This window comes from Pseudophryne corroboree, chromosome 8 (genome assembly GCF_028390025.1).
Source record: "Pseudophryne corroboree isolate aPseCor3 chromosome 8, aPseCor3.hap2, whole genome shotgun sequence".
In the NCBI taxonomy this organism is placed as follows: domain Eukaryota; kingdom Metazoa; phylum Chordata; class Amphibia; order Anura; family Myobatrachidae; genus Pseudophryne; species Pseudophryne corroboree.
In genome coordinates this window covers 106,347,856-106,419,944 of record NC_086451.1, presented here as the reverse complement: position 1 = coordinate 106,419,944, position 72,089 = coordinate 106,347,856, and the positions used below count along the sequence as shown (strand labels likewise).

The following is a 72,089-nucleotide window of genomic DNA, read 5'->3' as shown; positions in this document are numbered from 1 at the left end:
CCCAAGCTCCTTATACTCACACTCATTATGAGCACATCGTTAAAAGGCACCTGATAGAGAGGACGGAGCATTCGGCCTCTGATCTGATCCATGAATCCACTGGGATTCAATTCCTACTCGCGTTAGATATCACTCGTACCGCCAGAGGAGTGATAAACTATAGATATATATCTGCGCTAGCGAATTTGTTAGACAATATCACCGAAATGTATGACGACACATTCAGGTACACTGGGAGAGAGTAGCAAGCCTACAAAATAGAGCTGGTTCAGCATAGGATGATTCTCAATTATCTCACAGCAGTGACAGGCGGGTATTGTGTTACCCTAGCAACTCAATATGGAGTAAAGTGCTGCACGTATATTACAAACAGCACTGAGGACCCGGCCGAGGTCATAGACCAAAAGATGGATGACATTTTGCAATTGAAGTGGGAGTTTCGAAGGAAACACAATCTCACAATCGCTGCTTTGGGTAATGAGCTGACCAGTTGGGTGTCATGTGTCATGACTGAGGTTTTGTGAACCCGGTGTTAGTGAAGTCTGTGCGGGCGACTGGAGGATTATATGAATACTACCACTGACCTGGTTTGGGAGTGTTGTGGACTTGGGGTTTCTTCCGGTGACTGGGAAGAGGAACCGCAGCAGAGATGGCCGAATCTAGGTTCTCCTCATGCAGGATTAGGTCGGCAGACAGGAGGCACGTGTGGACGCTGAAGGTCTCCTGAAAGACAGAACTGGAAAGGCGCTGATGAATCAGTGAAGATACCAGGTACAACTGCGCTAAAGTGCACTGGGTGCTTGGAGACACTGAGATGCTTGGAGACACTAAGGTGCTAGGAGGCGCGGAGGCGCTTGGAGACACTGAGGTACTAGGAGGCACGTAAGTGCTTGGACTCACTGAGGTGCTTGGAGGTACTGGGGTGCGAATAGACACTGGGGTGCATAGAGACACTGGGGTGCGTAGAGACACAGGGGTGCGTAGAGACACTGGGGTGCTGGAAGCACGGAGGTGCTGAGGCACGGAGGTGCTGAGGCACGGAGGTGCTGAAGGCATGAGGTGCTGAGACACAGGGGTGCTGGAGGCACGAGGTGCTGGAGGCACGGAGATGCTGGAGGCACAGAGATGCTGGAGGCACAGAGGTGCTGAGGCACGGGGTGCTGAAAGCACGGAGGTACTGGAGGCACGAGGTGCTGAGTCATGGAGATGCTGGAAGCACGGAGATGCTGGAAGCACGGAGATGCTGGAAGCACGGAGGTGCTGAGGCACGGAGGTACTGGAGGCACGAGGTGCTGAGTCACGGAGATGCTGGAAGCACGAGGTGCTGAGGTACGAGGTGCTGGAGGCACGGAGGTGCAGAGGCACAGAGGTGCAGAGGCACGGGGATGCTGAGGCACGGGGATGCTGGAAGCACGGAGGTACGGAGGTACTGAGGCACGGAGGTGACAGGGATACGGGAGCTCTGGAGATCACAACTTTAGGGAGCTCAGCTTTAAGGCCCACACATAGCTGTGTGTGACACAAGGAACTGGCCCAGTTTCCAACTCAGCCTCCCAACTTATACTTCCTGGTCCTTGGTGATTGGTGAGCAGGATTAGATGATGCAGAGAGTCTCAGGCTGGCAGAGGATTGGACAACTCTGGGTCAGGTGAACAGTCACAGTCATGTGACTACTCTAGACTAGGCTGTGATGTAGAATGAAGCCTAGCAGGCCGAGAGAACACTGAAGCCTGAACTTCTGCAAAACACAGGATGCTGGCTTTTAGACCTAAAGTTCAGATTACTGAATTCAGTCTCACACAGGAGATCACCACAGGTGGAGCTAATTAACTATTACCTTTCAGGCAGAGAACTCAGGAAAACTCATAGTGCTGACAAGCTGTTTAACTCCGTGAGTGAAAAGACACAGGATCCAGGACAGATGGCAGGGGTAAGTCACCAAATATGAAACCTACAGTCAGGATTGTGACAGTATCCCCCTCTTCAAGGGTGGACTCCGGACACCCATCTTGCATCTTAGAGGAACTTGAGAAATTCATACAGAAGAATTTAGGACCTTCGTTGATGCCTCTTCTTCTTACGGGAACATTTGGTTTTAACCAAGGACAGCGGAATCTCCTGTAAAGAAAAACCTTCCTTAGAAAACATGGGACCTCCCAAGAAAGGAGTAGCATAATGAACTGGATCAAATTCAGAGTCTGAGTCCAAGTCTAATGGAAGATATGAATCTCCCTTAGATACACACTGTCAGGTTCGGTTTTACTTGTGTCTCCGGAGGGGGCGCTAGTGGGTCAGTGGAGGTAGGATGGAAGAAGTGAGGAGGCTGGATTGGGTTTCTGCGCATCAGCGCAATGGTGTTTTATTTAACATAAAAGTTCACACAATATGGCAGCAGAATAACGTGCAGGGATAAACAATAAAAAGTATGCAATGGAAATGGTGCAGCTTGGAAGCTGAGAGTCTATGGAGGAAATGGTAATGATAAATAAGTTCACTGATGTGAGAACCAGAATGGTTTAAAACGTGGAGCCAGCAGAGATGGTAAATAAATGTATAGCAACCTGGTAGCAGATGCAGGAGACTCAGGTGAATATTCACAGTGCAGTTCGTTAGGCACAGGCAGCTAGCAAGCTGCTTCACAGGTGAGGTGATGGAATGCACCTGGAGAGAGTCTCTACTGCAGAGGCTGAAGCACACTGCGGTTGTAGTTAGGTGTGGAGCCAAATACAGATGCAGGGGTTGCTAAAGCTTGTAGTTCCACGGAGGTGCAGGAAGGTAACCAGGAATACGGAGGATCCAGAAAGGTAACCAGGAACACGGAGGAATCCAGGCACATGGGTCGCAGGAGTGACACAAAGTTCAGGACAACCACAGGCTCATCCTGCAGCTCCTGATATACCCCCTGGTGTGCAGACATTGGTTGGAGTGGGACAAGGAGGTGCGGCCAAGCTCCGGATTGGCCGCCGTACTCTGACCGATGGAGACTGTCATGGCGGCGCCCAATGCCGCGGCCCGGCGGGAACGCGGCGTGCTCACACGCCCGCTGTTACAGGAGCGTTCCTAGGCCCAGGATGACGTCTGGCGGCAGAGGAGCGGACGACAGCAGAACGTAGGGACCCCGGACGGAGTCCGCACCGACGGACAGACGTGGCTGTGGTGAGTCGATTCCTGACAGTACCCCCTCCTTTATGGGTGGTGTTGCCACATGGGTAATTGTCTGCGCTTAGTATAATATTAGGCCAATAGATGTTGTCTGAATCAAAATATAATTCATTATAAATAGGCGATGTTACCATAGTGGACAGTATACTGGATATATATAGTAAGGAATAGATATGAAATAAGTTTGAATGTATGAGGTAATGTTTAGCTGATTTAAGAGATTAGGTTTGTGTATGTGTTTACACAGATATACTGTATATTTGTGTTTTACTGCAAGATGGTAAAACATAGTGTGTAGGGAACAGGTTTATTCTGCTCTAGCCATAAATAAGGCTAGAGAGGTCACAGTAAGATCAAGAGTCATTGTAGAGAAAAGGTATTAGGCCATAAATGATAATAGGTATGTGACAGAGCTCTGTTGGTCATTGGAATTCACAGGTGTGCTTACAGTAGATCAGAATCAAGATTCGCAATACCTTTAGCAATTATAAAACTGGTTTGTCTATTGTCCAGTAGAGGTTAAAGCTAGGGACCATAAATTAACTACTATGAAAAGAGATCACATCCATTGATAAAACATGGTGTAACCCACCCCAGGAAAACTTGTCAATACAACAGAACTTTGGATGAAAAGACATTCCAGATTTTACAATACTATACTTGCTTAAGGCAGTGTGGACACCACACTTTTATGACACCATGCCTCTGTGAACAGGACACGACAGCCCAGTTCAATGTTTGTTTTATTACACCTTGGAATCTGACAAACCTATAATTATATATTCCATTGGAAACTATGAGAATATGATAGTTTGAATTGGTAAAATATGGGATAAAAGGAGCAGGCTTTTTAGTTAGGAGTTAGGAGAAGGAAGGAGGAGAAGGAGGAGAAGGAAGGTCGGTCAGGAAGAGAAGAAGTCATGAAGAGGGGAAGGAGAGATGCAGAAGGAAAGGATTTGTAACTTGCAAGTATACATTTTATGTTAGCAATTGAAACTTTGTGAAACTTATGTCATGTTGTTTTATGTTATATAACGAAGGAAGCATAGCATAGCTTAATATAATAATTAGTATATATATCACTACTGTGTATATCTTATTCTGTACGATTTGATCTGCCTGTAAATAAATAATCATATAAAAAGAGCGGTAATATTCAAGCTTGAACTCTCTTTAAGGAATCTTAATTTCATAATTTCATAAGTCATATGTATAAGGACTGCATATATGTATCAGCCAATGAGTTTGTAGGCCTGACATAATATATTTGCAGATATATATGATAAACGCATATTAATTAAAATATATCCATATATTAAATACCATATATGATATATTAAATATTAATATTCATTAATATGATTCCATAAATCAATATTGGTGACCATGAAGGGACTTATTACTGAATCTGATTATCTGATTTATAATATTTATGAGGAGTAGCAAATGCTATAAGCTGGCTACCAAATCTGCAGAATCACGGTGGGGATGTATCTATGAAAATTTATTACCATTGTGTAATGTCAATTTTGTATTCTGTATAACCTAGGATAAATGTGTTAGTGCAATATACGTTATTTTAACTAACATAATATCTATTAGGAAGCAGCACCAATGGCTGTAAGCCTGCTGGCAAAGTACAAGATCACAGTGGAATAGGTTACAAATGAGAATAAAGAATTTAAAGGTCTAGAATAGAAAATGTGCACAGTGGAAATGAGTATTTCCAAATAAATGAATAAATGTACCAGGTATTAGAGTTTAACCTTAAGGCACCGGTCAATCTTAAGGAGAGGATACCTTCAGTACTAAAAACAAAGAATCTATAAATTTAGCATTGTAATGTTAAATATGCAAAAAGTTGCAGCAGCATTAGGAAAAATGCGCAGAACTGCGGCTTTAGAAGCCAAACAGAAATGTAAAGAAGAATCAGATTCACGTCTTCGTAAGGCGTGCCTGACCATTAATGCAAAAATGCATTCATTATTTAAGTCCCTTAAACAGGAAAATAAACAGAAAAAGATTAAGTCAAAAGCAAAAAGTCTGCCAGTTTGTAATCAAATTGTCAAGATCTCTCATGAAGAGATAACATCCAGCAAGCAAGCTGAGGTTATGGAAACACCTAACAGAAATAGTGTAGTATGTGAGACACTGTCTACAGGATTCAGAAATGACTTAATCAGTCAAGATCCTAAAATGAATAAAAGTTACATGTTGCAGGACTGCATCAATGTGCAGCGCATGGAGTCTGTTATGGTCACACAGACCACAAGCAGAACAGCCTCTTTGGTAAATGAAGAAAGTAGCAATGTGCCGGATGTGTCTATCATCAGACAGCACATTAATGTAAAGGAGGTAGCAGCAATAGGAGATGTCCCCTATACTGTTTCTACTAAAGGGGAAGATTATTGTAACTCAGATTATGAGTATTCTGCTGAATACACTCTCAGAGTTCCCAATGTAAATGAAGAATTTGTTATGCCCTTAGGCAAAGGTGAATTGTCAGCAGATTTAAACACTGATAGCTTCAGTACAATGCATACAGGGGTGGGGAAGTTCCCCATGGTGAAAACTCCCATGGCAACCAGAGTTGCAAACCTTGAAATGTATTCACCTGGAAACATGTTTAAAGGGAAAATCCATGAAATTAATTCAGGAATGCATGTTTACAAACAAAGTTCCCAAACTTATGTAACCCCCACCGAGCACTCAGAGACTTCTAGTGATGGTGCAAATGTTTGCATGCTCTCAGAGAGACCACATGCAGAGTGTCATTCTGCAAACCACACACCAATTAACAATGACACAAAGTATCACCAGGATGAGAATCTTTTTATGCCCTGGTGCCATAACCATTTTATTACAGGTGTGGAAAGACAGAAAGCCCTGGGACCTGCAATACATATTTGGCAAAGTCTAACAAGTTTCTCTCCCCACAAGAATATTTTTCAGGAAATACAAGATGCTTCAAGACCAAGAAGCCATGCCAAGCAGCAAACGCTATGGTTGGAGACAGTCTGGGACCAGGCTGTGTCACAAGGGAGTATGGTCACAAGTGAATACGGTAGTATCATTCCTTTACTTGTTAGATCCAATGTAGCCATTGTTTGCTTTGATGTTCAAACAGCCACAGTTTCCAAATTAAACCTGCATCATATCTGCAGCGACAATTGTGCTGTCATTGACACACAATGTGACAGGAAAGATTGGCACAGGCCAGAAACAATTGTTTGTTTGTTATTCAATCTTTAAAGACACATTTGTAAATTCTGTACCTGATAACATGCAGCAGATAGGACAGAATACATAGCAAATACGGTATGTTAAATAACTGTAAAAATATCTGTGATATTCATTGTATGTCTTTTTGTTTGATTCATAGTAATCCTGGCAACCTGTATACAGAATGGTGCAAGACTCCAAAAGACTCCAATTTACAAGGGAAAAGGTCTTCATTAACCCTTTCATCGCTGCTATCCAGCAAAATCTACATAGCATCCCTAAAGACTGATATATGGACAAATCCTCAAGGAGTTTTCCAGTTTCACAAGAAAGGGGAAGGTTTTCATTAACCCTTTCATCACAAGTAATCATTACTTGTCTTTCAAACTACATGTACACCCCCACAACAGTGTACAGTACATCTCATCACTGTGATAATACAGAACTGTCTCATCCCTTCATATACCTTAATCAAATATATGTAAACATTTGTCTGATATATATATATATATATATATATATATTATATCATTGTATTATATACCTTGTAAATATTTTATGTTTTTTTTTTATATTACACAGTAGATACTACCTATGCTTCCTTCGTAAAAGCTTCAAAAGTAATTAAATATCTAATACAGGATGGTATACCGCATTTAACAAATTGGGCCGAGATTATTAAGTGGGATGAATAATTCTCTTAATAAAGACTGTAACAAGTCTAAGATAATTAATTGTAGCATAACAGGGTCACTGTATATGCACAAGGCTTTATATAACATAATACTGGATGGAATTAGATTTAGTCAAATCCATTCCTAAATTATATTTAATATCTGTTTGAAGCAAAATTGTATTCATTTATTGCATTGATAGGATGTTACTATATACACATCAAAAGCATTTTAAATAATTATTAGTCAAAATATAGGTAGGATAGAAAACGCCTTTATATGGGTTAAACTGGTATAGGGTTATTTAAGATTGAGATGTATAAATAGGTTCAAGGTAGAATAAGGAGACTTAAGACTGCATGGTAATTTATTCAGTGAGGAAATACAGTAAACAGAGTAGGTGTACTACTCACAGCCATTTGTGGTACTATTGCCCGAAGACAATTAAGACCTACTACTAACAAGCAAGGAAAGAAAGAAAGAAAGAAAAAAAAAAAAAGACTGTTTCATATATGCCTGTTCTATTCAAAATCACAACCTGTTTGTGCAAAAGCAATATGGACACTTGTCACAACTGCGGCATTGGAAAAACATTTAAAGGACGCACAAGGCTAAAGACCATTACTGAGGGTCGTCACAAGTACTGAATGTTCAAGACACAGCACTCGACGTACACAGCCCTCTGCCTCAAACAGCGAAATGGCAAGCAAAGGAGCAGCTGCTATGAAGAATTCTACTTCAACTGCCTCCATGATGCAAACGTAATACGTCTCCAATGGCAAGCAAACCACGCAGATGACAGTACTCTCCCAGTAAATTGCTACAGCCAAGAACAGCAAAAATGTCCAAACGTACTGATCCAGATACAGAAAAAAGGTCTACAATTGGGCTATGGTATTCCAAATGTCTGTAGAAATTAGTTTTCCTCATGAATACTGAATAAAAACCTCAGTCTGGTCTGCTTTAGCTAAAAAGTAAAATAAGGTTAGGTAAGCTAAGAATTTTTAGAGATTTTTAAAATCACAATGGTTATTATTATTACACTTATGGTATATATTATGGTTACAACGAAAGTTATGTTTGAAGGAATATTTTGAAATGTATTTGGAAGCAATTACGCTAGTTTAATGTGTGGCCAATCAAAATAATTTCTCATGGCCACAAGGGGGCGACTGTTGCCATATGGGTAATTGTCTGCGCTTAGTATAATATTAGGCCAATAGATGTTGTCTGAATCAAAATATAATTCATTATAAATAGGCGATGTTACCATAGTGGACAGTATACTGGATATATATAGTAAGGAATAGATATGAAATAAGTTTGAATGTATGAGGTAATGTTTAGCTGATTTAAGAGATTAGGTTTGTGTATGTGTTTACATAGATATACTGTATATTTGTGTTTTACTGCAAGATGGTAAAACATAGTGTGTAGGGAACAGGTTTATTCTGCTCTAGCCATAAATAAGGCTAGAGAGGTCACAGTAAGATCAAGAGTCATTGTAGAGAAAAGGTATTAGGCCATAAATGATAATAGGTATGTGACAGAGCTCTGTTGGTCATTGGAATTCACAGGTGTGCTTACAGTAGATCAGAATCAAGATTCGCAATACCTTTAGCAATTATAAAACTGGTTTGTCTATTGTCCAGTAGAGGTTAAAGCTAGGGACCATAAATTAACTACTATGAAAAGAGATCACATCCATTGATAAAACATGGTGTAACCCACCCCAGGAAAACTTGTCAATACAACAGAACTTTGGATGAAAAGACATTCCAGATTTTACAATACTATACTTGCTTAAGGCAGTGTGGACACCACACTTTTATGACACCATGCCTCTGTGAACAGGACACGACAGCCCAGTTCAATGTTTGTTTTATTACACCTTGGAATCTGACAAACCTATAATTATATATTCCATTGGAAACTATGAGAATATGATAGTTTGAATTGGTAAAATATGGGATAAAAGGAGCAGGCTTTTTAGTTAGGAGTTAGGAGAAGGAAGGAGGAGAAGGAGGAGAAGGAAGGTCGGTCAGGAAGAGAAGAAGTCATGAAGAGGGGAAGGAGAGATGCAGAAGGAAAGGATTTGTAACTTGCAAGTATACATTTTATGTTAACAATTGAAACTGTTTGTGAAACTTATGTCATGTTGTTTTATGTTATATAACGAAGGAAGCATAGCATAGCTTAATATAATAATTAGTATATATATCACTACTGTGTATATCTTATTCTGTACGATTTGATCTGCCTGTAAATAAATAATCATATAAAAAGAGCGGTAATATTCAAGCTTGAACTCTCTTTAAGGAATCTTAATTTCATAATTTCATAAGTCATATGTATAAGGACTGCATATATGTATCAGCCAATGAGTTTGTAGGCCTGACATAATATATTTGCAGATATATATGATAAACGCATATTAATTAAAATATATCCATATATTAAATACCATATATGATATATTAAATATTAATATTCATAAATATGATTCCATAAATCAATAGTGAGCACTGAACACCCACGTGGCTTGGAAGGATGAGTTCTCTGGAAGACACGGACCAACCTTGGAGCATGGACATCTGATGAATTTACCCAACTTCTCTCCTCAGGACCATAACCGGACCAGTCGATAAGGTATTGTAGACTACCATACCGGCAACGGGAATCCAGAATCTTCTCTATCTCGAACTCCACGCCCCGCTGAGTTCGTACTTTGGGGCCGACTGGAAGAGCTCTTTGGAAGCGATTCAGGACTAACGGTCTGAGGAGAGAGACATGAAAGGCATTAGTTATTCGTGGAGAAGGTGGTAACTTGAGCTTGTAGGCCACAGGATTGATGACTCTTTTGATGGGAAAGGGACCGATGAAACGTGGTGCAAATTTCATCGAGGGGACTCTAAGACAAAGGTTTCGGGTGGAAAGCCAAACCTTGTCACCAGGTTTCAGGCTAGGAACTGCACGTCTTTTGCGGTCAGCAAAGAACTTATACCGGCTAGAAGCCTTCTTGAGAGAAGCATGAATCTTCCTCCAGGTTGAAGAGAACTGACTCAAGACAGCAGTGGCAGCAGGAACATCAATGTGAGGAAGTTCTTGAAAATCTGGAACACGGGGATGTTGTCCATATACAGCAAAGAACGGAGTTGTTTCTGTAGCAGTATGGTAGCGGAAATTGTGGGCAAATTCAGCCCATGGGAGCAGGTCCAACCAGTCATCTTGAGAAGACGAAACATATAGTCTTAAAAAGTTTTCTAACTCTTGGTTTACCCTCTCCGTCTGCCCATTCGTCTAAGGGTGGTAGGCTGACGAAAACATGAGATCGACTTGCATGGCAGAACAAAGGGCTCTCCAAAATCTTGCCACAAACTGAACTCCACGGTCAGATATAATTTCAGTGGGTAGTCCATGTAAGCGGAAAATCTCCCGTAGGAAGATTTGGGCAAGCTTCGGTGCGGAAGGAAGACCCTGGAGTGGTACAAAATGGGCCATTTTGGTAAACCTGTCAACCACAACCCAGATGGTATTGAATCCTTGAGAAGAGGGAAGGTCAGAGATGAAATCCATGGACAAGTGTGACCAGGGACGGCTGGGAACAGATAATGATTGTAACTGACCTGCTGGAGATTGTCGAGGAGTCTTGTGCTGCGTACACTTCGGGCAGGATGCCACGAAATCTTTGATGTCAACTTTCATCTTCGGCCACCAGTATGTCTCAGAGAGGAACTTGAAAGTTTTCAGGACACCAGGATGCCCAGTGAATTTGGACTGATGAGCCCAAGACAGCAACTTGGAACGGAGTTCTGGGGAAACAAAAGTCTTACCAGGAGGTGGAGCAGGAGAAACTTGAGACGAAGCAAATACCACTGGACTCAGGATGGAATGCGGAACCGAGTCGGACGTCTCCTCTTCGGACTCCATAGATCGGGATAAAGCGTCTGCCTTGATATTCTGAGAACCTGGGCGGAAATGAAGCTTAAAGTTAAAACGAGAGAAGAACATAGCCCACCGGGACTGGCGAGGATTGAGGCACTGGGCTGCCTTCAAATAAAGCAGATTTTTATGATCCGTATAGATGTTGAACGGAAATGTGGCCCCTTCCAGGAGATACCTCCATTCCTCAAGGGCCAGCTTGATCGCTAGTAGTTCTTGATCTCCAATGGCATAGTTAGCTTCTGCAGGGAGGAATTTACGAGAATAAAATCCACAAGGGTGAATCTTCCCATCAGTTCCCTTCTGGGAGAGAACAGCTCCAACTCCTATTGTGGAGGCATCCACCTCCAACTCGAATGGCTTGTTTACATCCGGTTGAGACAGAACTGGAGCAGACATAAAGGCCAGCTTGATCTTTTGAAATGCCGCTAAAGCTTCTTCTGACCAGTTGGAATGATCTGCCCCTTTCCGAGTTAAGTTGGTAATAGGAGCGATGAGAGTTGAAAATCCTCGGATAAACTTCCTATAATAATTGGCGAATCCCAGGAATCGCTGAATAGACTTGAGACTACTTGGAATGGACCAATTGGCAATGGTTTCCAACTTTGTCGGGTCCATCTGGAGATCCGATCCGGAAATTATATACCCCAGGAAGGGTATGGAGGGGACTTCGAAGGTACACTTGGATAATTTGCCGTAGAGACGGTTCTCACGAAGACGTCGGAGGACCTCACGGACTTGCAGACGATGAGAAGAGAGATCTTGGGAGAAGATGAGGATATCATCCAGGTAAACTACGAGGTATTTGTACAGAACGTCACGGAAGATTTCGTTAACAAAGTGCTGGAACACTGCTGGGGCATTGCTCAACCCGAATGGCATTACCAGGTACTCGTAATGACCATCTCGAGTATTAAAAGCTGTCTTCCATTCGTCACCACTACGGATTCTGATGAGGTTGTAGGCACCGCGGAGATCTAACTTGGTGAAGATGCGGGCTCCCTTAACTCTATCAAACAATTCAGTGATGAGTGGTAATGGATAACTGTTTTTGATGGTAATGTCATTGAGACCCCGGTAGTCAATGCATGGACGTAATCCTCCATCCTTTTTTTTAACAAAGAAGAAGCCCGCACCAGCGGTTGAAGATGAGGGACGAATAAATCCTTTCTGTAAGTTCTCCCTGATGTAGTCGCTCATCGCCTCAGTTTAAGGAACGGATAACGGATAGGTACGCCCCCTTGGTGGTTTCTTGCCGGGAATGAGGTCAATCCCACTCTCTATGGGGCGGCAGAACATCAGCGGCCTTTTCACTGAAGACGTCAGAGAAATCTTGGTAAGCCGCAGGAAGATCTGACTGGGTTTTGACTTCAGAAGACTTGATAGGACAAACTTGGGCTAAGCAGGACTGACGACAATGTGAACCCCAGGAAGTGAGTTGTAACGTAGACCAATCAATCTGCGGATTATGTAGTTGGAGCCAGGGCATTCCCAACACGATCTCCTGGGTTGCCTGAGGAATAACTAAAAACTTTATTAATTCAGAATGCAGGAACCCGACTCCCAGAACCACTGGTCTGGTTTGGTGAGATATATTCCCCTTGGAGATTCGGCTCCCATCTACTGCAGTGATGTAGACTGGATATGAGAGTTCGCAGATAGGCAAACGAAACTTATCCACCGCAGCTTGAGTGATGAAGTTTCCTGCGGCTCCACAGTCCACTAACGCAGATGCAGACTGAAGACCATCTGTAGTCTCTAAAGTCACAGGAAGAATGAGGTCTTGGTTTGAAGGAGCTTGTCTAGAAGATCCCAACTTGACTCCTCCTTTACAAGTCAGGATCTGGCGTTTCCCGAACGCACTGTACAAGAATTGATCTGGTGACCTGCAGCCGCACAATAAAGACACAGTCTCTCACGGAGTCTTCTTGACCGCTCCTCAGGAGTTAAGCGGGACCTATTAATTTGCATAGGCTCATCAGAAGGTGGAGGCTGAAATTGTACTGAAGGTACCATTCTTGATTTGCGCGGCTCACTACGAGCACGCTCACTGTTGCGTTCGCGGATGCGAGAGTCCAACTTGATACATAGAGAAATCAGTTCAGGCAATTGCTCAGGGACATCGCGGGTTGCCAGTTCATCCTTGATCCGATCTAAAAGTCCATGCCAGAAGGCTGCTACCAGGGCTTGATTATTCCACTGAATCTCTGCGACTAACGTCTGGAACTGGATGACATATTGTCCCATACTCCGGGTACCTTGACGAAGCTGAATAAGGTCTGCAGAGGCTGATGTTGCACGACCTGGCTCGTCAAAGATATGTCTGAAGGTTGACACGAATTCAGCGTAGTTGTTCATCAGAGGGTCAGCACGTTCCCACAGAGGAGACACCCAACTCAAGGCAGAACCAGAGAGCAGTGAGATAATGTAGGCAACCTTGGATCTTGACGTGGGGAAATTGTGTGATAATAATTCAAACTGGATTTCACATTGGTTAAGGAACCCGCGACATAGCTTCAGACTGCCATCATATTTGCTAGGCACAGGCAGGTGCAAGCGTGACACTGGAGCTGATGCAGCCGGCGTAGAAGAACTCACAGCACTTGCAGGTGCTGGGGTAACTGGAACTGGAGTAGCAAGTACACTAGGCAGGGTTTGCTGTAGTGTATCAATCCGGGAGGACATCCCTTGCAGAAACTGGAACATCTGCTGCTGCACAGCCTCTTGACCACCCAAGCGGGAGACCAGATTTTGTAAGGCCCCTGACCCCACACTCTGACCACCGTCCGAGTCCATCGGTCCTGAACTTACTGTCAGGTTCGGTTTTACTTGTGTCCCCGGAGGGGGCGCTAGTGGGTCAGTGGAGGTAGGATGGAAGAAGTGAGGAGGCTGGATTGAGTTTCTGCGCATCAGCGCAATGGTGTTTTATTTAACATAAAAGTTCACACAATATGGCAGCAGAATAACGTGCAGGGATAAACAATAAAAAGTATGCAATGGAAATGGTGCAGCTTGGAAGCTGAGAGTCTATGGAGGAAATGGTAATGATAAATAAGTTCACTGATGTGAGAACCAGAATGGTTTAAAACGTGGAGCCAGCAGAGATGGTAAATAAATGTATAGCAACCTGGTAGCAGATGCAGGAGACTCAGGTGAATGTTCACAGTGCAGTTCGTTAGGCACAGGCAGCTAGCAAGCTGCTTCACAGGTGAGGTGATGGAATGCACCTGGAGAGAGTCTCTACTGCAGAGGCTGAAGCACACTGCGGTTGTAGTTAGGTGTGGAGCCAAATACAGATGCAGGGGTTGCTGATGCTTGTAGTTCCACGGACGTGCAGGAAGGTAACCAGGAATATGGAGGAACAGGTAGGTAACCAGGAACACGGAGGATCCAGGAAGGTAACCAGGAACACGGAGGAATCCAGGCACATGGGTCGCAGGAGTGACACAAAGTTCAGGACAACCACAGGCTCATCCTGCAGCTCCTGATATACCCCCTGGTGTGCAGACATTGGTTGGAGTGGGACAAGGAGGTGCGGCCAAGCTCCGGATTGGCCGCCGTACTCTGACCGATGGAGACTGTCATGGCGGCGCCCATGCCGCGGCCCGGCGGGAACGCGGCGTGCTCACACGCCCGCTGTTACAGCAGCGTTCCTAGGCCCAGGATGACGTCTGGCGGCAGAGGAGCGGACGACAGCAGAACGTAGGGACCCCGGACGGAGTCCGCACCGACGGACAGACGTGGCTGTGGTGAGTCGATTCCTGACACACAGTTTGCAGATGAAAAGGAGGTGCACTGGAGTTTTAAATTCTCTGGGCTAGGAGAGACTCCAACATGAGCAATTTTAATGGTCGGATTCTTACCGAAGGAGATTCTTAGATTATCCCTGGGAGGACAGCACAAACTTCCTTCTGCATTCCCTTTAGAGCATGATTTTTTACAGAGTCAGATTCCAAAGGTTTAGGACCAAATTCTTTAACCACAGCATTACTAAAAGTCTGTAAGTCATGGAACACAGGATCATTACTCTCAAAAAGCATGTTGGCCCACTCCAAAGCTCTTCCTCTGAATGCCAGGAACAGATATCGAGTAACGTTGGAAGGAGTTACTGCACCTGAAGGATCAGACTCCATCCGAGAGAGAAATTGTTCAACCAGAGCGGCATATTGCAATAAATCTCCATCAAAGTAAATAGGTGAAAAACCATCAGACGAAAGCTTAGAGGCTGAAACTGAAGAAAGCTTTGGCTGGACGAGTAGGACTGGATTGGATCCGAGGATACTTGAATTGGCTGGAGCCAATGAAGACTGACCAGGCTGGTCCTGGAGTATCGCTGGACCGGATGGAACTGGAACGGACTGACCAGGCAGGGCCTGGAGTATTGCTGGACCGGCTGGAACCGGGACGCACTGACCAGGCAGGGCATGGAGTATTGCTGGACCGGCTGGAACCGGGACGGAATGACCAGTCTGGGCCTGGAGTATTGCTGGACCAGCTGGATCCGGGACGGACTGACCAGGCTGGGCCTGGAGTATTGCTGGACTGGCTGGAACCGGGACGGACTGACCAGGTGGAGCCTGGAATATTGCTGCACCGGCTGGAACCGGGACGGGCTGAGCCCCCTCTTCACGGGGCTGAACTAAGGCAGGAGCCCCCTCTTCACGGGGCTGGGCTGAGGCAAGAGCCCCCTCTTCACGGGGCTGGGCTGAGGCAAGAGCCCCCTCTTCACGGGGCTGGGCTGAGGCAAGAGCCCCCTCTTTATGGGGCTGGGCTGAGGCAAGAGCCCCCTCTTCACGGGGCTGGGCTGCACTCTGTAGACTCTCTGGCTGGGCAGCACTCTGTAGACTATCTGGCTGGGCAGCACTCTGTAGACTCTCTGGCTGGGCTGGACCCTCTGAACCCCTCCCTGGGGCTGGACGCTCTGAACCCCTCCCTGGGGCTGGACCCTCTGAAGACGCCCCTCCTGGGGCTGGACCCTCTGAAGACGCCCCTTCTGGGGCTGGACCCTCTGAAGACGCCCCTTCTGGGGCTGGACCCTCTGAAGATGCCCCTTCTGGGGCTGGACCCTCTGAAGACACCCCTTCTGGGACTGGACCCTCTGAAGACGCCCCTCCTGGGGCTGGACCCTCTGAAGACGCCCCTCCTGGGGCTGGACCCTCTGAAGACGCCCCTCCTGGGGCTGGACACTCTGAAGACGCCCCTCCTGGGGCTGGACACTCTGAAGACGCCCCTCCTGGGGCTAGACACTCTGAAGACGCCCCTCCTGGGGCTAGACACTCTGAAGACGCCCCTCCTGGGGCTAGACACTCTGACTCCTCTGTGACTCTAAATGGCTTGAATATTCTTCTCTGGACACCCAACTTGGAATAAGGGCTTTTAATCACCGGACCCCAGTCATAAATTTGAGTCTCTTTCAGAGTAGCCTTCTTGATACCCCCGTTAGCAGTAGCAAGATCGGCTACTGTGGATGACTTGTAGACATGAGCACTATGATACTGAGATTTGTCACCATTCCCTGGCTTGCGAAGAATGCAGTCTTTAACAAAATGACCGGAATTTCCACAGTAAAGACAGAGGTGTAGCTCCCTACGCCGCTGACGTTCAGCTTCAGAGAGCTTGGGCCATGGATAGCTCTGATGAACAACTTTTCCTTGCACAGAGGAAGAGACTCTATTAACTGGTTGGGACAAAACAAGATCAACAACGTTGGTAGTATTCCTGAAGAGATCAGGCATCACAGAAAGAATACTAGACAAAAGTTCTTGTAACTGTAATAACATCTGGTAGAAAATCTGCAGTTGGTCAGGAGTCCTAGTGCAGAAGGTCAGAGAATCTCTGGAGAAAGAATTCCGCTGCAGACACTGTGCCAATTGATGCTGAGTCGACTCCAGACCTTCCAAGCGTCCTGCGATATTGCTTAGGAGGTCCTGCGTCAGACAAACACTTTCGGCCGGGTCCATGTGGCCAGTTCCTACTGTCATGACTGAGGTTTTGTGAACCCGGTGTTAGTGAAGTCTGTGCGGGCGACTGGAGGATTATATGAATACTACCACTGACCTGGTTTGGGAGTGTTGTGGACTTGGGGTTTCTTCCGGTGACTGGGAAGAGGAACCGCAGCAGAGATGGCCGAATCTAGGTTCTCCTCATGCAGGATTAGGTCGGCAGACAGGAGGCACGTGTGCACGCTGAAGGTCTCCTGAAAGACAGAACTGGAAAGGCGCTGATGAATCAGTGAAGATACCAGGTACAACTGCGCTAAAGTGCACTGGGTGCTTGGAGACACTGAGATGCTTGGAGACACTAAGGTGCTAGGAGGCGCGGAGGCGCTTGGAGACACTGAGGTACTAGGAGGCACGGAAGTGCTTGGACGCACTGAGGTGCTTGGAGGTACTGGGGTGCGAATAGACACTGGGGTGCGTAGAGACACTGGGGTGCTGGAAGCACGGAGGTGCTGAGGCACGAGGTGCTGAAGGCACGAGGTGCTGAGACACAGGGGTGCTGGAGGCACGAGGTGTTGGAGGCACGAGGTGCTGGAGGAACGGAGATGCTGGAGGCACAGAGATGCTGGAGGCACAGAGGTGCTGAGGCACGGGGTGCTGAAAGCACGGAGGTACTGGAGGCACAAGGTGCTGAGTCACGGAGATGCTGGAAGCACGGAGATGCTGGAAGCACGGAGGTGCTGAGGCATGGAGGTACTGGAGGCACGAGGTGCTGAGTCACGGAGATGCTGGAAGCACGAGGTGCTGGAGGCATGGAGGTGCAGAGGCATGGGGATGCTGAGGCACGGGGATGCTGGAAGCACGGAGGTACTGAGGCACGGAGGTGCAGAGGCACGGAGGTGACAGGGATACGGGAGCTCTGGAGATCACAACTTTAGGGAGCTCAGCTTTAAGGCCCACACATAGCTGTGTGTGACACAAGGAACTGGCCCAGTTTCCAACTCAGCCTCCCAACTTATACTTCCTGGTCCTTGGTGATTGGTGAGCAGGATTAGATGATGCAGAGAGTCTCAGGCTGGCAGAGGATTGGACAACTCTGGGTCAGGTGAACAGTCACAGTCATGTGACTACTCTAGACTAGGCTGTGATGTAGAATGAAGCCTAGCAGGCCGAGAGAACACTGAAGCCTGAACTTCTGCAAAACACAGGATGCTGGCTTTTAGACCTAAAGTTCAGATTACTGAATTCAGTCTCACACAGGAGATCACCACAGGTGGAGCTAATTAACTATTACCTTTCAGGCAGAGAACTCAGGAAAACTCATAGTGCTGACAAGCTGTTTAACTCCGTGAGTGAAAAGACACAGGATCCAGGACAGATGGCAGGGGTAAGTCACCAAATATGAAACCTACAGTCAGGATTGTGACATCATGGTTGAACCCACGAAATTGGTTCTCTGGTTTAGGAGAATGGGCCCAAGGTATTATAATGGATGTAGGGAAATTTCTCTTGTGTATTCTGGGAGTCGTCATATTGGTTGGTCTGATATTTAGATGCGTTCGGGCTTTAACGAAGTGTAAAGGTAGTACCAGAGTGATGAGTCTGAGGAGCGAAGACACTAATGACAACAACTAATTTGATTTATGACCCAACGATAGAGACAATGTTGTGATGAAAATGTGATTCCACGGTCCGTTTCTTTCACCCGTTTCTCCTTTGTTTTCCTCCAAGGTACAAAGACATCCACTTGGAAGAAGAATTTGACAACCTCTTTTATACAGACCATTGATGAACTATGCCACAGACCCCCAATATCCCTAGTGACTTTAACTTTTTACGAAAGCCCAATACTTTAGAGACTGTAATTTTATGGACACTGGAACAGCTTTTGCTCGCCATTTACAACAAAAGCACCGAGAGACATCAGACAACATGTACATCAGACAAGACATCAGACAAGACCTCAGTCGGCGACTGTTTATTTAAACTCACATAGTTTACGACTGCATTTATAACGATTGTTTCTTATCTTCATCTCTACAACCTCCAGGTAGTATCTCACATAGTCGACAGGTGATTCTCACATATCAGCATTCACATGTCCCCCCCCCTTCATGTATCATCAACTAAATGTGCTCCCCCATTTGTTGCAACCAAAAGCCGAAAAGAGCTCGGTAGAGTTTGACAGCCCATCCACAGACCCTTAATACGGGATAAGAAGGATTCAAATGTATACTTCGCAATACCTCGAAGCTTGATTTAAAACACATACGGCACGATGATACATGACCCCTCAAACATGGATTTCATACACACATGCTTTTACTGTCTCACTAGGTCATACTTTTCCCACCTTCTCCTCTCCTCCCTTTACCCAATCATAAAAAGGTATTTACATGATGACATATATTTTTCTGTTTGAATTGTTTAGGAAGTGGCAGTTATTGGTGACTGCCAAAGGGTGGACTGTCAAAGTCGAAAAATATAGCGACCTATGATGCCTTGTATTAACCCCATGCGCTTGCCCGCTGCACGTGCACATCTTCTCCCGTGTGTGCGCATATTCGCAGTTGCGTGACGGCGCCTCCATGGTCGTGCGCTCAGGCGCGTGGTATGTGCATTTGCGGTAGAGTTTGTGTGCGTCTGGTGGGCGACTCGATCGTTACATATTTAATCCAAATAATGTATTTTATAGGTAATATTCCCTTTAATAATATATGTAAGTATGATTAGTGTAACTGGTACAGGGACAGAGAGATTCCTCTTTGCATGCTGGGAGGGCTCAGACAAAGGTTGGAGGGTAGTGTATGGTGTCCAGCTGTGGGGTATTGAAGGGGTGTTGTGCCTATGATAATTGGGAGGGATTCGCATAGTTCCTGCTCATGGTTATGCACAGAAGTAGAAAATAAGATTAATTGCATTCCGAATAAATTACACAAGTGCAGGGTAGGTGAATAGAATTCAGTCATTTATTTCCCACAGACTGAATACAATAGCCTTATTTACACTAAGCTTTGAGATTCTATGAAGATGGCTTACACCTTTGTTTATGAATAGAACCAGGTTTCTCTCCAGAATAATGAGTGCTGAGTTGTCAATTGTCTCAACTGAAGGTGGGGTAAACAAAGCCCAGAGACAGAGTTTGTTTGGAAGATCCAAAACAATAGCTTTCCTCAATATAATCAGACAAAGAAGAATTTAGAATACTAACAAGTCCTAGCCATCGCCCACTTCTTGAACTAACCAATGATCCCAGGTGCAGTACATGTCCCACCCCCTAACCAATGGAAAGAGAGCACACAGTATCTATTGTAGTATGTCTTGAGTTAGTAAATAAATATAGCTTGCAATAGGCTTGGTGACACAAGACTCTGCAAGGTTTTCACACTGAAGGCTAGAGCCCTGGTCCAGGTTGCGCCGGCGAAGTCATTCCCACGCGTGTAAGTTTCTCTGTAACCAACTTATTCTCTGTTTGTATTTGCCATACTCTCTCTCTCTCTCTGTTATTTGTTTAGGATTAAGAAACTGTTGTATATTGTATAATTTCAGTTATACTGTTTAGGTGTTTATGTTAGTGCTGTAGTGTATAAGCTGTAACTGTTTTCCCCTTTTACATACTAAAATCATCTAGATAAAGGTTTTGGAACCTTACAAGGTATTGTGTGTTTATAATTACATTGCTAAGGGTATTCGGAGCGTCTCAATCGCTCAAGCAATTTTTATATTAACAAGGTTAAGAAGCGTTATATCATTACAGTATAAGTATATCCCTTCATTGTGTTGCATACAAGGGCCCTCATTCCGAGTTGTTCGCTAAGAGTCATCGCATCGCAAATGTACGAAATGTAAGTATCTGCGCATGCGCAAATGCGTGATTACGCATGCGCGAGTACATACGTACGACAACTGTGCAAAATTACTTAGAAAAAAAAAAGCCGTAACTGGCAACCGAAAACGAGGAGTGGCGTGGGCGTTGCGGAGGCGCGACTTCGCAATGCTCCGACATGGGCGTGAAAGTGGGCGTACAGTGTGGGAGTATGCAACTCGCAATGGGCGTGTTTTTAGCAAATAAACATTGTCGCTGTTAAAACTAACATAGGAAACCGTAGCAACATTCACGCAGCAGCAGAGTAGGTCTGCAGTTACTCTACATTTGCGAAGTACTGGTACAAGTGTGTATGCAGTAATTAGCAGTTAATTGGATATCACATTCATCTGATGTCCAATTACTTGTTAATTAATGAGCAGATGAAAGTTACCAACCAGCAATTGTCTGAACACACATTACATGTTTAGTCTACTCACATAGAAATCTCACACACTGCCAAATAAGGGTGTTTTTTATTTTTGAAATTGTTGTGTAAGCCTTTTTAAAACTTGTTTTAATGTGTGTAAGACTCCCAAATACAAGCAAATGAAAATTTTTGTGAAAGTGTTTGAAATCTGCATAATTGTTTAAAAATAAACCAACACCAACATAATGCAGCATACACTTTAATTTAGGCTTAAAAGTCACAATAATATTTGATTATAATATCTGACAATGTTTGAAATGATGTCCTGTTGACCCTAGATATTTAGAAAAAGCGTCGTGTCTGTTTACTTAATATGGACATTAAAGTGTGGTGCAAAGCATACCTTTTTTTTTTTTTTTTTCAATTTTTAAGGAGAATTAGCAGATTGGTCTACAAGTGTCTATATGCTGACCTAATCTTTCTGGAACTGCATTACCTGGAAGAAACTGCTCAAATTTTTGAAATATATTTTTTATTACTATATAATTTTTTGACAACATTTAAACATGGCTCCACATGAGTCGCACAGGCAGAGATGGACCAAGCAGCAAGCAGATGGCACTGACAATCATTAGATAGCAGAACTCAGTACTCTGCAAAAGTCTGCTTCTGACAAAAGTATATTTTTAAAGCATAAATAAAACATGACACACCCTGCCACACACACATTTTAAACCAAATGAGAAAGAATTAGGATCCACCACACAAACACAACAATACATAGCACACTAGTAAGAGGAAGATGGCTCTGGTGTTTATACACATAAACTCACAGGCTACAATACATCCAAACAGAAAGAATACATTTCACTAAGAGGGAGTTATCCATTCTGGTCACACAAGCCAACTCCAAAAATACAGAGAGGCAACATCAAAAACATGGGTGCTGCCCATCTGGAGAGACATCATTTTCTTCTTTTTCTCCCCGCCTGAGGCTGTTCTTCTTTGGAAGGTCTGCGGAGCGACCTTCGTTGGGCCTGCCCAGTGGGCTGTTCTTCCTGGGCAGGGGCAGGGGAGGGAGCCGATGTGGGTGGCTCTCTGCCACTGTGGGCAAGGGAGACAGCGATGGCCTGGAGCCCTTGCAAGATGTTATTTGCAAGGGTTTGGAATGAGGAGGCAAGTTGTTCTTGGCCCTGCCTGATCTCTGCCAGACCTTGGCAGAGTTGAGCAACACCTTGCTCAACACAGGTTCGGTGCTCAGTGAGCCGGACAGCTATCTGGCTTACCTCCCGGATGACCCCGTCTTGAAACCGATTTAGGCTCTCACCATACCTAGCGATTTCAAGCAGGATCTCCGGGATAGCAGAGGGTTGGGTGGGGGGGCCAGTAGGAACCTGCAGAGGTGGGATTTGTTGGCCCACACTGCCAGACTCACTAGGTCCCTCCACCTCAGCCTCAACCACATAACCGTCCTGTGACTCAAACGGATCACCCCCCTGTGCTGTGTTTTGTGGCAAGCAAATAGAAGAATGTGTGGGAAAAAAGTAGGATACAAAATTAGTTTATTATTATAAATACTGTCAAAATTACAGACAACTAAATGTGTAAACTTACCTTCCAAGTCATGTCCCGTCAGGATCTCAGGCAGGTCCGTGTCCATATGAGACACCCCTTGGCCCTCCTCATAACTGACACAGGGCATCGCCATCTCCTCCAAGTCAGTATACTCCACAGCGACAGGTGCTCCTCCACCTGTAGCCCTTGAGGCATTCCACTCCGCAGCCCTCTTTGCCTTCAGGCGGGATTTGAAGTCGGCCCACCTACATATGTATTGTGAAAGAGGGACAAAGTAGAGTCTTATTATTTGTCTAAGCTAATATATAGGACACGTGTTCTGCTTGTGTTTGCTAGACATAACATCACATGTAACTACATTTTTTAGTCAACTTAGCACAGAAAAAGGACTGTCAATATGCACTTACCGTCGTCTCACTTCCTGTGATGTTCTGACGACAGAGCCAACTTCATTCACAGATTTTGTGATGTCTCTCCAGATTCGTTCTTTTGAAGCAGCCCCCATGTTTTTTGGCCCTCTATGGATTTTGGACATGGCCTGCGTGACCAAGACACGCAACTCCCTCTTAGTGAATGCAGGCTGTCTTTTCTTCCGTCTGGAGGTAGCCTGTGAGGTTTCTTGTTGTTCATCACCATCTTCCTCCTCACTAGCAGCTTCTGTCTGTTGTGTTTGTGTGGCTAAAGCCAATTCTCCCTCAGTTTGGTCACTTTGTGTGTGTGGCAGAGTATCCCCAGTCAATTGTTGTGGTTCAGAAGCAGACATTTGCAGAGTACTAGGTCCTGCCTCTTCAACATCCGCAGAGGCGTATTCCAGCATGCGCCGTTGGCAATCTATGCGTCTTTTCCGCAATGCCATCTCCTGCTCTGCAATGCGGTCCATCTCTGCTGCGATTTGCTCACGAGAAGCCATGTTTGTGATGACGTGTGTACGCCGAGTTGTGTGCTTATATACCTACGTGCGTATCGTTAATTCACACAGGTGTACACTGTTAATCTGATTAATGATTGCACTGCTTATTTAAGGGCCTACTTTGCACGCTGTGAGTGTAGGTAGTTTGGAGTTTCACTTGAGTTTGTTGGCTTGTGCGTGAAGGTGCTATAGGAATTTGCAGAGTGAGTAATTGTCAAGCATACATTTGTCCTTTCGTTTGCGTTTTGAGTATAGACATTATTTTGTTGCGTTTTTTCGTTTGTGAGTATTCTGGAAATCTTCTTTGTAATTTTTTGAATTCAAAGTTTTTTTATTTTGGTTTTATTTTAATTTTTATTTAAAAACACATATATATTTAGCAAGTCCATTTTTGTAAATAAAACTGTGCTTCTTTGATTTGACTGTCATTTTTGTTCTCTTGTAGGAGTTGTTTTTTGGGTGAGGAAACCCTTGTTTATTTGGAGTTTTTGGTGTGCAAGAAAACACAAAAACTTTATTGATTTTGGATCAGGTAAGTGCCCTTTGCCTGTGTTGTTGTTTGTTTGTTTGAATGGTCTGTATGTTGTTTTTGACTGTCATTTTTGTTCTCTTGTAGGAGTTGTTTTTTGGGTGAGGAAACCCTTGTTTATTTGGAGTTTTTGGTGTGCAAGAAAACACAAAAACTTTATTGATTTTGGATCAGGTAAGTGCCCTTTGCCTGTGTTGGTGCCTGTTTGTGTTTGTTCAAAGTGTTGTTATTATGTTTCTTTGCCATTTTGTAAAGACAAGTATTTTTTCTTACCTGGATTGATCTGCAAAGTAGTTTTTTTCTTGCCTTGCCTAGCTACTAAATGGTTTATTTTTGTTACTTGATTGATTTTTTTCCTTTTTTTTATTTTTATTTATATTTGTTTTATGGTGTTTGTGATGTGTTTGATGCTCAGAAATCTAGAAACTAACATTTTTGGTTTTTCTCACATTAACATATGTTTATTTTTTATTTTTTAAATTTTGTTCCTGAATTGAACCCAGAAATAATGTCGTACGCTCCTGCAGTAAGTTGACTCCACCTTTTTTTATACATTTATTGTTTGTATATTTTTTAATAAATAATTTTGGAGTATTAAACATTTTTTTGTTTTTATATCAAAAAAGTGTGTTATGTCGATATTTATCGCAGCAGAAGCCCTACCTCCCCAACCCACGCCAGCACTCCCACCCCAACCGCCAGCCCCACAACCACAACCGGCTCCTCATCAACCAAGGCAACGGAGGCGTGCTAGGCCACCAATTTTCAGAACCCGTGTCCTACTTTTTGGGATGCCAGATGATGTGGTGGTGCGTAGATACAGGCTGCCACCACATCTAATCCTAGACACTCTCTCCATAATAGAGAGTGATCTGGAGTCTGAAATTCGGTATCCTACAGCAATACCACCATTGACACAATTCCTTGCTGTGTTACATTTTTTGGCTACAGCCTCATATCAACATGTTGTGGGAGACCTGGTTGGCATGTCGCAGGGCCAGTTCAGTAAGGTCCTGCGGCGTGTCTGCCAGGCTTTCCTAAAGCGGGTGAAGCAATTCATTGATATGCCTTTGGATGTTGGTGCCCTAGATGTGGTGAAGCGGCAATTTGAGGAAGGTGGTAGTCGCTTCCCACATGTTATTGGGGTTGTGGATGGCACACATGTTGCTATTCAGCCACCAAGACATAATGAAGAAATTTATAGAAACAGGAAACTGTTTCATTCTCTGAATGTAATGGTTGTTTGTGGGCCATCCCTCCAGATCCTTTCCCTGAATGCCAAGTTTACTGGAAGTTCACATGATGCATATGTCATTAGACAATCAGGGATATGGCAGAGATTAAGAGCAAGTCAATGAGCAGACATGTGGTTATTGGGTGAGTTTGTAGATATTTTTTATCTTAAAAATAAATGAAATTTTTGAATATACTCTTTTTAATTTAAGGTTTTTCCTCAAACAGGAGACCGTGGATATCCTTGCACCCCCTGGCTCATGACTCCTTACCGTAATCCCAGGCCAGGACCACAGATGGCATTTAACTCCGCGCTTACTGCCACTAGGCAGCTGGTGGAGCGCACAATTGGTGTCCTTAAAGGGCGGTTTCGTGTGCTCCACCGCACTGGTGGCGACATCATGTATTCGCCGGAGATGGCAAGTAAAATAGTGGTCCTGTGCGCAATACTACATAATATCGCGGTAAGGAGTAGTGTAGAGCTTCCTCAGGCAGAGGAATTGCCTGATGAGGAGCCAGGGGTTGTTCGACACTTCGGTGGTGGGAGTATTACACGGAGGGGGAGCCAAGTGAGGGCAAGGATTGTTGCCGAATATTTCAGGTATAGTGTTTTTATCTTATTTGTATGTTGAAAAAACAAAGCACAGTATGCTTATGTTTTGTTTGTAATGTTGACATTTTGTTTGAGATTGTAAGGTCATTGTGTAATGGTTTAGGATTTTTTGTTTATTTGTCATTTTTAAAAAAGTAAAAATCCGTTAACACGTTAAGCTTACAATTTGAGATTAGTACAAAATATAATGTGATGTGGCTAAATAGTGTCCTTATTTGTTTTATATCCTAAAACCTTGATTATTTAAACAAACACAAAAACAAATGAAATTGAATCTTGCCCACTTTGTGACTGTCCAGCTGAATGATCACACAAACTGTGGTGAGTACACAGATATGTTTAGAATTTTATTCAAAACTGTGTGTCTCTGTGTCTGTTTGTGTTATGGTTTTTTTATTTTATTTTTTTTTATGCAAAAATTTACTTCTGCGGATGCGTTTTTCCGCTCGTGCGAAATAACACTGCTCTTCACAGCATTGCAAAGATCAATAAAGTTATTAGAAATGACAACAGATTTATGACCAATCACATGCTAACAGACGCTATAAATATATGCCCAAATAAGGAAAACGCCATTGCCAAGATGCGTGCTGCACCGTTCACCAGGCGTGAGCTCCGCGTCCTGGTTGCGGTGATGGACCGCCGCGTAGGCCGCGTTGGGCGCTTCATCCCAAATCGGGTGAAGCGCGAGGCCTACGCGGAGGTCCGCCGCCTGCTGCGGACTCGCGTCCGCAGCAGGCGGTCAATCATTCAACTTGAGAGGAGATGGAGTGATCTCCGCAGGAGGACTCCCGAGCTGTTGGCGGAGATCCGCCAGCAAATTCGTTCTATGCATACACGACGTAAGTTACATTACATAAGAATATTAGCAAACATTGTGCAAATTTACACTAAGTGGTAGGCTAATTGCAACGCTGAGTGTGTTTTTTTACAAAATAGGACAGTGTGTGTGGTTAGGCCAAACAGTACTGACTGTAGCAAACTGACACCAAACAAGTGCATGTTTTCAAGAATTAATAACCAGCCAGGAAACTGGTCCCAAATACTTGATCATTGCTGCCTATATAATGAGGTGCCTTGAATAGTGATCTGGTGATGTTGCCTAGACCAATCAATATGACTCAATGGACTAGATTACGGAATGAGCTTCAAAGTAAAAGTTATGACTCATTTTGTTTGCTGTGGCCAACATGAATAGGATTTATACATGTTTGATTTTCATTTCTAAAAAACACTGTATTTTACATGGAACAGAACATTGAATATTGAAATTGTTTACTATGTAATTTCACATGTAAACTAAATGTTGTCAAAAATATCATTATAGGACAACAACAACGGCAGACCTCTCCGCCCCCTTCCCCTTCCCAGTCCCCCTCCCCTTCTCACTCCCCCTCCCCTTCTCACTCCCCCTCCCCTTCCCAGTCCCCCTCATCTTCCCAGTCCCCCTCCCCTTCCCAGTCCCCCTCCCCTTCCCAGTCCCCCTCATCTTCCCAGTCCCCCTCAGCTTCCCTGGCCCACTCCACTTTCCATTCCCCTTCTCACCACACCTCTCCATCTCTTTCTGGGACCCCTTCTCCTCCTTCCCATACCCCTTCTCCTTCAACTTCTACATCCCCATCTGAACCCCCCTCACCCTCTATTGCCTTAACTTTCTCTCCGCCCCCCTCGCCCTCTCAATCAGACCCCCCCTCTGAAATTTGCGCCCAAATCCAGCCTCCTTCCCCCATCCAGCCTCCTGCCCCAATCCCTCCTCCTTCCCCAATCCCTCCTCCTTCCCCAATCCCTCCTCCTTCCCCCATCCAGCCGCCTTCCCCCATCCAGCCAACATCCCCACCCAGTGAATGGGCAGAGGAAGCCCCTGAAGACCGTTCAGGGAGTCTTGATGTTGCCGTGGAAAGTAAGTTTATTTTTTGATTTTTAAAAATGATTACCCACTTACACTTACAATGCCAAAACATGCAGTGTTGTACTGTTTGAATTCTTGGACCCTGGACAAATATTTGTTATTTTCATCATGGTGTATATGTTGCCTTTACATATTTGTGAGTGTCATTATATGTACAGTGTGTATGTGTGCAATGTTTTGTGTGTCCACTCTAGGTTGACACTCATTAGGTAGCCAGGGTTGCCAGGACAACAGGGTTTATATGTGTTAGTTTTTATGGTAAACAGTTAGACCTGAGTGGAGTTTAGTATGTTGTTGGCCTTTTACACTTGGGCCTGTGTAGTCTGAATATTTGCACTTACAAATCACATGCTTCACTTTGTTATGCAGCCTAATGACACACTGATTTGTTGTGTGAAAGTTACATTCACAAAATGACTAATTGCTCTAGTCAAACCTGTTTGCACTTATTTAGTAAGGGCAGCTTTCAGGGAGTGTGGGAATGCTATGATATGTTGGCCTTCGGAAGATGTTGATATGCAGTGTGAGGAGGCAGGACCAAACCCCTTTAAAATAAACAAAAAACAAAAAGATGGTAATGAATGCCAACATGGTGTAACAGTGACGAAGATGGAACATAACTTTAACATGGGATGTCGCCCATAACAACCAATACAATTAATCTTTACAATTGGGGAACCACTTCTACAAGATAATAATTTTATTTTGGCTTGTTTGCTATGGGCAACGCTACATCTTAAAATGAACTCACATAGTAGTAAATGTAGCCCATGGTCTTTAAAATTGGAATAAGTAACAAAAAAAGACTGAGCAGGCTTGCGTTTTTTTATGCTAATGATTGTACCATAAAACAGTCATGATGTATCAACTTTGCCATTAAGCAGGCCTGTCCAAACTGCGCAACTGCAACTGTGGAAAAACTACACATCCCAGCATGCCCTTACACAGGTTTGGCATTCCCTGGCCCCAAAACTGAGTCAACGCATGCTGGTATATGTAGTTTCACACAAGCAGGAGGAATGCAGTTTGGACCTGCATGCATTAAAGTGTGCTTTGTGCCTTGCTTGGATAATAAGCAATGTGAGTAAGTTAGTAATGTTTATGTTATCTCTTAATTTCAGATGTTGCCGTTGGAGATCCCACATCGTTACAGTATATTTTTACAAATATGAGGCACCATCTCCAGGCCTTGTTGGCACTTGTTGACGACATGGAAAAAATATGTTAATTGTTTGTTTTAAAAAAAAAAAAAAAAAACAACATTATTCAACTTTAGAAAAAAAATAAACTATTACATTTAAATACTTTTGCGACTCCTTATTATTTATTAATGCAATAAAGGAACACCAGATTGCATAACAAACATTTCTTACCTTAAACATTTCAAACAACTAACGTAAGTTATTTTAAAAGACCAACTAAAACATGTTATTGGCTAAATAAACATGCAAACACCTTCATTCACATACAAAAACTCAACTTTAATAAATTCAGAAAACACATTAGAACAAGCACATTGCAAACATCTATATTTATATTAAACATGTTAATAAAAGGAGGCTCTTTTATGGCTACAAAGTGTTCTTCAGGTATTTAAACAAATACTTAATTGATCATGAACATTTCAAATCATTCACTAATTGGATTTGTTATTGATGAGGGCTTGTGGACTTTTAATTGGAAGGTGTTAGTCCACGAAATAGTAAAAAAACAAATTCAGCTGCGTTTCTCTGCAAAAGTGAGCACTTTAACTGAAAAATGTGTAAATCTACTACAACTTAGTATTTTTACGAAGAAGTATGTGTTAATGCGATGGGTTCGCATTGCTGCGACGATTTCGCATTGCTGCGATGTCATTTGGCGTACGCCCACTTTGTGTAATAATGTGTGCGAATGAGCAAAAATACGTTGGGGGCGGATGTTCGCAAATTTACTACATTAACGCAACTTTACTAATAAGTTGTGCGAACGAAAAACTTAGCGAACAACTCGGAATGAGGGCCAAGGTTTACTGTGTGTCATCCTGTGAGCGTCTGCGCCGCTTGTGTGCCTCTTGTGGGCACAGCGTCCGCTACGCTAGTAGCGTAGCATTACGGTACTCGGACCGCCTATAGCGTGCTCGATACCCAGCGTAAGCCGTGACCGAACATGCCGCTCGTACATCTCGACCACGGCCTAGCGTCTGCTACGCTAAGTGCGTACCCTTACGGTACCCCGTACGCCCATTGCGTACTGAGTCTCTTACCAATATATAGTGAATGTTATAAGATAAATATTTAGCTTTATCAATAGTATACTTAATGGATGACGACACAGCGGTAGGTACAGCAGTGCACTCTGCACTGTACTCCTCCTATATAATATTAATTATACTGGTGGTCCCCAGTCCCCACAATAAAGCAGCACACTGAGCACAGATATGGAGTGTACTGGTGGTCACTGTCAGCAAAACTCTGCACTGTACTCCTGCTATATGCTGCTCCCCAGTCCCCACAATTAAGCAGTGTGAGCACTCAGCACAGATATATTATGCAGCACACTGAGCACAGATATGATATTGAGCGTTTTTTTCAGGCAGAGAACGGATAAAAAGTTACTGGTGGTCACTTATCAGCAAAACTCTACACTGTACTCCTCCTAACAGCTGCTACCCAGTCCTCCCCACAATTAAGCAATAAAGCAATCAACTTCAACAATAAACGGAGAGGACGCCAGCCACGTCCTCTCCCTATCATCTCCAATGCACGAGTGAAAATGGCGGCGACGCGCGGCTGCTTATATAGAATCCGAATCTCGCGAGAATCCGACAGCGGGATGATGACGTTCGGGCGCGCTCGGGTTAGCCGAGCAAGGCGGGAAGGTTCGAACCTGCCTCGGACCCGTGTAAAAAGGGTGAAGTTCGGGGGGGTTCGGTTTCCGAGAAACTGAACCCGCTCATCACTAGTTGTGACCCTGCTGTTTGCGGTCCAGAGGACCTTTGATTTACCTAATTTGATGATGATGATGATGATAATAATAATAATAATAATAATTTTTTTTAGAATTTTGGGGGCCTTTTTGCAATAATATTAGCCAGTTCAGTGGTTAAGGATAGTTTAAAAAACAAAACAAAACCCAACAACAACAAAACACCCCTCACTAGTTCTCTCCTGGGAGTTTAGGCAGATTATTTTTCTGTGATTTATGTTTTCTTGCACTATCTCAGAATCTCTCTTGTTGAGTGTTAAGGCAAACCTTACTGTATATTTTATATCAGTGTTATATGTATACAGTATATTTATGTTCATGCACTATCTATCTTATTGAGTGTTTAAACAGATATTACGGAATTTCAGCATTAAATGTACATATATTTATCTTTTGCACTATCAGTCTTATTAAGTGTTTAGGAAAAATGTTGTAGAAGGGATTCTGTGTTTTGCTTGATTTATCGGTTATAGATTATTTCATATCAAAAAGGGAATGTCTTGAATAAATGTTTTACATGTTCAAAATGCTGTTCTACATTATCTAATAACTGCACCAAAAAGGGTGCAAAATGTTGAGTTCAAGAGGTCAGGGACCACACACAGGGCACATTCAGAGTCACACACAGGGCACATTCAGAGTCAAACTTTCAGAGAGAGCATTGCCTAATTGTACTCAGACTATGGCCAATGCAATTGACCTGCCAGACTGTACTTAATGCCCCCATTTCCTCTGTTTTCATTAGGGTTAGTGGGCCCATCCCAGGAACCAAATGTCCAGTTATGCATTTCTATGGAATAACTCCTTTACATTACATTTACTTTTTCGGAAAGAGAGGGTTGGGGGGAATTGGAAGGCTCCCCACAAGTGGAAGGGAAAATTCCCAAAATTTTGTGGCAGGAACAGTCCTGTTGGGAAGAAGATGTTCCTATCAGCCAGGGTATTGAAGAGTTGTTTCAGGCAGTGCACCATACTCAATATTCAGAAGGAAGAGGTCTCCTAAGTGGCAGTCTCTGCTTCCATAGTTAGGTGCACGAAAAAGCAGACTGTTGTTTTTTTCTGTATTTTCTATTTTTTTAGGTTTGGCTTTTTGTCCAGACAAAAAGTTTCAGGTACCTCATAAAAACAAATCTAAATTACCTTTTTGCCAAAACGGACACATATCTTTGGGAGGTCACTCCTATGGGAAATACCCTTACTACACAACAAATCTACAGTAATTTAAATTCCTACCACTGATTTTGGAGAATTAACGAGAAGTGTGAAGCTATTGGGGTCATTCTGAGTTGTTCGCTTGCTAGCAACTTTTTGCAGCACTGCGATCATGTTAAATCTCGGCGCGTCGGATGGGTACAAAGAGGATCGGTGCTGGGCAATGGATTTAACGAAGAATCTTTTCGCACAGCCGATCGCAAGGTGATTGACAGAAAGAGGGCGTTTGTGGGTGTCAACTGACTGTTTTCTGGCAGTGTTTGGAAAAATGTAGGCGTGTCCAAGCGTTTTCAGGGCGGGTGTCTGAGGTCAATTCCGGGACCAAAAAGACTGAAGTGATCGCAGCGGCTGAGTAACTTGAGAGCTACTCAAACTACAAAAACTTTTTTTGCCGTCGGCTGCAAAAGCGTTTGCACACTTGCAAAGCGAAAATACACTACCCCATAGGCAGCAACTATCTGATCACAGCACAGCAAAAAGATGCCAATCACTTTGACCATAAATAATTTGATTTGGCCCTGGATCACCAACCCGAGGCACCCCTGCAAGAGCCTCACGGCGCCCCAGGGTGCCTAGGCACACAGTTTGGGAACCACTGTCTTAATGATTGGTTGCTTGTTAGGGTCTCCTGCCCTGTGCTGCCACGTCGTCATGGCAACCGGGAGACAAGTGCTAGTGGAGTAACCTGAGCGCAGCTGATACTCCGGTTCGGGTCTTTTGCTGTGCAGTGGTTATAGGCTCTGTGCACGGCAGGGGATCCGGTGCTGGTTTTTGTGCTCACAGTCTGTGAGGTCTGAGTGGGGCGTGGACAGCACCTGCTTTATAAGGCCTCTTTTCAGGGTAAGCAGATGCTGCTGAATCTTTGTTGGTTAGTCAGTTCATGAAAGTTAGCCAGTACTGTGTAGCTTTGTATTTGTTTGTTGCTTACTGCAAATAGGCCTGGGAATTTGGTATTACACTCTGCCAATCCAGACCTAGCAGTAAGACTGGAGTCAGTCGTTTAGCTTGCTGGGGTTCTGTTACTACTCTGTGAACTTAGCAAGTTTGCGGCTGTATTCTAAGACTTGCCTGTCTAATCCTGTCTCACTGTGCTAGGTGTCAGGGGTCAGTTTAGTGGCAGTAAGCTAAAACCTGTGCACTGCAAGTGAGAATTAGGATTGTGGAGATTCTCCTTGTGTCTATCATTCCATCTCTGACCAAGGAGTTTACTGCCACACCCGTTGGTAACCCTTTAGGGTTTTGCTGTTGCCCTTAGCAACAGCATTTCGGGTTCTCTACGTATTAAAACACAACATCTTGCTTTTTCCATCTTAGCAGTTCTAATACAAGGGAGATACCCAGTTCCTTAGCCTCTGGGCTTCTCTGTTCACTTTGTGTGTATTTTGTTACCCTATCACCTTCTGTGTACGTTATGTCATATCCCCCAGTTTGTCTGTGAGTCCATCTGTTTTGCATAACAGTTCAAACACCAGTACATTCCTGCAGACACTGGAGTGCATAACAGTTCTGACACCAGTACTTTCCTGCTGGCACTGGTGTGCATAACATATTCAGCAGCCAAATACTCCTGTTGAAATTTTGTGGGAATATGGAGCATACCCCTCAAAATACGTTGCAACAGGTGGTGGATCAGGTGCAGGTCCTGACTCGACAATTTAATGATTTGTCCATTAAAATGCACACCTCCCAGGCTGCTGGCGGAGCTCTCGCAGCAGCAGCACCTGCAGGGGTTAAGGAGCCGAAAGTAAATCTCCCGGATCGTTTTTCTGGAGATCGCTCGCAGTTCTTTTGTTTCAAGGAGAGCTGCAAGCTATACTTCCGGCTTAGGCCTCAGTCTTCTGGGTCGGAGATTCAGCGGGTGGGCATAGTGATTTCCTTGCTACAAGGAGACCCACAGGTCTGGGCATATGGGTTGCAGCCTGACTGTCCGTCGCTTAAAAGTGTTGATGCTTTTTTTACGGCACTGGGCATGTTGTATGATGACCCTGACAAGACGGCCTCAGCCGAGGCTCAGATTTCGATCCTTAAGCAAGGGCGAAGGCCAGTTGAGGTTTACTGTACGGAGTTTCGGAGGTTGGCCCATGATACCCAGTGGAATGACCCAGCCCTGAGACACCAGTACCGAAGAGGTCTTTCTAACCAGATAAAGGACCAACTGGTACAATATCCCTTGCCTGATAGCTTGGATCAGCTCATGCAGTTATCCATCCGGGTGGATAGACGGCTGAGAGAGCGTAGGCTTGAAAGGGAGACTGAGATTTCCTTCCTTCCCAAGGGAACCTCAGACTCTGAGGAATTTTCTGAGGAGCCTATGCAGATTGGGGCTACCCGCCTCTCCTCGCGTGAGAAGACGCGGAGGAGACAGCAGGGGTTGTGTTTGTACTGTGGGAATAAAGGTCATGTGGTAGTATCATGCCCAGAAAAGCCGGAAAACTTCAGGGCCTGAGGGTGATGGGAAATATCCTGTCAGGCCAGAAGTCAGAATTTCCCAAGAAGACTTTTATCATTCCGGTGACCTTGAAGATCCTCGGTCAAACTGTCAAGACTGAGGCCTTTGTGGACAGTGGGGCCGACGGGGTTTTTATGGACCGCCAATTCGCCCTGAAACACTCTGTTCCCTTAGTACCCTTGGCATCGGAAATTGAGATTTGTGGGTTAAACGGGGAACCATTATCCCAAGGTAAAATTACCTCTTGCACTAGCCAGATTTCTTTGTTTATTGGAGCCACACACTCTGAAAAATTGTCCTTTTATGTGACTGTCTGTACTTTTGCCCCATTGGTGTTGGGGTTACCCTGGTTAAGGGCCCACAATCCTCAATTTGACTGGGTCTCTGGGGAGATTCTTAGTTGGGGTACTGATTGTTTCAGGAGTTGCTTGAGCCTTCCAGTCAGGCTCTCGCAGCTAAGTTTGCCAGGATTGCCAGGGTGTTATGCAGATTTTGCGGACGTGTTCTCCAAAAAAGTTGCAGAGGTACTACCTCCCCATCGCCCCTATGACTGTGCCATTGATTTGTTGCCAAATGCTAAGCTTCCCAAGAGCAGGTTGTACTCCCTGTCACGTCCTGAGACTCAGGCTATGGCAGAGTACATTCAGGAGAACTTGGCTAAGGGATTTATCAGACCTTCACAGTCTCCAGTTGGGTCGGGGTTCTTCTTCGTGGGTAAAAAGGACGGTTCGTTGCGACCCTGCATCGACTTCAGGGAATTGAACCGTATCACGATTAAAAACTCATACCCACTGCCTCTCATTTCGGTCTTGTTTGACCAGCTTCGTACTGCCACCATTTTTTCTAAGATTGACCTACGCGGTGCGTACAATCTAATCCGAATAAGAGAGGGGGATGAATGGAAGACTGCCTTTAATACCCACTCAGGGCATTATGAATATTTGGTGATGCCTTTTGGGCTCTGTAATGCCCCGGCAGTCTTCCAGGATTTCATGAATGATGTGCTCAGGGAATATTTGGATAGATTCTTAGTTGTATACTTAGATGACATCCTAATCTTCTCCCATTCCCTGGAGGAACATCGGAAGCATGTACGCTTAGTCCTCCAGAAACTCAGAGACCACCGGCTTGGGGCGAAGCTGGAGAAGTGCGAATTTGAAGTTCAGCAAATCGCATTTCTAGGATATATTATCTCCCCAGAAGGTTTCCAAATGGAGGGTTCCAAGGTACAGGCAGTCCTGGATTGGGTGCAGCCCACTAGTTTGAAGGCGCTTCAGCGTTTCCTGGGCTTTGCGAATTTTTATAGACGATTTATCGCTGGATTTTCGTCTATAGTGGCGCCCTTGGTGGCACTCACTAAGAAAGGGGCGGATGTTGCTCACTGGTCTTGTGAGGCTAAAGCGGCTTTTGCCCGTCTCAAAAGGGCATTTGTTTCGGCCAAGGTGCTGCGACACCCAGATCCAGAGCGTCCTTTTGTGGTGGAGGTGGATGCCTCTGAGATGGGTATTGGGGCAGTGCTTTCTCAGATGGGAGTGTCTGATAATCGCCTTCATCCCTGTGCTTACTTTTCCCGTAAATTTTCGCCTGCCGAGATGAATTATGACGTGGGTAACCGGGAATTGTTGGCTATTAAGGATGCACTCGAGGAGTGGAGACACTGGCTTGAGGGGGCTAAGTTTGTGGTCTCAATTCTCACTGACCATAAGAATCTGGCATATTTAGAGTCAGCGAAGCGTCTCAATGCCAGGCAGGCACGATGGGCTTTGGTTTTTGCTCGCTTTAATTTTTTGATAACATATCGCCCTGGGTCAAAAAACATCAAGGCTGATGCGCTCTCGCTGAGTTTTGCTCCAATCCAGGAGACCACCGAGGAGCCGTTGCCCATTGTTTCCCCATCATGTATTAAAGTGGGCATTACCCAGGACCTCTTATCATTAGTCCTTAGAGCACAGGAGCAGGCTCCTCCAGACCTTCCGGTAGGTCTTTTGTTTGTGCCTCCTAGGTTAAGACAGCGAGTGTTCCTGGAATTCCATGCCAAGAAGTCGGCAGGTCACCCGGGTATTGCCAGAACTCGGGAGTTGCTATCTAGGGCGGTGTGGTGGCCCTCGGTGGCTAAGGATGTGGATCAGTGGGTTCGGGCATGTGACATCTGTGCCCGAAATAAGACTCCTAGAGGGGTTCCTGTTGGCCCATTACATCCACTCTCTATCCCATCTAAGCCATGGACCCACATTTCAATGGATTTTGTGGTGGACTTGCCCAAATCCTCGGGGATGACAGCCATCTGGGTTGTCGTTGACAGGTTTTCGAAGATGGCGCACTTCGTTCCACTGGTTGGGCTGCCATCAGCCAGACGCCTGTCTGAATTATTTATGCTGCATGTTGTGCGTCTCCACGGGTTGCCACTTGATGTGGTCTCTGACCGCGGATCCCAGTTTGTGGCCAAATTCTGGAGGGCATTTTGTTCCGATCTCCAGATTTCTGTCAGCTTGTCGTCAGGCTACCATCCGCAGTCTAATGGGCAGACTGAAAGAGTGAACCAGTCCTTGGAGCAGTTCCTCAGGTGTTATGTCTCCAAGTGTCAGACTGACTGGGTTGCTCATCTGTCCATGGCGGAGTTTGCCTATAACAACGCGGCTCACTCTGCTACAGGGATCTCTCCCTTCCTTTGTGTGTATGGGCATCATCCTAAGGCCAATTCTTTTGACCCCCTGGACTCCACGCCTGGTGGTTCCTCTGTGGTTTCGGTCCTTAGAGGTATTTGGCGGAAAGTGAAGAAAGCCCTTGTGTCTGTGTCATTAGTGACCAAAAGGGTTTTTGATAAGCGGAAAAGACCCTGCAGCTTCAAATTAGGAGACTTCGTCTGGTTGTCTACCAAGAATTTGAAGTTGAGACAGCCATCTCATAAGTTAGGGCCCCGGTTCATCGGCCCTTATAAGATCACCAGGGTTATCAATCCGGTGGCATTTCAGTTAGATCTGCCCCGTTCTTTGGGTATCAATAAAACATTTCATTGTTCCCTTTTAAAACGGGCGATTAGTAATCCTTCTTCCAGTGGAAGACCTTCCCCTCTTCTGATACGTGGCCAGAGGGAGTTTGTTGTTGAAAGGATTCTTGACTCCAAGGTGGTTCGGGGTCGGCTGTCATTTTTGGTGCACTGGAAGGGGTATGGCCCGGAGGAGCGGTCGTGGGTGCGCAGTTGTGATCTTCATGCCCCCAGACTGATACGCTCTTTCTTCTCGCAGTTCCCCGATAAACCCGGTGGTAGGGGTTCTTTGACCCCTCGTCAGAGGGGGGGTACTGTTAGGGTCTCCTGCCCTGTGCTGCCACGTCGTCATGGCAACCGGGAGACAAGTGCTAGTGGAGTAACCTGAGCGCAGCTGATACTCCGGTTCGGGTCTTTTGCTGTGCAGTGGTTATAGGCTCTGTGCACGGCAGGGGATCCGGTGCTGGTTTTTGTGCTCACAGTCTGTGAGATCTGAGTGGGGCGTGGACAGCACCTGCTTTATAAGGCCTCTTTTCAGGGTAAGCAGATGCTGCTGAATCTTTGTTGGTTAGTCAGTTCATGAAAGTTAGCCAGTACTGTGTAGCTTTGTATTTGTTTGTTGCTTACTGCAAATAGGCCTGGGAATTTGGTATTACACTCTGCCAATCCAGACCTAGCAGTAAGACTGGAGTCAGTCGTTTAGCTTGCTGGGGTTCTGTTACTACTCTGTGAACTTAGCAAGTTTGCGGCTGTATTCTAAGACTTGCCTGTCTAATCCTGTCTCACTGTGCTAGGTGTCAGGGGTCAGTTTAGTGGCAGTAAGCTAAAACCTGTGCACTGCAAGTGAGAATTAGGATTGTGGAGATTCTCCTTGTGTCTATCATTCCATCTCTGACCAAGGAGTTTACTGCCACACCCGTTGGTAACCCTTTAGGGTTTTGCTGTTGCCCTTAGCAACAGCATTTCGGGTTCTCTACGTATTAAAACACAACATCTTGCTTTTTCCATCTTAGCAGTTCTAATACAAGGGAGATACCCAGTTCCTTAGCCTCTGGGCTTCTCTGTTCACTTTGTGTGTATTTTGTTACCCTATCACCTTCTGTGTACGTTATGTCATATCCCCCAGTTTGTCTGTGAGTCCATCTGTTTTGCATAACAGTTCAAACACCAGTACATTCCTGCAGACACTGGAGTGCATAACAGTTCTGACACCAGTACTTTCCTGCTGGCACTGGTGTGCATAACATTGCTCCACCAAGAATTGTGTGCAAATTCATCTATTGAGAAGGAATTTCTTAGACAGGTGGACCTTGTCACCTTTCTGCATCTTCATGATCAAGAAAGGTCTGTCTCATTTCAGGAAAATCTATTACTATGGATCATTAGAAAGTTATGGCATTTAATACACCTCAGTTTTCTTTCTTTTTTAGGAAGATTAGGCTTCCAACCCTTTCATTACACAATAACAATAAACATTGGTGGTCTGATAAACAAAATAGCCAGACGGCCTCTCATGTTACTGAAAAATTTTAGATGTTAACCCCCAACCGTGCACAGTGTTTCTTTTAGTTTATCATACAGTATATTAGTATAGTCATTATACATTTTTGTAATGCCAAAAGGCAAAATACAGTGGATCAAATGTTATTTCAGCCCTTGAGTAAAATGCACATGGCCATTTTCTAACCCATGTTGTCCATTCTCAATGACAAACAGGGCTGCTCTTTGGCTCTTAAAATTACTGAATCTACAAATGGATGACTTACTTAATGTACATGTCTGATAATGTAAACTGTTGTCCTCTGTGGTATACTGCATATGGAAATGTTTCAAAATAGATTTTACAGATCTTGTCTTTCTCCGCACACAAGTTTTTATAAAAGTAAATATCCTACACATAGTTTTACATGTGGAGAATCATATGCTGATTTATTTAATTAGCTTTGGAGTTGTCCATCAGAAGGACAGAATCAGCGCATCAGCACCAGGGCCAGATTAAGGATTGTGAGGGCCCCAGGACAACAAAATTGTGGGGCCGCCTCTAATAAAATGACCCCTTGCCCTGTCCAAACCCCCCCAACCCCCTCCCAATATGGCCACAGTGCTCCCCAGCATCCATCTCCTGCACTTTAGGGGGTAGAGATGGAGAGTGATTTTTTTTTCTATGCCTCTCCCTCGATCTCAAAACATTCTGGGGGGGGGGGGGTTAGAAACAAAATACATTTTTGGGCTCCTCTCCCTCACTACTCCCCTAAGTAAAAGTAGTCTGCTGTTGCAGTGTGCTATGCCTCATGTTCTGTCCTAGCTGGATGTCTATCTTCACAAATGTATTACTGGGAGTAGGTGTGACGATGCTGAGCCTGCTGGGACATCCCTCCTCCCCGTAATGCATCTGTGAAGATAGACAGCAAGCTAGGTCAGAACTTAGGGCATAGCATGCTGCAGCAGCGGACTGCTTTTAAAGGAGAAACCGCCCACAGGGATCTGGAGGTAAGTGCTCCCAGTCACCCGCACCTCTGCCACTCCCCCTATCTCTGTGCCACCCCGTACTTTATAACAGTGCCGTAACTAGTCCCTGTGGAATACCAGTGTACCCCGCTGCAGAGATTGTAGATATCTGCTGTGGGTCCTCCATGATAAATCCCAGGGATACTAAATATTTGTAGATACCCACCGAAATTGTGTGTTTTCAGGGAGATATCCCACAACTATTAATTGATGAATCTGCCCCGTAGAGTATTGGTATTGACCAATCCCTTCAGGAGCATAAACAAGCAAGAACTGAAATGCAAGGTGCAGCTTGTACATAGTCTGCCAATGTTGGCTCTGCCCAAAAGTATCACTTCACTAAGATCCAGCATGTATTCATATATACTGTGAGATAAGGAGGCACCACTGCCCTAAGCAGTGTCTCATTGTTCACAAACACCTCTGTGATTGCAGGTAAATATGTATAGCTCCTAAAGATACAAGCATTCATATGTTGTCCAAAGGTGGCTTTATTTGGTGAACTGGAGAAATGTTTATAACTGAGCAGCTTTTTCATTTCTTGTTTAATTAAAATATGGCTTGCATGTTGTTGGGAAGTACTTAGGTGTTCTAGACACTTTAATGTTACAGCTTACACACTGTATGTGATAGAGTATGATGTTTGTCAATGCTACACAAAGTTGGTGTTGCCTTAAGCATACAGATGGAGCCTTGCTCGTCTATCTCTTTAATAGGATTAACTGAGCCAGTGTTGTCGGACTTTATCCCCTGCTGTAAGGACTTAGAGGGACATTCCAAGATGAACGCTCGCTAGCTAGTTTTAGCAGCCGTGCAAACGCTATGCCGCCGCCCACTGGGGAGTGTATTTTAGCTTAGCAGAAGTGCGAACGCATGTGTAGCTGAGCTCTGCAAAAACAGTTTGTGCAGTTTCTGAGTAGCTCTGAACCTACTCAGCGCTTGCGATCACTTCAGCCTATTCATGTTCGGATTTGATGTCATACACCCGCCCAGCGAACGCCCAGCCATGCCTGCGTTTTTTCAGACACGCCTGCTTTTTTGCAAACACTCCCTGAAAACGGTCAGTTGACACCCAGAAACGCCCCCTTCCTGTCAATCTTCTAGCGGCCGTCAGTGCGACAGAAAACTTTGCTACAACCTGTGCACAACCACAATGGGCTTTGTACCCGAACGATGCACGTGCGCATTGCAGCCCATACGCATGTGCAGAAATACAAATTTTTCACCTGATCGCTGCGCTGCAAAAATCTGCAGCAAGCGATCAACTCGGAATGACCCCCTATAAAAGGATGAAGTGCTGAAATGTTGGTGATCTGACCGACTGCAGCATTCCAACGTTTAGAATGCCTACAGGGGACAGGGTAATTAATTTAACCCCCCCCCCCTCCCCAACCTGCCCAGGGTGGCGGCTATGGCTAATCACAGGGGGTGGTGGCTAGGGCTCAGACTTGGTGGGTGGCGGCTATGGCTAACCCCCCCTGTAATGCATATGAAAATATCCCCATACAGTGAAGTCAGCTTTAAATAATTAAAGTTATTTATTTACTATCCTTAACATAATATAAGTATACCTCTTCTTTATACCTATTCAGATTTGCTTTGTGAGGCTGTGTACCTCAGCTGTTATAGGAGGAACCGCTGCAGCACTATCAAGATATAGCCATATTGCATCAACCTATTTTAAACATGGTCAGACTAGTAAAGACTCAGGACTATGGAGTTCATTCCAAGTTGATCGCTCGCTAGCTAGTTTTAGCAGCAGTGCAAACGATATGCCGCCGCCCACTGGGGAGTGTATTTTAACTTAGCAGAAGTAAGCCTGGACTCATCTTTAACTTGAACATTTAGCATTAGGTTTCTTTGAGAAATTGCTCCAGGGGTTTCAGTATTATTGGCAGCATTTTTTTTGTGCTTTTTTTTTACACTTTATATCTTGGGTTTTAGAACCCATAACTAAAGGTCCTAGGATGGCAATATAGTTCCTAGAGAATGCAGGTCAGTCATTTGTTTGGAACCAGCAACGTTGCTGCAATGGAGATTGAATGGAATAGGCTACATTCTCCCAAATATTAGTTTAGCCATCATATGGTCAGTGGGACTGAAGAATTCCAAGGGAAAAAAATCTCCACTCTGCCTTTACTGTAGAGAAAAGCGTCCATACAGAGCCGCGCTTAAGTGGGGACTACAGTCCCGGGCACACAGACAGAGAGGGGGAAGGTGGGGCCTGACACCCTTACCCGGCTTATAAGCCAGTGCTAGTACTGGTGCTACTAGGATACCGTCAACTGATGCTTCTACTAATTAACGGGTACTGGTCTGGGTAGTATGAGTGTAGGCAGATGAGGAGAGAGGTGGAGGGGGAGCCCAGCACAATCATTAAATTCTTCTAAAGCAAACTGCAAAAAGCTAAACCCACAATGGCTACTTGAAGCCCTGCCCACTCAGTCATGGCAGTCTATAGCTCCGCCCCTAGTCAATTGTAGCGATGGCCACTACTGCTGCAGCTGTTTGAAGCCCCACCTCCAGCAATTCATCACTTCTAGCCTTCCTAGCTCTGGCCATTCATCCAATTTCCCCATATCTCCGACCATCATGATGCCTACTATAAACCCTGTCCCCATCCATCTGAAGTGCCACTCATTCAAGTTGCCTGAAGTCATGCCCCCAGCTATGAAGATGAGCTGTTCAGCCGCCTGTGGATCACTGGGGCAAGCCTAGTGTAAGTAATGGAAAATGTAACTGTTGTTAGTGTGTGTGTGTGTGTGTGTGTGTGTGTGTGTGTGTGCGAATGTACTGTATGTATATATATATATATATATATATATATAAAATATATAGTGTGTGTGTGTGTGGGGGAAGGGGGGGGCTGCCTACTTTGTCTGTCCTGGGTCCTGCACTTTCTGATTTCAGCCCTGGGTCCATACACCCGTTATTTCCCAGCTTCCTTGGACAAGTAGTGGAAACCCAGGTGAGCATATATTGCCTTGTACCCAGAATGAAAATGGTCACTTTAAATGGGGATGGGGAAATGGGATAGCTACTGCACTAGTGTTATCTTATGTATTTTTCATTTTAACCCCGTATTGTTTCGCTGTCATAAATTTGACTCTTTATAGTGGTGCTGCCACAAAGTATATTGCTGCCAATATGTTAGGACTAGTTTACAAAAAGAGAAATAAATTGGACTTGGAGTGGAGCACTAATAAGAATTAATTGGACATATAAAATGTAACTTTTATTAATATGTTGTAAAAGGCCTGTAACTGGGAAATATTAAAACCACATACAAATAAACAAACAAAGTGCAACATAAATCTTTAAAACCACACACTGTGCTCTATGTGTTGTGCAATAGTGTGACCTCTAGGTACTATGACCTCAATTAGGTTAAATGTATTGATCAATACTGGTTTATCTCAAACAACAATAAAGTATTACATATGTCAGGTCCAATAAGATTATAATTGGTCAAAGAGTAATATCAGATTCTGTTGTATGTTCCAGCGTATTTATATTAATAATAACTAATGTTCCCTCTTCGTAGCATCTGCTATGCCTAGTCAATGAGAGCACACATTCTCAGTCACTGCTGTCAATGTTGCTTAATAGAGATCATAAATTTATATGGTCCTTAGTGTAATCACTGATGCTGGCAGAATCTGCCTTTGAATCATACTTACCTACTCTCCCGGAAGCTGCGGGAGGCTCCCGTTTTTTGGGGTAGCCCCCCGCACCCCCGGAAGAGTGGGCAGGTTCCCGCATCCTGCTCGCACCCTAGTGATGCGAGCAGGATGGAGAGATAACCTCCAGCGTTCGCGGGTACGTAGGGTGGAGAAGGGGTTAAAATGACGCAAATGTTTAGTGATGTCACAGTCCGGCCCCGCCCCTCGAAGACACCTGCAGCGTCTCCTCTCCGGGCTTCTCCCGGAGAGGAGAAATAAAATGTAGGTAAGTATGCTTTGAATGCTCCAGTGTATTCTATTAGTATTAATGGCAATGCGCAAACGTTCTCAGTCACTGTTGTCAACGTTGCCCCAGTAACGTGATTTTCTACATGCAATTCTTAAAGTAGATTTTTAATAGTACTATCCGTTTATTTATACAGCGTTGTATAGAGCTTTAATACGTAATTGAATGATTCCTCATATCTTAGTCGCTGATATAGGTATAGTACTATGTACATACATCCTTGTGGTTTAGTATTATTATTATTATACGGCAGCAGTGGACATATAGCAGCAGCGAATACCACTGTGACTGCCTGGTCACTGGAATGACTGATGGCCAGGACACTACCACTGGTCTGAGGCAACACAACACAGCAACACTGTGAGGGACTTGTTGTTATTATAATACTGTAGCAGTGGACATATAGCAGCAGCGTATACCACTGTGACTGCCTGGTCACTGGAATGACTGATGGCCAGGGCACTACCACTGGTCTGGTGCAGGACAACACAGCAACACTGTAAGGGACTTATTATACAGCAGCACTGGACATATGGCAGCAGAGGACACCACCACTGTGAATGGTCACTGGACTGACTGACGCACAGGACACTAGCACTGGTCTGATGCAGGACAACACAGATAATTATACAGCAGCACCGGGCATATGGCAGCAGATGTCACCACCACTGTGAATGGTCACTGGACTGACTGATGCCCAGGACACTACCACTGGTCTGATGCAGGACAACACAGCAACACTATAAGGGACTTATTATACAGCAGCACTGGACATAAGGCAGCAAAGGACACCACCACTGTGACTGGTGCAGCACAACACACCACCACTGAACTGATGCAGCACAACACAGCACCACTGGACAGCACTGGACATATGGCAGCAAGGGACACCACCACCCGACTGATGCAGCACAACACACCACCACTGAACTGATGCAGCACAACACAGCACCACTGGACAGCACTGGACATACGGCAGCACAGGACACCACCACTGTGACTGATGCAGCACAACACACCACCACTGAACTGATGCAGCACAACACAGCACCACTGGACAGCACTGGACATATGGCAGCACAGGACACCACCACCCGACTGATGCAGCACAACACACCACCACTGAACTGATGCAGCACAACACAGCACCACTGGATAGCACTGGACATATGGCAGCAAAGGACACCACCACCCGACTGATGCAGCACAACACACCACCACTGAACTGATGCAGCACAACACATCACCACTGGACAGCACTGGACATATGACAGCAGAGGACACCACCACTGTGACTGATGCAGCACAACACACCACCACTGAACTGATGCAGCACAACACATCACCACTGGACAGCACTGGACATATGACAGCAGAGGACACCACCACTGTGACTGATGCAGCACAACACACCACCACTGAACTGATGCAGCACAACACATCACCACTGGACAGCACTGGACATATGACAGCACAGGACACCACCACTGTGACTGATGCAGCACAACACATCACCACTGAACTGATGCAGCACAACACAGCACCACTGGACAGCACTGGACATATGGCAGCAGAGGACACAAGCACTGTGACTGGACAGATTCAGCACAAGCCATGGACACTGAGAGGACGGAGACACGTCCTCTCTGTACACTCTCCAATGCCGGAGTGAAAATGGCGAGTGGCTCCTTATATGGAATCCAAATCCCGTGAGAATCCGACAGCGGGATGATGACATTTTGCCTCATTCTCGTTTCCGAGTCAGGCTGGAAAACCCTAGCCTGGCTCGGAACCGGACTCGAATGGTGAAGTTCGGTACGGTTCGGTTCTCTGAGAACTGAACCCACTCATCTCTACTTTTATGTAAACCTCATCTCAGGTGGTGTTAGAGTTTCCTTGGCTGTACAGTCACAACGCTGAGATTAATTTGAGAGAAAACAGATATCTGGTTTTCTAGGCCCCTCCGTAGATGCATACACAATGGAGCCACCCCAGCCCCCTCCTGAGACGGGGGATGTATCAAACCTTGAAGAAATATAAAGCTCAGTCAGCTTCTAACTGCCATTTTGCAACTGCCATTTTGCAGGCTGTGTTTGAAAAATATCAGAAGCTGATTGGTTGGTACTTTAGCTCTCTCTCTCTCTCAAAGGTTTGACACATATCCCCCAGGACAGAAAACCCTTTTTCTAGGGTATATAAGACCACACCTTCATTCCTCCCTATGTCTTCTGACACAATATATTAGTACTCAGTAATTATGGTGGACAGCATGCTGCCATACAGAAGACAAGGGATCCAGATTAGCAGGTAATAATCTTTAGTAACATCCTCCCTGGCAACATACAGTATGTAATGGATTGAGGTCAAATCTGTACTTAATTTAAGGTGGGCCCCATATCTACATGCTTGCATAATAACTGACAAAGTTATTGTTGACCGCCCAAAATGTTTTACTACACTAAATGCTTTTCTTCTGAACGTCTCATCTTCTGAAGTGTGAATGTTGGTGCAATAATGTTTAGTAAATTAATTTTCAGAGGCCCGTTGTGCAGGGTTTCCTAGTTCTGCAGTGAACACAGATTCCTTTTCTGCCTGTTATGAAGCCACATCTCTAGAACAAAGGTATTCAACATGCCACAGTTTTAGAATGCTGTAACAGCAAAACTGTCACAGGGCATGCTGATATTTGTAGTTCCACATCAGCTGGAGGACCATATATTGTATAACACTGCTCTAGATTAAGCCAACGTTATGCTTTTTGGTAAAACCATTTTCCTGAAAGCACCTGTCCTAGCAGCAAAACTATGGTAAGGCATGTTGGCATATGTCGTTCCACAGCAGTTTGAGTCATACATTGCCTTTCCTGTTACAACACATGCTACATGCTTAAGGGGCTGGTTCACCTTTTATTCCTGCATTTATATAAGCCTTTAGTTTTTTGGAATCCTGGGATTGGAGCCTCCAATCCCGGGATTCAGATTCCATTGCGCATGTGCAAGGAAGGTGGGTGTAAGTAATACTATTTACTATTAGGCGGGCGGCAGCCATAGACACACGCTGAACGCGGCAGCACTTCAAATGTAGCGCCGTCCGCCAGCCAACCAGAGCTGGCGAACCGGAAGCCAATCAGTGAAAGCTGCCGCAGCAGCGGCAGCCAATCAGGGGCGACTGCTGCGGCCACTTCCCTGATTGGCTGCCGGTCCGCAAGCTCTTATTGGCTAGCGGCCGTCGCTTCATTTGAAATGCCGTCGCGTTCAGTGTGTCCATAGCTGCCGCCCACCTAATAGTAAGTAGTATTACTTACACCCACCCTCCCTCCGTGCAGTGCTCTCTAACAGCCTCCCTCCCGCGCCGCTACCTACACCCTCCCTCTCGCTCTGCTACCTACACTAACCCTTCCGTGCCGCTACCTACACCAACCCTCCCGTGCAGCTACCTACACCCTCCCTCCAGCGCTGCTCCTTACACCCTTCTCCACTGCCCTTCATTGATCCCTACTGGAATCCCGGGATTGAGCGTTTTTCAATCCCGAATCCTGGGATTGAAAAAACGCCCCGTGATTGGCCTCCCTAGCCAGGACCAATTCAAATTATTTATGGTCAGTGTAGTAGGCAAAACCAGTGCTTGCAGCTTCCAGTCATAAAATATGTGTACAAACAGAAGTGAATCCTGTCCCTCACCACATAACTGAACATAAGGAGAATATATAAACATGGTTTACTTCATTTAATATTTTTTTCTGAATTTCTCAATAAAAAACGTTTGGCCTAGGGGTGCTGTGAAAAAAAATCTGTGGTCTAAGGCAGCGTGACTTAAAAAGTTTTGGGAACCACAGGCTTAGGCCATAATGAGGCAATGGGGGTCACTCCGACCCGTTCGCATGCAGTGGTTTATCGCTGCGGTGCAAACGAGTGCGGAATGCGCATGCGCAATTTTGCCCGGTGATAGGGGTCGCCGGGTTACGTCGCGTCTAAAGAAGAAAGCAGTCGCAGGACGGGACGCAAAGAAGATTGACAGAAGAGGGTGTTCCAGGGCGGATCCGGACTGTTTGGGGCCGTTTTCGGGGAGTTGTGAGTAAAACACAGGTGTGTCCAGGAGAACAGAGGGCAGAGGAGTGACGTCAAAGCCGAGCCCATCATCACTGGATCCATCACACAGGGTAAGTAGGTATAGGCCTAGTCTAGTTTTGCTTACATTTTTTTTACCTTAGCAGGGCTGCACAAGGGATCGCAGCCCTGCTAAGCTAAAATACACTCCCCCATAGGTGTGTACTAGTTGATCGCAGCAGCAGCAAAAAGTTGCTGGCTGCGATCAACTCGGAATGACCACCAATGACCAGTGCCAGATTAAGGTCCACATTGGCCTGGAGCTGAAATTTATGAAGGGCCTATTGTGTGCCTCGGAAGGAGGTGTGACAATCGCTGTGGTGGTGTGACTAGTGATGTGACCAGTTTGGTGTGAGTATGGTATAAATAGGGTGTGTGTCCTGAGCCATGAGTGTGGCTCTCACCGTGCAGGTCATACTGTAGCTAGTGCTCACCTTCAACCACTTAATAGTTAACTATAACAAGAAAAAGTTTGTGACCACCATATCATACAGGGAGCATCGCAGTGACTGCCATATAATACAGAGAGCATCATGCAAAGTAGGTGGAAAGGGGAGCAAAGATGGGGCAATACAGAGTAGACCGGCAACTGAGGGCTCCTGGGACACACTTATCGACACAGACACCACTTTCTGACAGACACACTGATACAGACACACACACACCACTTTCACAGACTTACTGACACATACACACTGACACATCTTACTGACAAACACTGATACACACATTAATAGACACAGGCACCACTTACTAACAGATACCCCTTATGGACACACACATCACTTATTGGCACATACATACTTAATCACAGACAGCCATTACTGGTTAAGATACAATTTACTGACACAAACATACAAGCACAAACACCCCTTACTTGCAGATACCACTTACTGATACAGATTCCCCTTACTAACACAGATTCCATTTACTCACAGAAATGCACTGTCACAGGCACACTTACTGACACAGGCACGCTAACTGATACAAACACACTTACTGACACAAACAGCCCTTACGGACACAGACACCCTTACTGACACAGACACCCTTACTGACACAAACACCCTTACTGCAACAGACACCCCTTACTGACACAAACACACTTACATAAACAGACACTCCTTATTGACACAGTCATCCCTTACAGGTAGCACTTACTAACACAGACACCCCTTCCTGATACAGATTCCACTTGCTGACAAACATACTGCCAGTCACACTTACTGACACACTTTTCGACACAGACACACACACACACAACACAGATAAACTTACTGACACAGACACCACTTAAATATGGTAGAGGAGACCCCAGGGCCTGGTGTATTCTGCAACTCGCCGGGTTTTGCACGCCTGCTTTGCTCTGACATTCATAGAGGCAGGGGCAGATTGGCATGGAAAACCAGCCAGGGACATTTCTGAAGGAGCCCTAAATAGGCGGTAGAGTCTAAGAGGGGACAAGGTCTGATGGCATGGGGTTGGGTCTCATGGTATATACAGTAAGGGGCATGTGGAAGTGTGTGATGACATATATGGGCATATGAATGCACCTGAAGGTGTGTAAGGGGCAATTGGATGGTCTGATGGCATATAAAAATGTGCTAAAGCTGAGACTTTGCCTCATGACCTGCATCCCCCCCCCCGCCCACACGGCCTCCGGTACCTCCTGTTCACCATCACTCTGCTCCTTCCCTCACATTCTGGCTCCCCCTCTCCTCCATCACTCTGCTCCATCCCTCACACTGCGGCACCTCTCCCCCATCACCTGCTCCTTCTCTCAGACTCCAGCCCCATCCTCTCCTCCATCACGTGCTCCATCCCTCATACTTCGGCCCCATCCTCTCCTCCATCACCCTGCTCCTTCCATCACACTCCTGCCGCATCCTCTCCATCACCCTGCTCTATCCCTCACACTCCGGCACCTCCTCTCCTCCATCACCCTGCTCCTTCCCTCACACTCCGGCCTCTCCTCTTCTCCATCAACCTACTCCTTCCCTCACACTCCAGCCCTCCATCTCCTCCATCACCCCGCTCTTTCCATCACACTTTGGCCCCTTCCACTCCTCCATCACTCTGCTCCTTCCCTCACACTCCAGCCCCATCCTCTCTTCCATCACCCTGCTCCTTCCCTCACACTCCAGCCCCATCCTCTCCTCCATCACTCTGCTCCTTCCCTCACACTCCAGCCCCATCCTCTCCTCCATCACTCTGCTCCTTCCCTCACACTCCAGCCCCATCCTCTCTTCCATCACCCTGCTCCTTCCCTCACACTCCAGCCCCATCCTCTCTTCCATCACCCTGCTCCTTCCATCACACTCTGGCCCTCCATTTCCTCCATCCCTCATACTCCGGCACCTCCTCTACTCCATCAACTGCTCCTTCCCTCACATTCTGGCTCCCCCTGTCCTCCATCACTCTGCTCTATCCCTCACACTCCAGTACCACCTCTCCTCCATCACTCTGCTCCATCCCTCACACTCCGGCACCTCCTCTCCTGCATTACTCTGAGCTATCCCTCACATTCTGGCCCATCCTCTCCTCCTTTATCCACCTTACTTTACAGCTGCAGCGTTCAGTAAATGCCAGACAGAGCAGGTCTACAGTATTGCAGCTGCTTCTCTTCACATGATTCCATGCCTGCCCCCTCTACCCATGCAGGCTGCACAGCCTCTGTGAAAAATAAGGGAAATAAGAAAATGGTGCTCCTTGAAAACTATTCTTTCAAAGTCTGCAGGAATGCTAATACTGGTTATTAAATAAACCCACTCAGGAAACACAAATTAGGTAAATACATTACCATTGGTATTTCTCCAGTTAATTCACTCTTTCTATGCCCAGACAACGTACAGGTGAGCAGTTTATGACTATTTGAACTACAAGTGTTGGGGTGGGGGGTAGCTATCAATCCCTATCCTGTGCTCCCCACCATCATACACGGCACACACTCCTTGCATTGTGGTGTGTTTTCCTGCTCAATGCAAAAAAGGAGGAGACGGTAGAATGGGAGGAGTGTCTGAGGGAATCCCAGGCTGCCTCTGAGCTAGAAGATTCCAGCGCAGGCCGCAGGGCCGTCTTTTCGTATGGGCTCAATGGGCTCTTGCCCAAGGGCCCCAGGAGTATAAGGGCCCTAGGCTGATAGCTGAGGATCCTCTTTCCGGGGGTACCAGGATTTTGAAAATTGGCCCTGGGGAACTGGAGATATCTGACTTCAAAGCAGTGTTCCCCATCCGAGCCTGTTAATTGCTCTTCCCAGACAAATATCTTGGGTTCTGTCTGCCGTAGTGTTTTTCTGAGGGTATACTCCAAAAGCTGAGACTCTCCCGTCAGTGGACACTGGCCCTCATTCCGAGTTGATCACTCGATAGCTGCTTTTAGCAACAGTGCAAACACTAAGCCACCGCCCTCTGGGAGTGGATCTTAGCTTAGCAGAAGTGCGAACGAAAGATTAGCAGAATTGCTCGGAAATCTTTTCCTGCAGTTTCTGAGTATCTCCAGACCTACTCCTAGATTGTGATCACTGCAGACTGTTTAGTTCCTGGTTTGACATCACAAACACGACCTGCGTTCGGACAGCCACTCCCCCGTTTCTCCAGTCACTCCTGCGTTTTAGCCTGACATGCCTGCGTTTTTTAGCACACTCCCGGAAAACGGTCAGTTTCCGCCCAGAAACACCCACTTCCTGTCAATCACTCACCGATCAGCAGAGCGACTGAAAAGCGTTGCTCGCCCCTGTGTAAAATTGCATAGTTTTGTGTGAAATTACTTGGTGCGTGTGCCCTGCGGCCCATACGCATGCGCAGAACAGCCAATTTTTAGCCTGATCGCTATGCTGCGAAAAACGGCAGCGAGCGATCAACTCGGAATGACCCCCACTGATAGCTTGTCTCAACTATGAGAACCAGAGATATCAGCCTTCCAGCAGTTGGTCCCTGCTCCAGCTCCACACACCTAATATGCAGTTTCGTATTTTCATTGGTGGATTGCTCTGGTTCCTGAACTCTGATCCCCAAGTCCCCAGTACCTCCTAAAAGGTGGGACTCTCTAGTGTTTTACCCCATTAAATGCTAAGAAATCTATTTCCGGGAACTGGAGATATCTGCTGTTAAGCAAGCTGCCCTCCCACCAGAAAATGATGAATATTAAGCACACGCCACTGTCCACCCCTCCCCTACATATTAAACACCCCCTACTACCCTGGAAGTCATGTACCAGGGCCCCTTCATTCAGTCCATTGCCCCCTTCTACAGTTTAGTGTTCTCCCATCCCATCTGTGCAGTAAAGGAGTAATTACAGAAATTACTGCTCCAGGTCCTACATGCTGAGTAGAAGGTAGAACACATTCTACCGCCCGCGGGACATCATAGCTGCCATGATAGCACCCGCCACTCCTACCGCTGGAGGATGGGTAGGGGGCCCAGTGCATAGCTGTGCCTAGGGGCCTACACTGCTGTTAAGATGGCCCTGGCAGGCCGGAACAGATGTTCCGCCAACGGCTAAGGGCACAGGGCTGTGCCCTCCATACTATGGTGCTGTAGGCTTGGGAGGGGGCAGGCCAATACCATAGGGCGAGACGAAAATGTGACAAGCAGCAGTGTAGCTTAAAGTGGGCTATTGCTACCTATCAGCGCACTTCAACAATAACTATGGCTCTACATTGTATTATTAATATATGTCACATTCACCTTACTGTTATTACTTAGATCACAGAATTACATTATTTTAGTGTCTCACTGTATAAAACCACCACTGAACTGCATTTGCTGGCAAAGAAAAATTATTATTATTATTATTATTATTATCAGTTATTTATATAGCGCACACATATTCCGCAGCACTTTACCTGGCCCCAGTGGAGCTTACACTCTGTATTCCCTACCTCATGTACTGTACACGCACACACTTACACACGAAGGTTAATTTATGTCAGGAAACAACCAGTGGGAGGAAATCGGAGTACCCGGAGGAAACCCACACAAGGGAAGAATATACAAACTCCACACAGATACATGGTGGGACTCAAACCCACAACCTCAGTGCTGTGAATAAATGGAGTCATCTATAATTTTATGACACATAAATGACCTTTAATAGGAGAGAGCTCCTCCCTTCTATAATACACTTTCAGATTATCAATCCATTTATGACATGAGCAATACCAAGCTCACCCTATATAATTATTAACCAACAGCAACAGCAGCCTGGTTTAAAGAAAATCACCATAAAACTTGTGGAAGAAACACAGTCTATGAGTCTTACACATGCAGCAAGCCCCCATAGACTGCCCCGCGCTCCCCTCCCCCAATAATATTGTTCTACTACCTGCACCTCCATTTATATTTATTTAAATTGTGCCTCCTGTCCTCCCTTATATATAAACTTGTGCCACCCCCCTTTATATATCAATTTAGCTTGTACCTCCCCCCTATATATTTATTTACCTTGTGCCCGCCCCCTACTCTCATCTTAAATAATATATTATGTGCACCGGACATTTTTCGGGTTTTGTGTTTTGGATTCGGACGCGTTTTGGCAAAACCTCCCTGAAAATTTTTTGTCGGATTCGGGTGTGTTTTGGATTCGGTTTTTTTTTACAAAAAAACCCTAAAAAACAGCTTAAATCATAGAATTTGGGGGTAATTTTGATCCCATAATATTATTAACCTCAATAACCATAATTTACACTCATTTTCAGTCTATTCTGAACACCTCACAATATTATTTTTAGTCCTAAAATTTGCACCGAGGTCGCTGGATGGCTAAGCTAAGCTAAGCGATACAAGTGGCCGACACAAACACCTGGCCCATCTAGGAGTGGCACTGCAGTGTCAGGCAGGATGGCACTTCAAAAAAATTGTCCCCAAACAGCACATGATGCAAAGAAAAAAAGAGGCGCACCAAGGTCGCTGTGTGACTAAGCTAAGCAACACAAGTGGCCGACACAAACACCTGGCCCATCTAGGAGTGGCACTGCAGTGTCAGGCAGGATGGCACTTCAAAAAAATTGTCCCCAAACAGCACATGATGCAAAGAAAAAAAGAGGCGCACCAAGGTCTCTGTGTGACTAAGCTAAGCGACACAAGTGGCCGACACAAACACCTGGCCCATCTAGCAGTGGCACTGCAGTGTCAGGCAGGATGGCACTTCAAAAAAATTGTCCCCAAACAGCACATGATGCAAAGAAAAATGAAAGAAAAAAAAAGGTGCAAGATGGAATTGTCCTTGGGCCCTCCCACCCACCCTTATGTTGTATAAACAGGACATGCACACTTTAACAAACCCATCATTTCAGCGACAGGGTCTGCCACACGACTGTGACTGAAATGACAGGTTGGTTTGGGCCCCCACCAAAAAAAGAAGCAATCAATCTCTCCTTGCACAAACTGGCTCTACAGAGGCAAGATGTCCACCTCATCATCATCCTCCGATTCCTCACCCCTTTCACTGTGTACATCCCCCTCCTCACAGATTATTAATTCGTCCCCACTGGAATCCACCATCTCAGGTCCCTGTGTACTTTCTGGAGGCAATTGCTGCTGGTGAATGTCTCCACGGAGGAATTGATTATAATTTATTTTGATGAACATCATCTTCTCCACAGTTTCTGGAAGTAACCTCGTACGCCGATTGCTGACAAGGTGAGCGGCGGCACTAAACACTCTTTCGGAGTACACACTGGAGGGAGGGCAACTTAGGTAGAATAAAGCCAGTTTGTGCAAGGGCCTCCAAATTGCCTCTTTTTTCTGCCAGTATACGTGGATGCGGTCACTCATATAATCCTCCACCATTCTTTCAATGGTGAGAGAATCATATGCAGTGATAGTAGACGACATGTCAGTAATCGTTGGCAGGTCCTTCAGTCCGGACCAGATGTCAGCACTCGCTCCAGACTGCCCTGCATCACCGCCAGTGGGTGGGCTCGGAATTCTTAGCCTTTTCCTCGCACCCCCAGTAGCGGGAGAATGTGAAGGAGGAGATGTTGACGGGTCACGTTCCGCTTGACTTGACAATTTTCTCACCAGCAGGCCTTTGAACCTCTGCAGACTTGTGTCTGCCGGAAAGAGAGATACAACGTAGGTTTTAAATCTAGGATCGAGCACGGTGGCCAAAATGTAGTGCTCTGATTTCAACAGATTGACCACCCGTGAATCCTGGTTAAGCGAATTAAGGGCTCCATCCACAAGTCCCACATGCCTAGCGGAATCGCTCTGTTTTAGCTCCTCCTTCAATGTCTCCAGCTTCTTCTGCAAAAGCCTGATGAGGGGAATGACCTGACTCAGGCTGGCAGTGTCTGAACTGACTTCACGTGTGGCAAGTTCAAAGGGTTGCAGAACCTTGCACAACGTTGAAATCATTCTCCACTGCGCTTGAGTCAGGTGCATTCCCCCTCCTTTGCCTATATTGTGGGCAGATGTATAGGCTTGAATGGCCTTTTGCTGCTCCTCCATTCTCTGAAGCATATAGAGGGTTGAATTCCACCTCGTTACCACCTCTTGCTTCAGATGATGGCAGGGCAGGTTCAGGAATGTTTGGTGGTGCTCCAGTATTCGGCACGCGGTGGCTGAATGCCGAAAGTGGCCCGCAATTCTTCGGGCCACCGACAGCATCTCTTGCACGCCACTGTCGTTTTTTAAATAATTCTGCACCACCAAATTCAATGTATGTGCAAAACATGGGACGTGCTGGAATTTGCCCAGATGTAATGCACGCACAATATTGCTGGCGTTGTCCGATGTCACAAATCCCCAGGAGAGTCCAATTGGGGTAAGCCATTCTGCGATGATCTTCCTCAGTTTCCGTAAGAGGTTGTCAGCTGTGTGCCTCTTCTGGAAAGCGGTGATACAAAGCATAGCCTGCCTAGGAACGAGTTGGCGTTTGCGAGATGCTGCTACTGGTGCCGCCGCTGCTGTTCTTGCTGCGGGAGGCAATACATCTACCCAGTGGGCTGTCACAGTCATATAGTCCTGAGTCTGCCCTGCTCCACTTGTCCACATGTCCGTGGTTAAGTGGACATTGGGTACAACTGCATTTTTTAGGACACTGGTGACTCTTTTTCTGAGGTCTGTTTACATTTTCAGTATTGCCTGCCTAGAGAAATGGAACCTAGATGGTATTTGGTACCGGGGACACAGTACCTCAATCAAGTCTCTAGTTGCCTCTGAATTAACGGTGGATACCGGAACCACGTTTCTCACCGCCCAGGCTGCCAAGGCCTGAGTTATCTGCTTTGCAGCAGGATGACTGCTGTGATATTTCATCTTCCTCGCAAAGGACTGTTGGACAGTCAATTGCTTACTGGGAGTAGTACAAGTGGTCTTCCGACTTCCCCTCTGGGATGACGATCGACTCCCAGCAGCAACAACAGCAGCGCCAGCAGCAGTAGACGTTACACTCAAGGATGCATCGGAGGAATCCCAGGCAGGAGGGGACTCGTCAGACTTGCCAGTGACATGGCCTGCAGGACTATTGGCTTTCCTGGGTAAGGAGGAAATTGACACTGAGGAAGTTGGTGGTGTGGTTTGCAGGAGCTTGGTTACAAGAGGAAGGGATTTAGTGGTCAGTGGACTGCTTCCGCTGTCATCCAAAGTTTTTTAACTTGTCACTGACTTATGATGAATGCACTGCAGGTGACGTATAAGGGAGGATATTCCGAGGTGGTTAACGTCCTTACCCCAACTTATTACAGCTTGACAAAGGCAACACACGGCTTGACACCTGTTGTCCGCATTTGTGTTGAAATAATTCCACACCGAAGAGCTGATTTTTTTTGTATTTTGACCAGGCATGTCAATGGCCATATTCGTCCCACGGACAACAGGTGTCTCCCCGGGTGCCTGACTTAAACAAACCACCTCACCATCAGAATCCTCCTTGTCAATTTCCTCCCCAGCGCCAGCAACACCCATATCCTCATCCTGGTGTACTTCAACAGTGACATCTTCAATTTGACTATCAGGAACTGGACTGCGGGTGCTCCTTCCAGCACTTGCAGGGGGCGTGTAAATGGTGGAAGGTGCAAGCTCTTCCCGTCCAGTGTTGGGAAGGTCAGGCATCGAAACCGACACAATTGGACTCTCCTTGGGGATTTATGATTTAGAAGAACGCACAGTTCTTTGCTGTGCTTTTGCCAGCTTGTCTTTTCATTTTTCTAGCGAGAGGATGAGTGCTTCCATCCTCATGTGAATCTGAACCACTAGCCATGAACATAGGCCAGGGCCTCAGCCGTTCCTTGCCACTCCGTGTCGTAAATGGCATATTGGCAAGTTTACGCTTCTCATCAGACGCTTTCAATTTTGATTTTTGGGTCATTTTACTGAACTTTAGTTTTTTGGATTTTACATGCTCTCTACTATGACATTGGGCATCGGCCTTGGCAGACGACGTTGATGGCATTTCATCGTCTCGGCCATGACTAGTGGCAGCAGCTTCAGCACAAGGTGGAAGTGGATCTTTCCCTATTTTAACCTCCACATTTTTGTTCTCCATTTTTTAATGTGTGGAATTATATGCCAGTATCAATGCAATGGCCTACTACTATATATACTGAGCACAACTGAAATGCACCACAGGTATAGAATGTAGATGTATAGTATACTTGACGACACAGAGGTAGGTACAGCAGTGGCCTACCGTACCGTACTGCTATATATACTGGTGGTCACTGTCAGCAAACTGCAAAACTAAAATGAACCACAGGTATAGAATCTAGATGGATAGTATACTTGACGACACAGAGGTAGCTACAGTAGTGGCCTTCCGTACCGTACTGCTATATATACTGGTGGTCACTGTGTCAGTAAACTGCAAAACTGAAATGCACCACAGGTATAGAATCTAGATGGATAGTATACTTGACGACACAGAGGTAGGTACAGCAGTGGCCTTCCGTACCGTACTGCTATATATACTGGTGGTCACTGTCAGCAAACTGCAAAACTAAAATGCACCACAGGTATAGAATGTAGATGGATAGTATACTTGACGACACAGAGGTAGGTACAGCAGTGGCCTTCCGTACCGTACTGCTATATATACTGGTGGTCACTGTGTCAGCAAACTGCAAAACTAAAATGCACCACAGGTATAGAATGTAGATGGATAGTATACTTGACGACACAGAGGTAGGTAAAGCAGTGGCCTTCCGTACCGTACTGCTATATATACTGGTGGTCACTGTGTCAGCAAACTGCACAACTGAAATGTACCACAGGTATAGAATCTAGATGGATAGTATACTTGACGACACAGAGGTAGGTACAGCAGTGGCCTTCCGTACCGTACTGCTATATATACTGGTGGTCACTGTGTCAGCAAACTGCAAAACTAAAATGCACCACAGGTATAGAATGTAGATGGATAGTATACTTGACGACACAGAGGTAGGTAAAGCAGTGGCCTTCCGTACCGTACTGCTATATATACTGGTGGTCACTGTGTCAGCAAACTGCACAACTAAAAAGCACCACAGGTATAGAATGTAGATGGATAGTATACTTGACGACACAGAGGTAGGTAAAGCAGTGGCCTTCCGTACCGTACTGCTATATATACTGGTGGTCACTGTGTCAGCAAACTGCATAACTGAAATGTACCACAGGTATAGAATGTAGATGGATAGTATACTTGACGACACAGAGGTAGGTACAGCAGTGGCCTACCGTACCGTACTGCTATATATACTGGTGGTCACTGTCAGCAAACTGCAAAACTAAAATGAACCACAGGTATAGAATCTAGATGGATAGTATACTTGACGACACAGAGGTAGGTACAGCAGTGGCCTTCCGTACCGTACTGCTATATATACTGGTGGTCACTGTGTCAGTAAACTGCAAAACTGAAATGCACCACAGGTATAGAATCTAGATGGATAGTATACTTGACGACACAGAGGTAGGTACAGCAGTGGCCTTCCGTACCGTACTGCTATATATACTGGTGGTCACTGTCAGCAAACTGCAAAACTAAAATGCACCACAGGTATAGAATGTAGATGGATAGTATACTTGACGACACAGAGGTAGGTACAGCAGTGGCCTTCCGTACCGTACTGCTATATATACTGGTGGTCACTGTGTCAGCAAACTGCAAAACTAAAATGCACCACAGGTATAGAATGTAGATGGATAGTATACTTGACGACACAGAGGTAGGTAAAGCAGTGGCCTTCCGTACCGTACTGCTATATATACTGGTGGTCACTGTGTCAGCAAACTGCACAACTGAAATGTACCACAGGTATAGAATCTAGATGGATAGTATACTTGACGACACAGAGGTAGGTACAGCAGTGGCCTTCCGTACCGTACTGCTATATATACTGGTGGTCACTGTGTCAGCAAACTGCAAAACTAAAATGCACCACAGGTATAGAATGTAGATGGATAGTATACTTGACGACACAGAGGTAGGTAAAGCAGTGGCCTTCCGTACCGTACTGCTATATATACTGGTGGTCACTGTGTCAGCAAACTGCACAACTAAAAAGCACCACAGGTATAGAATGTAGATGGATAGTATACTTGACGACACAGAGGTAGGTAAAGCAGTGGCCTTCCGTACCGTACTGCTATATATACTGGTGGTCACTGTGTCAGCAAACTGCACAACTGAAATGTACCACAGGTATAGAATGTAGATGGATAGTATACTTGACGACACAGAGGTAGGTACAGCAGTGGCCTTCCGTACCGTACTGCTATATATACTGGTGGTCACTGTGTCAGCAAACTGCAAAACTAAAATGCACCACAGGTATAGAATGTAGATGGATAGTATACTTGATGACACAGAGGTAGGTAAAGCAGTGGCCTTCCGTACCGTACTGCTATATATACTGGTGGTCACTGTGTCAGCAAACTGCACAACTGAAATGTACCACAGGTATAGAATGTAGATGGATAGTATACTTGACGACACAGAGGTAGGTACAGCAGTGGCCTTCCGTACCGTACTGCTATATATACTGGTGGTCACTGTGTCAGCAAACTGCAAAACTAAATGCACCACAGGTATAGAATGTAGATGGATAGTATACTTGACGACACAGAGGTAGGCACAGCAGTGGCCTACTGTACCCTAATACTATATATTATATACTGGTGGTCAGCAAACTGTGCAAAACTGAAGTGCACCACAGGTATGGATGGATAGTATACTTGACGACACAGAGGTAGGTACAGCAGTGGCCTTCTGTACCGTACTCCTATATATTATATACTGGTGGTCAGCAAAATTATGCACTGTACTCCTACTATATACTGTCTACAATGCAGCACAGATATGGAGTGTTTTTCAGGCAGACAACGTATACTGGTGGTCACTGGTCAGCAAAACTCTGCACTGTACTGCTCCTATATAATATTATACTGGTGGTCCCCAGTCCCCATAATAAAGCAGCACACTGAGCACAGATATGGAGTCTTTTTCAGGCAGACAACGTATACTGGTGGTCACTGTCAGCTAAACTCTGCACTGTACTCCTGCTATATAATATTATACTGGTGGTCCCCAGTCCCCACAATAAAGCAGTGTGAGCACAGATATATGCAGCACACTGAACACAGATATGGAGTGTTTTTCAGGCAGACAACGTATACTGGTGGTCACTGTCAGCTAAACTCTGCACTGTACTCCTCCTATATAATACAGCTGCTGCCCAGTCCCCACAATTAAGCAGTGTGAGCACAGATATATGCAGCACACTGAGCACAGATATGGAGTGTTTTTTTCAGGCAGAGAACGGATAAAACTGGTGGTCACTGATCAGCAAAACTCTGCACTGTACTCCTGCTATATATACAGCTGCTCCCCAGTCCCCACAATTAAGCAATAAGTAAAGCAAGCACAAATATTTGCATCAACAATACATGGAGAGGACGCCAGCCACGTCCTCTCCATAACATTTCCAATGCACGAGTGAAAATGGCGGCGACGCGCGGCTCCTTATATAGAATCCGAATCTCGCGAGAATCCGACAGCGGGATGATGACGTTCGGGCGCGCTCGGGTTAACCGAGCCATACGGGAGAATCCGAGTATGCCTCGGACCCGTGTAAAAAGGGTGAAGTTCGGGGGGGTTCGGTTTCCGAGAAACCGAACCCGCTCATCACTAATTAAGATGTGCTTTTATTAAATTATGCCACATGAGCCCTTACATATTATGTTGTTCCCTGCCCCAATTATATATTTATTTACGCTATAACCACATCACCCCTTTTATATTTTAATTGCACCTCCTGACCCCCTTTATATTGAACTTGTGGGCCTGTTCCCCCTTATATGTTTATTTAACATATGCACACTCTCCCCCCTTTATATATTTGTATAACTTGAGCTTCCTGCCTCCTCCTCTATAATATAATTATTTAACCTATTCCCCCTGTCCTGTTACTGTACATTATATATGTACTGAAGTTCTGACACCACCCCACCACCTACCTTGCTCTTCTGCTGTCCTGGTACATGTGCTGCTCCACCAGACAGGGTACATGGTGAGGAGGCTAACTGTAATGTGTGCAGCCAGTTCTACAGTACATCAGGTGAGGGGGCGGAGCTTCGGCAGTATGGGGGCAGAGCCTCTGATGGGTCAGGGGGCGGAGCCTCGGAAGATTATGGGGCAGGTGCAGCCAGTTTCTTGGTCGGAACTCGGAGCTTCGCCCAGCTGGTTATTTCTTCCTGTCATCACTGGCTGCATTGCATTGGAGCCTGTGGGCCTATTTTCAATGGGGGGCCTGGAGCTGCAGCTCCATCCGCCCCATTGTTAATCCGGCCCTGCCAATGACTATAACCTGGCTCATGGTAATGAGAAATCACTGTAAGTAGAAAATGTAGAGGTAAGATGGCTGCACATAGCAGACACAGTGCCGTAACTAGGCATTTTAGCGCTGTGTGCGAGAAACGACAGTGGCGCCCCCCATGAAATATTGGGGTAGTGCGCGCCGCAGGCGCGCAAAGAATTTATAGGGGCGTGGCTTCACGGGGAAGGGGCGTGGCCACAAAATAATAGCAATTCATACTACGGTGCACAGTAGTCTACATTATTCAAATTACGCTGCACAGTAGCGCCACTACACCAGGTAGAGCCCCTTTTATACATTACAGCAGACAGTGTCCCCCTTTTTACACATTGCGGCAGCCAGTCCCCCTTTTTACACATTGCGGAAGCCAGTCTCCCTTTTTACACATTGCGGCAGCCAGTCCCCCTTTTTACACATTACAGCAGCCAATCTCCCTTTTAACACATTGCGGCAGCCGGTCCTCCTTTTTACACATTGCGGCAGCCAGGACCCCTTTTTACACATTGCGGCAGCCAGGCCCCCTTTTTACACATTGCAGCAGCCAGTCCCATTTTTTACACATTGCGGCAGCCAGTCCCATTTTACACATTGCGGCAGCCAGTCCCTCTTTTTACACATTGCAGCAGCCAGTCCCCCTTTTTACACATTGCAGCAGCCAGTCCCCCTTTTTACACATTGCAGCAGCCAGTCCCATTTTTTACACATTGCGGCAGTCAGTCCCATTTTACACATTGCGGCAGCCAGTCCCATTTTTTACACATTGCGGCAACCAGTCCCATTTTACACATTGCGGCAGCCAGTCCCATTTTACACATTGCGGCAGCCAGTCCCATTTTTTACACATAGCGGCAGCCAGTCCCATTTTCCACATTGCGGCAGCCAGTCCCATTTTTTACACATTGCGGCAGCCAGTCCCATTTTTTACACATTGCGGCAGCCAGTCCCATTTTTTACACATTGCGGCAGCCAGTCCCAATTTTTACACATTGCGGCAGCCAGTCCCATTTTTTACACATTGCAGCAGCCAGTCCCATTTTACACATTGCGGCAGCCAGTCCCATTTTTTACACATTGCGGCAGCCAGTCCCATTTTTTACACATTGCGGCAGCCAGTCCCATTTTTTACACATTGCGGCAGCCAGTCCCATTTTACACATTGCGGCAGCCAGTCCCATTTTTTACACATTGCGGCAGGCGGTGTCCGAGAGAGAGAGAGAGAGAGGGGGGGGGGGATATACTTACCTTCTCCCCGCTGACAGGCTCCTCGTGCAGCTCCCTCGGTGCAGGCAGTGAGGTGAGAAGAAGGAGGAGGGAGGGGGAGCAGGGAGCCGCAGCAGCGCTATGTTATTGGTAGTAAGCCCCGCTGCAGCATCCCCCTCTCCTTCCGTATTGGCTGCCCAGCAGCCAATACGGAAGGAGAGGGGGATGCTGCAGCGGCGCTTACTACCAATAACATAGCGCTGCTGCGGCTCCCTGCTCCCCCTCCCTCCTCCTTCTCCGCTGCCCGGCGGCGACGCTGATGTCTTCTATCTTCACAGCGCGGTGCACGGCGCAGAGACTTAGAGGCGGCATGTAATGAGTCAATTTGACTCATTACATGCCGCTGGCCGTGCGCCCTCAGGGCAACTTCGCTGTGTGCCAAGCCCACTTGGCACACACGTAGTTACGGCCCTGAGCAGATAGTCAGCCATTTCTTCAAAACGCCAGATAACAGTTGTTCAGACAAGTTGATTAGATGCAGTTGATTTAACCAATTTGTCTGGACTGCTGTTTCTGTCCATTTACCGGTGTTTGGGAGCAAATGGGCCATTGTCGTTTGCTCCTATACATTATCAGATTACCAACTAGATGGCTGGTTGGATAGATAATCTATACTGAAGGTGTGTGACAGCTTTAGATGTAAAATAAATGTTGCCTTCATGTATTATAAGAAATGACTCTTCTGGCCATATTGCCTGCCATTCTGAATCCTTCACTGATATAATAACAATCAGGTATATAACTTTCATTGTAATTGTACCCTATGTAATGCAAAGCACCTGTAATTTAAGTTGTTTGTTAAATATTTAGGAGTCAATTTATCAACATACGCATCTGAGGATGGCATGTGCCTCACATGCATCGCCACTGCCGACATCGCCACTACCGCTGGGTCGACCCCCCATCACGACTACCCTCCATTCGCCGAGGACCCCCCCCCAACCCCCTCACTGAAGATCATACTCACCAATCCCGTGGACCAATCATCGGGGCTCCCTGCTGCTGTGACCTCCACTTTGCAGCATCACTTTACTGCACTGGAGATCACAGGAGCAGCAGGGAGCTACGATGACCGGCGACAGCCCACACCTGAGCACCGATCACCATAGGGTAGGTGAGTATGTTTTTATTTTTTTACTTTTTTTTATTTTTAAAACAGTGATCAACTTGTGTGTCCATTGGACAGACAGATCTGATCACACTGCTGGCTCTCCACACAACTTTCTCTGCCTAGGGTCAGAGAAAGCTGTACAGAAGTACACAATCTGCAGTGAGCCCTGTGATAATGCCAGCTGCGACCTGGGACACTGCGGGTAGCCCCCTGCCAGTGTGCCGGAGATGTGCTGGCAGGGAAATGCTTGCTGGGTGCAAAAGCATTGCCGCTGTGCAATACTTTTGCACCCTTGCGGGAAGGGGGGTGGGTGGGTAGGGCCAGACATGCAGAGCAGACTCGCACATCTAGCACAATTTAGCACATCTACGACCAGATATGATTACCCCGTTAGTCTTATACCCTGTTACTGCAGAGGTGAAAGCTTGCAGGATTCCCTGGCACATACCAATATCACAAACATGGGTAAGCCGCCAGTGACAACATTTTTGGGCAAACTGAAATTAGGATACTTTAAATGTCCTGATTATATAACATGCTCTTATTTGCAAACAAGCAGTTATTTTAAGCATCACTTTAGAGGCAAGAAATTTGACAAACGGCTTTATCTCACTTGTTCTAGCAAGTTTGTCATTTATATGATCACTTGCCCTTGCTCCCTCCAACATGTTGGCAAAATGTTTTATAATGGACACTTTCCACTTAAAATACGACTCAGATAATTTATAGGTGTGTGGCAGCTTTAGGTCAATCAATGTTGTATTCATGCAGTGCTGAAAGTAGGATGGTACGGGGTGGTATGGAGTACCATTAAGAAATATGGTGGTGGTACGTAGAACCACCAGCCCACAGCTGGGGTATAATTTATAAGGGGCATTTTTGTAAAATGATGTGAGTGGCATAACTATGTGTGTTATAATATGTAATAGGCATTACGGTGTGTGGCATAATGTGTAATGGACATTACGGTGTGTGGCATAATGTGTAATGGGTGTTACGGTGTCTGGCATAATGTGTAATAAACATTACGGTGTCTGGCATATTGTGTAATGGGTGTTACAGTATGTGGCATAATGTGTAATAAGCATTACGATGTGTGGTGTAATGTGTAATGGGTGTTATGGTGTCTGGCATAATGTGTAATAAGCATTACGGTGTCTGGCATAATGTATAATGGGTGTTACGGTGTGTGGCATAATGTGTAATAAGCATTATGTGTGTGGCATAATGTGTAATGGGTGTTACGGTGTGTGGCATAATGTGTAATGGGTGTTACGGTGTCTGGCATAATGTGTAATGGGTGTTACGGTGCATGGTATAATGTGTAATAAGCATTACGGTGTGTGGCATAATGTGTAATGGGCATTATGGTGTTTGGCATAATGTGTAAGAGGCATTATGGTGTGTGGCATAATGTGGCCATGCTCCTATTGTCATGTAGCCACTCCCCTAGTTCTGTGTGACCACGCCCTCACGTGACGTGACCATGCCCATTTTTACTATCCGTACCACTAAGAAAAAAATTCTACTTGCACCACTGTCTTCATCTATGATAAGAAATGACTCTTCTGGCCAAATCACCTGCCATTCTGAAACCTTCACTGATATAATAACAATAGGGTATATAACTTCATTGTAATTGTACCTTATGTAATACAAAGCGCCTGTAAATTATGTTTTTGTTTGTCTGGTTTGAAATGTTTATGGTTTCTCACCCTGCCCCACATTTAACTTTTTTCTTACATTGTGAATTACTTGTGGTAGTAAGTGGGACTCAAATAAATGAAGGAAGTTACATAATTTAATAACATTTGCAGTTGAGATAGTTAGCCGCTAGGCTGGTCACATGACCTACTTATGATGTCACAGTGTGCAGCATTACATCACAGAGCCATTCAGTGTTCTCTGCTCTGCCTCAGTTACTACAAGCAACCGCTGCCTGCCCCAGAGATACAGACAATGGCCCTCATTCCGAGTTGTTCGCTCGTTCTTTTTCATCGCATCGTAGCGATTTTCCGCAAACTGCGCATGCGCAATGTTCACACTGCGACTGCGCCAAGTAAATTTGCTAAGAAGTTTGGTATTTTACTCACGGCATTACAAGGTTTTTTCTTCGTTCTGGTGATCGTACGGTGATTGACAGGAAGTGGATGTTTCTGGGCGGAAACTGGCTGTTTTATGGGTGTGTGTGAAAAAACGCTGCCGTTTCTGGGGAAAACGCGGGAGTGGCTGGAGAAACGGGGGAGTGTCTGTCTGGGTGAACGCTGGGTGTGTTTGTGACGTCAAATCAGGAACGACAAGCACTGAACTGATCGCACTGGAAGAGTAAGTCTCGAGCTACTCAAAAACTGCACAGATAAATCTTTTCGCAATATTGCGAATACTTCATTCGCAATTTTGCTAAGCTAAGATTCACTCCCAGTAGGCGGCGGCTTAGCGTGTGCAATGCTGCTAAAAGCAGCTTGCGAGCGAACAACTCGGAATGAGGGCCAATGTACAGCAAGTTTCTTCTGCTATAAGATCATAAATACCTCTTTTAGTGCAGTGGGATTAAGGCATCACAATAAAATGTACAGTATCACAAAAAAATATAGGGATAGATGTATTTATCGACGTTAGGGGAGAAGTGTTATCAGCGCACGTTATTTGTCCCCCCATGTAAGAGTGCGGCAGTGTGCGCTCAGTGTCTATATCGGCGCTGCTATGTAAAAGATAGCACGCCAATATGCAGGGCAATGTAAGAACAGTCAGTTGCGCTGACCGTTCTGACACCTGCAGCTATCGATATTTACAGCGGCAGGTGTCGTTGCCCTAACTCCACAGAAGGGACAGCTCTGTTTTTACTCCCCCAGTTCGTCAGACAAGATGTTAATACATCTTGTTGATGTGGCTCAGGGCCGTTTCTAGACAATTTGGCTCCCAGTGCGAGATTTCAAAATGCGCCCCCCCCCCCCCCATTGCTATAAAAAAAAAATTGCGTGCCCCCCCCCATATAGCCAGAAAAAAAGCATGCGCGCGCCGAAGGCGCGCACGCTCCCGACAAGGCCGTGTGGCCTGATTGAAATGGGCGTGGTCTCATTACAGTGGGCGTGGCCTCGTCTGATATCACACCCACCACAGGGGGAAAAAATAAAAATAAAAAAGTCCCCTTTTTACACATTACACCAGGCAAGTGTCCCCATATTACACAGCGCGGCAGGCAGGTGTCCCCATTTTACAAAGTGCGGCAGGCAGGTGTCCCAATTTTACAAAGTGCGGCAGGCAGGTGTCCCCATTTTACAAAGTGCGGCAGGCAGGTGTCCCCATTTTACACAGTGCGGCAGGTATCCCCATTTTACACAGTGCGGCAGGTGCCCCCATTTTACACAGTGCGGCAGGTGCCCCCATTTTACACAGTGCGGCAGGTGCCCCCATTTTACACAGTGCGGCAGGTGCCCCCATTTTACACAGTGCGGCAGGTATCCCCATTTTACACAGTGCGGCAGGTATCCCCATTTTACACAGTGCGGCAGGTGCCCCCATTTTACACAGTGCGGCAGGTGCCCCCATTTTACACAGTGCGGCAGGTGCCCCCATTTTACACAGTGCGGCAGGTGCCCCCATTTTACACAGTGCGGCAGGTGTCCCCATTTTACACAGTGCGGCAGGTATCCCCATTTACACAGTGCGGCAGGTGCCCCCATTTTACACAGTGCGGCAGGTGCCCCCATTTTACACAGTGCGGCAGGTATCCCCATTTTACACAGTGCGGCAGGTGTCAAGTGGGGGGAGGGATGGGGGGGAGAGAGAGAGAGAGAGAGAGAGAGAATGAATACTTACAACTTGCCGCTCTTCGGGTCCCGCGCGCCGGCCGCCTCCTCTGTCGATGGTTATCTCCAGTCCTCCTCTCCTCCCTCTCTCTCCCCCCGAGCGCTCCTGCTCGGGGGGCGGGGCTTCGCGAAATGACGCGTTTGCGTCGTGACGTCACGACGCAAACGCATCATTCCGCGAAGCCCCGCCCCCCGAGCAGGAGCGCTCGGGGGGAGAGAGAGGGAGGAGAGCAGTGGTCACAAAGTGCCACGGCGGGCGCCCCGTGCGGTTGCACGGCTCGCCCGCCGCTAGAAACGGCACTGATGTGGCTTCCTGCTTCGCCTCGGTAATCATCTGTACGCCTATACTACATCTAACCCATAGTGTGTATATTGTTATTATTTTAACTTTACAGAGAATATTTGACCATTCACATTAGTTCCTGCTGCAGTGGAGCGTACAGTCTATATTCCCTACCATATGTACACGCACACACATTCACACTAGGGTTAATTTTGTTGGGCGCCAGTTAACCTACCAGTATATTTTTGGATTGTGGGAGGAAACCAGATTACCTGGAGTGGGAAAACTATACGAACGATGTAGAATATACAAACTCCACACAGTTAGGGCAATGGTGGGAATTGAACCCATGACCTCAGTATTGTGAAGCAGTAATGCTAATCAATACACCGCTCGTGCTGCCCTGCGTCATTTACTAAAGATGTGAAAACAAGGTTGTGAATGTTTAAAATCAATGTACAAAATACAGTGCAAGCACATCTGCTGTGACACTACACTCGCCAATGTAGTATGACCACTGTACATTATTTTTATTATTATATAAAGTGCAATAATTAACTGCTGAAGTGTAGCAAAATACATTGGTAACTAACTATCCAGCATCCAAAATACAAATATAGATCTAGAGGTAAATGCATTGAGTTGTGAGTTTCCAAAATCAATTAGTGTTATTAAAGGAAACATCTGCCAGATTTTGCCTTTGCTACAATTGCCACATTAAGAACAAACTGCAATATCTTCAGAATTCTTCAATATTGAAAACCTGCAGCATTTAGCCCCTATTGTTACATGTAAATTATGTGTCAAGGTTCTGCTCATTTAGTGGCATTGTTTTGTTTTTTGTTTACAAAATAATTGTAGGATAAAATGGGTGTTTTCAGGGCATTCCCACAAGTATAACAGAACCAGATTAACATTGAGGCAGATGGTGATACAACTCAAGGCCTGTATATAAAAATAGGCCCATCATCATGGCAGCATGATAATGATTAGCTGGCTACACAGTCATAAATCACTAGTACAATAATCTGATTTCTAGTTTTCTCACAAAATGATGCAATTTTTTCATTTTTATGTACATAAGTAGACATTGGGACTTAATGATTAGGGGGTGTATGCACCTACATGGCACTGGGGACACCAAAAATCCACTGGCCATACCTCCTCCCCTTTTCAGTATACACCTGTGAACATTTTCAGCCCCAGGCTCATATGCCCCTTTATCTGACCCTGAGGATTCCCCAAGATGTAAGGAGGGGCTGCAGCAGCTGTCTCTTAATATTTTCCACAATCCCTCCATGTCCAACAACAACAGCAGCCACATAGAAACCTATGTGGGCTGCTTAATTGTTGGATTTCCTTAGCTTATTCAAAGCATTCTAAAGCTAACGCCACTTTTACACGCCGCAGCGCATGGGCAGTTGACTGAAAATTCCCTGTTTACGATTTTTGGTCAACTGCAGGCATCTCTGAAGAGCCCCCTATATCTTGAACAGTCACTCTGAGTGCCAATGCCAATGGCTCCAGAGAGAAGAAAGGCAGTCCCAGGGAAAGCATGGTCTTGTTTCTCTCTGTATGTAACGGAGAGTGATATGTGTCCAGCAGTACATGTATTTGGATTGCATAAAGAAATGTTAGGACCCTAGAAAGGGGCACAAAACAGATAGCACCAAGTTAATACTGTATGTCAACAGATTTTTGTCCTAAAGACAGAGGTAATTTATGTGTGATGCGCTCTGTATCATTATGCTTAATCTGCTACTTTATACCATTTCCTTTGCAACAAAAAAAAACAAAACCTAAATAGAGTTTTACTTTTAGCGACTTAAGAGTGTATGTACTGCCTTTGAGAGAAATACAGTGGATGGAGAAAATGTAGAAGCCAGTCAGCTCCTGTCACTTTTCACATGCAGCCTGTAACATGTCAGGTAGAAGCAGATTGGCCGGGACTTTTGTCTCCGTCCATTTATATCTTTTCCCAAGGCTTGGTAAATAGATCCCTTAGTACACTATTAAGCAAAATTCAGAAAAATGTACTAAAACACAGGAATCACTCCTTGTGATGATGCTATTAAGTAGTACTAAGTATGAATGGTGTATTGGTTTGCATTATTGTCTCACAGCACTGGGGGGGGGGGGGGGGGGGAGTTGACTCAGTGACTTGCGGTGGGGTGAGGCAGTTGAGGCAGAGCCTTTCCTGTCATACTAACGTTTGTGCCAGAGGTTTGACTGTATAAGGTATATGAAAAAATAGGATTTTAATACCTACCGGTAAATCCTTTTCTCTTAGTCCGTAGAGGATGCTGGGGACTCCGTAAGGCCCATGGGGTATAGACGGGATCTGCAGGAGACATGGGCACACTATAAGACTTTGAATGGGTGTGAACTGGCTCCTCCCTCTATGCCCCTCCTCCAGACTCCAGTTAGAAAACTGTGCTCAGGGAGACGGACATTTCGAGGAAAGAATTTATTGTTTAAACACGGTGAGTGTCATACCAGCTCACACCTCAAATATGCCGCAGAACGTGGTATTCAATAGACCACCAGCCAATGGCATGAAAAATACACCGCCATATGCTGAGAAAATATGTAACACAACTTGTGTGTCAACCCAACCACTAAGAAGATACCGCACGCCATGGCATGAACAACGTCAGCAACAGCCTGACTAAAAGAAACACTACCAGAGTGTAACCATAACCAAAAGCTGCATATACAGTATGCACTGGGATGGGTGCCCAGCATCCTCTACGGACTAAGAGAAAAGGATTTACCGGTAGGTATTAAAATCCTTTTTTCTCATACGTCCTAGAGGATGCTGGGGACTCCGTAAGGACCATGGGGTTTATACCAAAGCTCCAGACCGGGCGGGAGAGTGCGGACGACTCTGCAGCACCGATTGAGCAAACATGAGGTCCTCCTCAGCCAGGGTATCAAACATGTATGACAGCAAAAGTGTTTGAACCCGACCAAGTAACTGCTCGGCAAAGTTGAACCGCCGAAACTCCTCGGGCAGAAGCCCCAGGAGAACCCATCTTCCTAGTAGAATGGGCCTCTACCGACATCGGTAACGGCAATCCAGCCGTAGAACCAGTATGTCAAATCGTATCACCGATACAGCGTGTAGCAGACTGGATAGAAACAGGCGCCCTAAATGTGCAGGGAGCCAACCGGACAAACAGAGCCTCTGTTTCCCCAATCCGGCCCAATCAGACTACATAAACATTCAAAGCTCTGACTACCTCGAGAGACTTTGAATCAGCCAATGCTTAAGTAACCACAGGCATAAAATAAGCAGGGTCCTGTGAAACACAGAAAACACTTTTTAGACAGAACTATTTTCCTAGTTCTCAATTTCGCTCTAACCACATGGAAGATCAAATAGGGGCTCTTGTGAGACAAAGCAGCCACTTCCGACACGCGCTTTGCGGACACCAAGGCCAATAACATGACCACCGTCCAAGAGAGAAATTTCAACACAACCTTTCATAAAGGTGACAACCATTGTGACAATAAGAAACTGCAACACCACGTTAAGGACCCACGCTGCCAGTGGAGGCACAAACAGAGGGTGGATGTGCAGCACTCCTTTCACAAAAGTCTGGACTTCCGGAAAGGTGGCCGATTCTTTTTTTTAAAGAAAATGTATAAGGCCGAAAATTGTACAAAAATGGAGCCTAACTTTAGG

At 45.6% G+C, this 72,089-nt stretch overlaps 1 long non-coding RNA gene across 1 annotated transcript; it reads left to right on the top strand.

Moving 5' to 3' along the window:
* Nucleotides 1-25,975: 25,975 nt before the first annotated feature.
* Nucleotides 25,976-27,458, top strand: LOC134947536 (uncharacterized). The gene is made up of 3 exons (XR_010182603.1): nucleotides 25,976-26,022; nucleotides 26,334-26,355; nucleotides 27,362-27,458. It is a non-coding gene; the product is annotated as an uncharacterized LOC134947536 (long non-coding RNA).
* The last annotated feature ends 44,631 nt before the right edge of the window (nucleotides 27,459-72,089 follow it).